The following is a 68,603-nucleotide window of genomic DNA, read 5'->3' as shown; positions in this document are numbered from 1 at the left end:
GACAGGAAATTTTACATGCATATACCCTTCTTTTATATTCTACTTATTTTTCATAATATTCTATTTACAGGCTAATAGGAACACTTTTGAAATTTGATAACACTCATAAAAAAGGCTTATGAACTGTACCCACTTTTGCCAGGCAGAAAAGCATGGGAACAGAAGGTATTGGGCAAAGTTTATCTGTAATTAAATTTTACAAAATATACGTTACTCTCAAACCAGAATAGGATCTCAAGAACAGATCAATACAGGGGCTGCAGCAATGGTGGTTAACTTAAGTCTAGCCTGGTTGCCAGAATTTATTTGTATCATGTTTATCTCCAGCTCTCTTAAAAACAGTTTTTCACTTGCTATGAAATCATTCTTCCAGAAAGAAAATATGCTTTTTAAAATTTAGTCAAGTGACCTCACTTTTACACCAAATATGAAGAGAAAAGAACCCTAACAGAGAAATTCTTATGCTGAAATTTTACTTCCAAAGTTGCAATGAATCATCTTGAAGTCTGTAAATTTTTATTGGAGCATTATTTTTTCTCCCCTAGTGGAATTCATCTTTCATATTAAATGTTTCCCCTTTGTATTATCCACTAAATGATTAACTCAACTGGTAGTGTACTGGGTGTACTGGTTTATATGCACCAATTTTTCAAAGTTCAGTAAAGCCAATCTTTAAACAAAGTGCTTATATGAAAAGTGAAATTACATTAACTTTATCTAAATATATTATATTAAAAACAAAAAAATGAATACTCAACACATATATTCTTAAATATTTTACTAAGTTACTAGTATCTATACTTTTGAGGGTCTCTATAGTGGAAATGCAATATAATGGTGTGCTATGCTATATCTCTTCCCAGCCCCACATTCAACTGAAACATTTTGGTAGCTTGAAATTCATAGAAATCAGCAAACACTATAAATTAGGTTTTGATTTATTTATTTCTTGATAGTCTTAAGAAAGTGATGGAGCAAGTGTTATTGCTGTGCTGAAGTTGATGTTTCTTTTATTAAAGTAGAGTTATGATACAATATTATATTAATTTCAGGTGCACAACAAAATAATTCAACATTTATATACCTTATGTGGTGACCAACATAAGTCTAGTAAGCATACAAAGTTATTAGAATATTATTGATTATATTCCTATGCTGTACATTACAACTACATGGCTTATTTGTTTTATAACTAGAAGTTTGTAGTTCTTATCTCCCTTCACCTTTTATACCCATCATCATGTTCACCTCCCCTATGACAACTATCAGTTTGTTCTGTGTATCTATGAGTTTTCTGTTTTGTTTTGTTTGTTCATATTTTTAGATACTACAAATAACTGAAATCATATGGTATTTTAATTTCTCTGTCTGATTTATTTAACTCAGCATACTACCCTCTAGGTCCACCTTGTTGTCAAGAATGGCAAAATTATATTCTTATTTATTACTATATATATATATATATATATATATATATATACACACACACACATATATATATATATATATTATCACGTATATATCATTATTTATACCACATGTTATTTATCCATGCATCTATCAATGGGCAACTAGGTTGTATCCATGTTTTGGCTACTGTAAGCAATGCTGCAATGAACATGGAGGTGAAAGCGTTACTCATACAGATTAAACTTAAAAACATGTTGTTTCAGTAGCCCTTACATTGTGAAGGGCATAAAACAGGAAATATTTTTTCCAGTATTTGAAAAATATTATCCAATGAAGTAAAGAATGCCATTTTTGAATAAGCGAAGTCTCTGCAAGTCTTCACTATTTTATTCCCTTCTTCCTTTAAATAGACACAAACTATCAACCTGCATCAAATTCAAACTGCACTCATAGTCATATGCAGTCATGGTTGACCTCAGCTCTGGAGACCATAAACAATCAACAAAACATTCCAAGACCATCATTTGGCTATATGGGGTCTGCAATAAATGTTGCATAGTGTGTAATTATTTGTAAACTATGTGCCATAATTTTATTTAGTTTTTCAAATTTATAATATGTACATGTACACACACACACACAGAGTCAGAATGCTTGGAGGGGAGAGGAGCCAACCCAGCACAGTGTTGCTAATAGCTGAAGTGTGATCAGATAAGTATATAAACGGCAGCATCCCAGAAAGTATGGCAGTACATAGAATTGACAGCTAGATAAATGAAAAGGATAGAGAATCTAGTAGTAGATTCACACTTATTCACGTTTATATTATCATTAACTTTGCGATTGAGAAGCCAAAGTACTTCAATGGGTAATGAAAATTCAAATTCAACAAATAATGCTGCAATAACTAGATATCCTTATATGATGAAAAATACGTATACACAGAGAGAATATATATATATGTATATATATGTGTGTGTGTGTGTATCCTCTCTCTCTCTCTCTCTCTCTCTCTCTCTCTATATATATATATATATATATATATATATATATATATCCTCTATATATATTCCTATATATATCTCACATAGGGACATAGGGGTTTGAATTACAAATGTACATGCATTCATCAAAACTTAGTTAATGTACACTTAAAATTTATTTAGATATAAATTTTAGCTCAAAAGGAAAAATCTATAACATTTCACTATAATTAATCATTTGCGTGATGAAATATTTAAGAGAGAGTGTATTGATATTTGAAATTTACTTTGGAATGCATCAAAAATCTTGATAGTTCATAAAGGATTCACTGTTAAACTCAACTTTTCTATATGCTTAAAAATATTTGCAATAAAACGTTTAAAAGGTTAAATATATAGCTCTAACTAATATTAATCAAGAGTTTACTATGTGTTCTTCACTACTCTCAATGCTTTCCATGTAAAAGCACTTTTAATCCTTACAAGAATACTTTAGGGTAGATTCTGTTTTTATCTTCATTTTACAGATGAAGAAAATGGAACAGAAATAGATTAAATGAAAATAAATAAACAAGAATAAATCTTCATCCATGTAGTAAGTAACTTACACAGAATTGGAAGGGATACATAGAAGAGCAACAATTGCATGAAAGAGGTCCAGATGCTTGCGGAAAAGGAACCTATAATCCATTTTTGTTTTTTTTCTACATTGGAACTAGGTAATGTAAGAGTAGATAATTCTCCTATCTGAAAGCATAATAATATGGGAAATACAGAAGTGCATGTATATTAATTATGTTAATTATGAAATATAGCATATGTCAATTGCATGAGAAAAAGTGTGATTGAAAGAGTTTGAGCATTCAGTGGTGGATCTGAAATCCAGTCAAACTAGGCACTCTGATACCCCAAAACTGTCACACATAGCAGCATTCTGCGTTCAAGAAAGCGGTCTTGTATAACTTCCATTGAGTAATATAAAATTTAAATGCATTATTTAATGTAGTTTATTATAGAGTCAAAGCTACATTTTAAAAATCAAATGTATACTCTCAATTAGACAATATCCATTGAGGTTTAAAAAGTAAGTTATATATTTTTGTCATAATACCTGTATTGTCAAAGGGCAAAACAAAAATAAATATTACTAAGAGAAATGCTACCTCTCAGCCATATAATTATCTTAATTGGTCCATATACTACATTAAAAAAATGCCAAACAAAACTACAATTTAATATGATATATAATATATAAGCATTGACTTCATATCAATTTAATTATTTTTATTTAGTAAATGCATTGTAATCAAGAGTGTGCACTATTATATTTTGACTGATATCTATTAAACATTATAGTTCTGATTGTTCTTCTAGCCTGTTTCATTTTGAGAAAGGTAATCTGGAAAGGATTTCTGTAGTGTTTTTTCCATAAAAATTGCCATGAACATCGATGGCTCCAGGAGTTTGTGCACTGGTTCGCCAATATCCTTGCTAAGCTCTTGTCCCATCTTTTCATTTTGTCCTAATCAATGAGTGAGTGATATCTTCTCTTGGTCACTAGACAGCACCTACAAGGTTTTATCCTCACAGTGGTGATGTCAAAGGAACATGGGGCAAAAGTTCTCTTCTTGTGTTTTATAGTGGAGGCGAACTTTTCCTAGAAGTCTCCAGCAGATTTTCCTCCACATCTTATTGGCTAGAATTGGGTCACTGGGCCATTACTCTAGACAGAAAGGGCCGGGGCATGAGTCTCTGGTATGTGAAACCTCTGTTTTGGGAGAACAACTTTGAGAAGGCAGAAGTGGTTGGTGTCTACAACACTAGCTAATACAAGAAAATATCATATTTCTTAAAACAAAAGGCATTAACTTAGAAGTAACTACTGGTGGAATTTAAAGATCAAAGACCAGGGATTTTTTTTTTAAATAAGGAGTACTGATCAACCTAGTAACCCTAAAAGTATATATTAGATTAGTCTAAGGATTTGGGATCCTTTTCTTTCTATTACTGGTTTTAATTTCCTGAATTATTCTCCACATAAAAATTAGAGAAAGCAAAGGAGTTGTATTGTGATTACCAAACTGAAGCAGACAGTTATAGGTAAATATCAACTTAAAATTATGGCCAAAATTCACCCTTTTGTCCCCTAACAGAAGAGTCTCTGATTAAGGCAAGTTCCAGACTATAAATTATAACTGGTAAGTCTAATGAAGAAAAACATAATATGTGAATTTTCTTCTTTTGAATTGAGATGTGACTCTTAGTTTTTAAAAGTCTATTTAAACAGCCTCTGTTCCCTGAGAGAAATAAGATCAAAGTTAACTATGTGAATGAATGCAACCATGTACATATACATATATCCATAGAGATATAGTCATATATATATGACAAAATGCCACTTGTTTGATGACAGCTGGGTGAATATCTCTTTCCTTTAGCAAAATGCTGATGAACCAAGATTGCAGGTTCATGCAAACAAATTCCCTGTGGAAAAAATTTTTTATTTGTATCATTATTAATATTACTCAGTTCTGAGAATGATGCCTTCAAAAGATTCCACTGCCCTTTGTTGCGTGGGAGTGTATGTGATTTTGATTAGCAAACCTGCACACTTCCTCTAAATTTCCTTCTGAGCTTGTGCAGTTAAAATAATTATAATAAAATCTATTAACTGCTTGTTACTGCAGGGGGAAAAGGCACTGCATCCAAGCTTCCATCTGCAGCCATTGATTCTGAAGTGGTGAGTGACAGTTCCCCACTGCCTAAGTAGGTTATAACAAGCTAGCTCCGGGCTTCAGCAGCCAGTAGAGTGCAGAGGAGAAACGACTGGCCTCCAAACTTGTCTTAAGCCTCAAGAAAGAAGGAAAGGGGGAGAAATCTCTGCCAATAACTGTAGTGCCTGTTCTCACATTCAGCAGCAGGAGCTTTGTAATTGCCAACTCGCTTTAATTCCCACTCACACCTTGGGGGGACAAGGCAGAGAACTCTCTCTAACTGATAGTAATAAAACTATTATTCATCTAATCACCCACAAACACATGTGTTTCTTTTGTAAAGACTATGTTGCCCTCATCCCCATAAAACATACACATACGCATAAGCCAACTCATGCAAATGAAAACACAATAGTGAAGACAATGCAAACCAAAAGAACAGGCTGCTTTGCAGACATACAAAAATTCCATCTCACATTCATTCTTTATACATATAATTCTGATGAATTCCTATCAACCCCTCACACCACAGAGGAGGCCTTATATGTAGTGATAAGAAGGATCCACACTATTATTTATATCTTTCAAATGAAATCAGTTCTTTTACTTCAGTGATTGACCTGAATATATCCGGTGAAAGTATATTTCAAATACAAAGCTGCCCTCATTTCTCTCTTTGATTTTGCATATGGCTATATAGATGAGCTATAAGCCACACATATAACCACCTGATTATAATCTTTTTCATGTTTCTTTGTGTGTATACATCATGGTACAAACTCAAATTATCTGATTTCTCTATGTCGATTTCTATAAAACGCATGCTCACACACACACACCCTTATTGTATCAAATGCTCCACAGGAATTATATTTGTGTGCATAGGCTAGTATTCCAGTATTTCTTATTAAAGAATAATAGGTCAATTCTTTAAACTGTGTGTGATTATAAAATAATGAGATTATGATATGGGTAGGAGGCACCAGGTATATCAATACAGATTAGTGCTGCCTTCTACCAAACATTTTCCGCATTGGCAGTCTTCCCACTGAAGTACCAAAACTCCAGGAATATGTATGGGGTATTACAGTGAATTAAAATATAGGTTTTAATAGTGGCTCCATCAATTTATATAGGACAGAGATAATCTGGTTGGAATGCTGTATTGGTGCATGTGTCTTAAAACTGCATTTTCATAATGATACTGATCATATTTGGTTTGTATTTTTGGGGGGTTTGCTTTGATTATGAGATAAGAATTAAAAGAAAGTTGGGAATTTTCACAGCTCCAAGACACTTCTTGAGCCATTAGTGACTGGTTTGTCTATAAAACTCATGCACTTAATTACCCTACAAGTATCTCTGATAAAGGATTACGCAAAAAGAAAACACACACACACACACACACACACACACACACACACACACGAACAGACAATAGTATGGTGATTACCAGAGGGAAAGGAGGATGTGGGGAAGAGAGAGTATGGGGGATAAATGGTGACAATAGGAGACTTGACTTGGGGTGGTGAACACACAATACAATATACAGATGGTGTATTATAGAATGAAACAGCTCAAACCTAATTTTATTAACCAATGTACCTAATAACTTCAATAACAAACCCAGCACATCGCTGAACTGGGGAGAGTTGGTTCCAATGTCTCCTTTCCAGAGGATCTCAGGTTTCTGAGAGCACCATGCCCTCAGTCTCCCTGCATGCATGAAAGTTCCTGGAGCACTTTAGGCAGTGACTACAGTAGAAATGTACCCATCTGATCTGTTAGGGGAAGTGGAGGTCAGTGGCCTCAGGGGAAGACACTGTAGCAAAACCATCTCCCCCATGGGATTGACACAATACCTGAAAATTTACCAACTGTGATTGGATTCTTAGGGAAATATATGTCATCTGTAGCATTCCCCTCTGCCTGGTTGGTAATATTGAGGAGACAGGAAAAAAAGCTAGATAGACCGGGGTGGGGACCATGGGGGCAGAGGAATTAACCCAGGAACCCAACTAGGCAGAGTTACTAAGACACCCCAACTGGGAGGGGAAGGAAGGGCATTTGTGGGAGAAATGAGCTTTAAAATGTATGAATATCAGTAAGACAGCCAGGTTGCAGATAAACAATCACAAGGCAGTGAGGCATATAACCAGTCCCAAGGATGTTGCTAAGGCAAAGATCTTTGGAAGGACCAATCAGGAACTAACAAAGATATATACAAAAAAGCACATTCATTTCCTCCTCTTTCTGTGCCTTAGGTTGATGGCAGATGTGCTCCCCTGTGCCCACATGACTTTGGGCCAGGCAGGCCTCCACATATGGACTATGACTTTAGTTAGCTTGACTGTAACATGGAAAGGAAATTCTGGATACTGTCCTGCTCCTGGAAACCCAGCTGCATCTTTTCCAGGACTGGCTTCTCTCAAAAAACTTTGGTTCCACTAATTGTTTTTGTCTGAGACTTCATTCTTAGATTTTGTGAGGCAATGAACTTGGACTCAACACACCACATTTTGGTTTCAATATTTTGATAATAACTTCTCCCATGGGGAATATGAATTTTATTACTTTATCTTAAATTTTTTAGATTGATAATTCTCTAGAATTGTCCTGATTTCAATAAATAAAGGATGGGAATAGCATGATGGAGACTGCTCAAGAGAGAAAACATGGGAAGCTGTGCAGAGACAGAGAGTCCTGCTTCAGTGGTAACACATGGGCCCTTGGGCAGGATTCAAAAGCAGGCAGGCATTACTTCCATGACAATGATTTCAGAACAAGAGCCAGGAACAAAAATGGGAGAGGGATCTTTAAAAATAAATTCCACCCAGTTTTCAGGTTTCCCAAGGGCAAATCCTCTCTTAAGATTTATCCTAGAACAAAGAGGCAAATTAGACTCACAGACCATTAGACAGAACTATGACAGTAAAGAGCATACAATTCAGTTATAATTACAGAAGAAGAAGCTGAAACTCTGAAAAGGTAAGTTATCTGCTCATAGGAGTAGTTTTCCAGAGACAGGGAACCCTGATATTTTTGGTCCTTCTACCCATCCATGCTCATTAATATATAATTACAAGTATTTTTTTTCTTACTGATTTCAAAATAAATATAGCGTAAGGATAAGGAGAAAGAAAAAAAATAAGTAGGAGTAATGAAAAGAAGTGAGATGGTTATAGAAAAAAAGATTGAAAAGTAATGCATGATGTCATGGTGGATGTTCTGTTTATAATTAGTAATGAGTGTATACTGCATTTTAATTTTTATTTTCTGAAATAAAATTTAATGCAGATTTTTTTTATTTTCTTTTCTTTATTGATTATGGTATTACATATGTGTCCTTATTCCCCCATTTCCCCCCACTCCCCACTCATGCCCTGACCCTCTTGATGTCTGTGTCCATTGGTTATGCTTATATGCATGCATGCAAGTCCTTTGGTTGATCTCTCTCCTTTACCCCCACCCTCCCCTACATTCCCTCTGAGGTTTGTTGGTTTGATTGATACTTGTCTCTGGATCTGTTTTTGTTCATCAGTTTATGTTGTTCATTATATTTCACAAATGAGTGAGATCATGTGATATTTATCTTTCTCTGACTAGCTTATTTTGCTTAGCATAATGCTCTCCAGGTCCATCCATGCTGTTGCAAATGGTAGGAGTTCCTTCCTTTTTATAGCAGCGTAGTATTCCAATGTGTAGATCTACCACAGTTTTTTAATCACTCATCTGCTGATGGGCACTTAGGCTGTTTCCAAATCCTAGTTATTGTAAATTGTGCTGCTATGAACATAGGGGTGCATATATCCTTTCTGATTGATGTTTCTAGTTTCTTGGGATATATTCCTAGAAGTGAGATCACTGGGTCAAATGGGAGCTCCATTTTTAGTTTTTTTTTTTTTTATTAAGGTATTATATGTGTACATATCTTACCATTGCCCCCCACCCCACTCCCATACATGCCCTCACACCCCCCCCCAATGTTTTGCATCCGTTGATTATTCTTATATGCATGCATGTAAGTCCTTTGGTTGATCTGTTATTTCCCCCACCTCTTCCTAACCTTACCGCTGTAATTTGACAGTCTGTTTGATGCTTTACTGCCTCTGTATCTATCTTTTTGTTCATCGGTTTATAATGTTTTTTATTATCCACAAATGAGTGAGATCATGTGGTATTTTTCTTTCATTGACTGGCTTATTTCACTTAGCATAATGTTCTCTAATTCCATCCAGGTTGCTACAAATGGTAAGAATTCCTTCTTTTTATGGCAGCATAGTATTCCATTGTGTAGATGTACCATAGTTTTTGATCCAGTCATCTGCTGACGAGCACCTAGGCTGTTTCCAAATCTTAGCTATGGTAAATTGTGCTGCTATGAACACAGGGGTGCACATATCCTTTCTGATTCTTGTTTCTAGTTTCATGGGATATATTCCTAGAAGTGGGATCACTGGGTCAAATAGGAGCTCCATTTTTAGTTTTTTGAGGAAACTCCATACTGTTTTCCACAGTGGCTGCTCGAATCTACATTCCCACCAGCAGTGCACGAAGGTTCCTTTTTCTCTGCATCCTTGCCAGCACTTATTGTTTGTTGATTTGTTGATGATAGCCATTCTGACAGGTGTGAGATGGTACCTCATTGTAATTTTGATTTGCATCTCTTGGATGATTAGTGACTTTAAGCATGTTTTTATATGTCTCTCAGCCTTCTGTATGTCCTCTTTCGACAAGTATCTATTTAGGTCCATTCCCCATTTTTTGATTGGGTTGTTTATCTTCCTTTTGTTAAGTTGTATGAGTTCCCTGTAAATGTTGGAGATTAAACCCTTATAGGATGTGTATACTGCATTTTAAAGAGCCTCAGATGAAAGAAATTCTGAGTAAACACCCTATGATAATAATGTGAGAAATCAACTACCAAAAGCTTTCAAGAGCTGGAGTTTCCCCTTTGGCTTTCAGCTGCATTCAAGGGTTAAAGATCAGAGGCTGTATATTGGGAAGATGAGGATCATCAAATAGGCATTGAATAACTGGCATCCTATAAAAGGTCATCTCAAGTCAGTATCAGAGAAATAAAAAGACAGACTAGCTAACTTCCAAATCTCATAAAATGCACAGATGTTTGAGCTAAAGGAGATTTTCTACTCAATGCAAATATTTTCTCATTTTGCTGTATTCACCGGCTATGGATTTCTCTAGGGACTTTGATCCTCTGGTGAAGGAATCAATTCAAAAATCACTCATGAAATCAACTGTTAAGAAAAAAATAGTTTCTTGTATAAAAAGCATTGTTACTCTAGAAAATAAAATCTGAAAAACACAACTTGAAAACTATTCTGGAAAATCAATGTTTCCATTCAATTCGATTATATTTCATTCATTCCCATTCAATTTAATTCCTCTACTAGGAGTGACCCAACACATGACCCTGTGTAAGATCCTATGAGGACCACCAAGCAAAGTACTCAGCTAATATCAATTTTTGAGAAGGTTTTAATTTTATTATAGTGAGATCAAGTATAAACACATCATGCATCTGTCAACAGTGCGAAGTCAACACCAGAAGCCAAGAGAGAGGTGCTAAGGGTAGAGAAATAAGAGCATTGACATGAAGAAGGTGAACCTCAAGTGGAATTTGAGGAATGGATTATATTTGAAGGATGGGAGGGATCATTCAGGATTGGGAGAAAATCATAGTCGAAGGTACATGAATCAGAAATAAGAACAAGAGTGAGATACAAGAGTATGCTTTTAATATTAGGGAGCTAAGTTTACACAACAACACCACAGCATCCCAGGATTCCATGTATTAATGAAAGTCAAATTTTAAGAGAAAGTACTTTTTAAGAGATGCACAAGAAGAATATAAAATACCTACAGAAATTCATAATGATTTATTATGAACTGTTCCTCAGAAGGGTGCAATTAAACATGGAGTATGAGAGTTGGATAATTATATGTTTTCAAATAGGGGCTGATGACATGTAGAATCTTCTCTGAGAATGGGACGAATAGCTTGTTCTTTGCATCACACACCTCACCAAAAAAAAAAAAAAAAAAAAAATGAGAACTGTGACATACTGATGGGGATTTTGAGAAACTTCAGTCTCTAAATTTCCAAATGTCACTGCTTCTGCTAACAATAAACACTGGAGAGAGAGCGATATTAGAATGAAATGCATTTTTGCATAGCATCTACCTATGTCAGAGGAAGAATACACTTGTTGTTCTGCGGTGCCTCCATTTCAGAATTGCTCTGCATTTCTGGAGTCTGTTATCTAAATCTATATCTATATAGTATTAAAGTGAAAAGTTGAAGCAATCAACAAGTATTTGATACAAACAAAAGGAAGGACAACAAATTCAAAATAGAGTTTAAAACAAGCATTTTTAGGTTACCTTTCTAATCACCTTGGGTTGTCTGCCTAGCTCTCAATGGGCAATTAAATATTGTCTCTCCAGTTAGGCACATGTGAAAATTCACAATCACCAGGGATTAGTCAATGGGACCACTGAGTCATCTATATATATATATATATATATATATATATATATAGGCCTAAGCAACCATTTGACCATTGGTAGCTATGGCGCTTACTGACCACCAGGAGGCAGACGCTCCAACCAGTAGGTTACTTTGCTGCTGGGGTCTTGCTGATTAGGACTGGGCGAGAGAGGCCGGATATGCCCTGGAGCCCTCCCACGGTCCCTTCTCTGGCCCTGATTATGTACCAGTGGGATCCCTCAGCCTGGCCTGTGCCCTCTTATAATCCAGGACCCCTCGGGTGATATCAGAGAGCTGCAGGCCGAGGAACCCTACCAGTGCACGAATCCATGCACCAGGCCTCTAGTTAAAATGTATTTCTAAAAATCCTAAAGTAGCCCTAACCAGTTTGGCTCTGTGGATAGAGCATTGGCCTGTGGACTGAAAGACCCCGGGTTCAATTCCAGTCAAGGGCATGTACCTTGGTTGCAGGCACATCCCCAGTAGGAGGTGTGCAGAAGGCAGCTGATCAATGTTTCTCTCTCATTGATGTTCCTAACTCTCTATCCCTCTCCCTTCCTCTCTGTAAAAAATTCAATAAAATATATATTTAAAAAAAAATAAAAATCTTAAAGTAAAGCAGTCTCTAAGCACAAAATTTATGAAAAAGCTAAACATAAAATTTGTTGCAAACAATAAGACTTTTCTAATCCTACTATTGCTGACTAGGATAGTTATCAGCTCACTTAGCTCAACAACACAGGGCTCTTGTTAATTTTGTTTGTTTACTTTTTATTTTTGGCCATAAATTATTTTCTTCTAATAACATTAATGAAAAAAATTGGATATTGTGATTGAAAAATAGTCTCCTGCTTTGAAAATAAATGTGCCTGCTTCATCTTGATACTTATTTTCACTAACCATAGGAGATCATTTTCTGGCCAGAACATTCAGTTCCCTTCATGTTCCACAAGCTATTTCTGTTTCCATTTTAAGGGAAATTATTTGTCAGAGAATCTGTGTTCACCAGGTCACATCAGAATCAAACTGGCCAGGGTGCATAAAAATCAAGAACTAAGGTTTAGCCCAGACAGTGTGGCCCAATGATTGAGTGTGGAACTATGAACCGGGATGTCATGGTTCAGGTCAGGGCACATGCCCGGGTTGTGGGCTCAATCCCCAGTAGGGAATTTGCAGGGGGCAGCCAATCAAAGATTCTCTCTCATCATTGATGTTTCTATCTCTCTACCTCTCCTTTCCAATCTGAAATCAATTTAAATATATATATATATATATATATATATACACACATACATATATATACATATATATATATGTATCTTTACACAAAGCCTACATTTTACAATTTTTTTAATCAATTAGCCACTATAAAAACCTCTCCCCCTCATACCCTTATATTGTGTGATTAAACCTGTTGATCCTATGTTGTCTGTGATTTGTTTCAAAATGTATTTCTAATTATTGTCATTGTATTTGGGAGTTGTTTTGTTTGCACATTTTCTATCCTTTATTGTAGTGAGTAATGAATATTGAGTAAATATCCATTATCTTACTTATGGATATTTTGGTGGTTTTCATGTTTTGTATTGTTATGTTGCTGTTGTTCATATCACAAAATAAATGTTCTGTGTGTATCTCCTGTGTGCACAGGCTAGAGAGGCTCTGATATGCATAATTAATTTATAACTTATTCTAATATCTGTAGTCTTTATAGTCTAAATTGTTTCTATAATTATTATTATTTTATAACTATTACTGCTTTTGACTTACATGTTTGGTAATTTTGAGTTAGGAATTATTTTTTATTGAGATTAATCTGTGGAATGCTGGACATATTATTCCAGAAAATGTTGCTTTGTGATCTGTTGGGAGCCAGGGAGTGAAACTGTACCTGCCACTATTTTTATTCCCTTTTGGTAGATCAGTTTAATGTGTCACCACAAATTCAACTCCTTAGCATCACAGAAAACACACTTTTTTTGTAGATCCCAGAACTGGTGTGATTTATGTTAGGCATATTGTCTCCTTTGTCTACAGTCTCTTCTTGCTTCAAGTCACTATCATTTATTTCCTTACTGAGTTTTTAAAATTTAATTATTTTTCCTTAGAGATCCCTTTCCTCTCTTGTTAGCTCAGCAATACTTTCAGAATTATGTTTGCAGAAATGTTTCCCCATGCCCTTTGAAAGTTCTAGGTTCTCCACTTTTCTACTATTCTTTATAGAAAATCACTTTCTAAAAACAATGGAAGCATCCACCCCCTGAAATAGCCTTAGTCACCTAGTTCCTGAAGGATGTTCAGTCTTTTTGTGTGCTAAGTTAGTGATGCTGGGGGGAAAATGTTTGCTATTTTGAATTGAATTGAAGGAAGCAATGTACTTACTGTGTCTTAAGTCAAAGACTCAAACTTAATTTGTATAAGAATAAAACAGAAAGTGCTTGTAAAAGTCTTATTTTTAAAGTATCTGTTAGAGAGGTTCCTTTTTTGGTTTTAAGGACAACTTGAAAATGTGCTTTTCTCACCAACACAAGTGCTTCTGATTCAAGGTGTGTCCATAGATAATACCTTGAAACCCAGCAGCCTTACATGATGTTTTTTGCCTAAAATGCCCTTAATTTCATCACCCACTTACCTTTCTGTTCTTTCTAACTTATTACCATTCCACTTTTAATGGTTAATTATATTTACTTAATACCTTATGTTATATGCCACCACCTCCAAAATGCTTTTTTTCAACCCCTACTCAAAAGTGACACTAATGTATATAGCACTTTACATTCTACCTCTGTATTGTATATTGTATTTATATGTTTATTAATTTGCTTTATAACCACACAAAGTATTCATAGCTGGACTAGATTTCTTTATATTTAAGTTCTGCACCCAGGCTTAGCACTTTGTATCATGCACTGCAGGCACCCAATAAAGTGTATTCTGATTGGCATTCCCTCTTCTGGCAGAAAAATAAAATATACATAACACATTTTTTTCTTTGAAAACCTAATTCTATCCTAACAAATGGAAGCAATTTTAATATCATAGACACAACTATAGAAGGATATCGTACCTTGCATAATCCACTACAAAGAACACACCATATCTATCTTCAGTCATTTGATCTATACAATGGAAGTATTTGCTTTGTTAAAGAGAAATAGAGCCAGACAGTGGTTAAAGTGGAAAAAGCAGAATTTAATAGAAACTATTGCAGTCTGGAATAAAGAGACCAATATAGAACTGGGCTCAATTCTGAATACTGCAAGGATATGTTGGGACTTTCAACCAACAAGTAGAATGAGTCAGTGGATAGACAATTAGTAAGAGGAGCAATCAAAAGCAAGGGGATTCTTGTTAAATAGATTTCATATGATTCTTGCCAAAAGCAAGCCAGGGTCATCAGATATCTAAGGTGACAGATGAGGATTTGATCAGATATTGAGAGTGATTTGATATTAGGGATGGGTGTTCTTTGCTAAACTGACTCATCAAGATTCTTGTTAAAACTGTCCTCAGCTGACTAAAGACCCAAGGCCAAGGCCCAGTTGAAAAGGGGGCATGAAGGAACCTTTCTAAACCTTGGTCAAGGAGAGAGGTGTTTGTTTTTTTTCAGCTTTATTGCTTTTTTAAATGTTGTTTATCATATTTGCTTTCATCCTACATAATAAAAGGCTAATATGCAAATCAACTGAACAGCAGAATAAATGGTCACTATGATGCCCACTGACCACGAGGAAACAGACACTCAATGCAGGAGCTGCCCTCTGGTGGTCAGTGCGCTCCCACAGGGGGGAGTGCCGCTCAGCCAGAAGCCGGGCTCACGGCTGGCGAGGGCTCCCGGACTGCAAGAGGGTGCAGGCCAGGCTGAGGGACCCCACTGAGTGCACGGATTTCATGCACTGGGCCTCTAGTATAATAATATTCTATAAGAATAGTCTACAATTGAAACTATTACATGAGAAGAAAATATCTGCCGAGGTTTTATCTATGTGTTCCCTAACATACTTTATGAAGAACTGCAACTAGAGGACAATTTTCTAAGTCAAAGGCAGATATTAGCTCTTTAAATGAAAACACCCGCAGTATATTCAGCACAGCTAAGGCACACTCTTTCATCTCTTGCTACTGTAGTATGCAGCAGCACCCTTTGCGCAGAAGGACGAGTGTCCAACTTCAAAGGACGAGAATTTAGTAGGACTTCAAAGGTGATGCGGCAGATGGTACATGGGGAAGCATGGCCCAATGCCTATTCTCACATTATGAGGTGTGTGTGTTTTTTTCACCATGAACTCTGTTGACATTTACACATGATAATGAGTCTGTCATTTCATCTGCCCATGCTTCTCCGTTGTAGTCCCACATTAGTTATCCAGTGAACATGAAAGAATGCTGGGAGCCATCTTGAACAAACAGAAATGTAGACAAGATGGCATTCAGCAACCTTTCAACAAATATCAGGCTTCATTCATCCCAGTGTCTTCTTGTCAATAAGGCAGACAATTTCAGGGTCATACATAGCAATTCTATTTAACTCACCCATTTTGAAATCTCTCTAATGAATGCTTGCCTTGCATGAACAGATTAAGTGCTATGGGAGATTTAAATGAAAGATATTACATAGTACCTGCCTAAGGAAATCTATGTGATATTTTAGACACATATATGTGAAGCAACTTAAGGTCTATACAAGGTGCTCAAAGCCATGGTACACTTACTGAGATTTCTCCAAGAGGAAGTACATGCAGAATATGTCTGTCGAAGCTTTCACAGAGGAGGACCTTGTGTCAGAAATCTAGTGACAGGCAGCTGCTGAGTTACTCTCTATCTTAGGCAGGTAGAATTCATAAGAAAAGGGAACTGAGGCAGAATGGAGTAGAAGGAAAAAGATGCAAATAATGATACCTTAGTTGTTGTTGATATGTGTGTGTGTGTGTGTGTGTGTGTGTGTGTGTATGTGCATGCGCGTGAATCACAAGAAGACAATAATTTTAGAACTGTTGACCTTGTTTTTATTTTACATGTTTCTGAAATCTAAGCTAAAAAATTTCAAAAGCAAAGAAAACGTAGGAAAATATAACCTTCTGTAATTGTATGTTTTAAGCATTAGAAATTTAAATCAACCTTCCAGTTGTGTATTCTTATTGTATTCCTAGCTCTGGTGGGTCTAATAAGACTCTCAGGGAAAAGGGTAGCTGCAAATTCCCTGTATGAAGTCATTTCTCCTCTACACACAAAAATACAGCAATAGTAACTAACAAATTCTTCATTTTTTAAACTATGAAATGAAAAGATCATTCATGTCACAGAGCTTATGCATATGGACTATTTAAATTGTTTTCAGTTAGTGTGTAAAATATCATTCTTAATTCATTTGGCATTTCATTATTTTGGTTCATCTACATAAATGAATTCTGAAAGGTTACTGTGGAGATGCCTATCAAGCATCTTATCTGGCAATGAGTAGAAGAAAAAAATGGAAGCTGTGTACACTGCAAACTCTAATCTAAATGTGTCATTAGATGGAGAACAAGTTGTTAATGTCGCCCTTGAAGTCGACCTTGTCAGAAAGAAATGTAGACGATGCTCCACAATCTTCAGTCTGAACTATCTTTCCGACTTTCTCATCATCCTTCTCTCAATGTGGAAATACATCACTGCTTTTAACTAATGTTCCAAACATACCAAGAACACACAATTTTTCATACCAATACAGCTACTGTGGCTACAGTAACCAGGATTTGATGTTGTCTTTGGAGGACTGAAATGAACAAACTATCCCCATCTATACAACTCCTTGAATATATTAAAGGTTTATATTGTGCAGAAAAATAAACCTCACATTTACATATAAAGTCAGCCTGATGTTAAAGGGAAATTTTGATAACAGAAAGTAATTTTATTGTGGCCCATCATGCTTGGGTGGAACAATTGGTGCAACTGGGGAAAAACTGGGTGTAAACTGACTTTTCATGCCTGGCATTTAAGTATTTGGGCAGAGCACATTCTCATACATATTAGAGGAAGCCAAATCTGAGGCATGATCTACTCAAGTTGAAGACTAACCCATTTGCAAATAGAACCTGTGTTTTTTTTAATATTCCATTTTTAGATTGCTATATTTCTAAAGGCCAATGTGCATATGAACATAAATATAACTTTAGCCAATGAAACTTTTTGATGAACATTCATAAAATTTTCTAGAACATTGAAAGAGTAGTCTGCAGGGCTAGGTTTTAGTATCTTTTCTAAACTTTAAAACTATATGAAATAAGAAAGTAAATAAATCTGTAGCCTCTCTTTTGTTATCACTAAAAGTGTGGGGGCATATTAAATCTCCTTAATTCTTTCACTCATTTCTTTAACAAATATTTTATTGAACACTACATGCTGAGAATTACAAAACAAACATACGTAAAATTTATCTTTGTGAAACTTATAATGTAGTAAAGGAGAGTGTCATTTAACAATCGTTCCAATAAATATATGTATGCTATTGAAAAGACTGGTAAACTGTTCACCAAACAGTTTCTATTCTTACTGGACAAAAAGCTAGACTATGTTTTCCACATTTTCTTGCAGTTAGGTGGCCCAATAATATAGTTGAAAGCAACGCATACAACTTCCAATTCTGGCCCTTAAAAGTCTCCTCATGCATGTTGTCATTTTTTATGCTTTCTCAGTATTTACCATATTAATATTGGTGACATAGTGATTTTGGAAGTCATGTATTCAAAATAGTATGGTCACCGAATGGAATGAGCTTGGGTCATTAAATCACTGCCTGGAGAAAGTCCATCTGCAGGTAGACTTCATATTAGTCAGAATACATGTGTTACACATTTTTAGTTAGATTGATTCAATAGTTAATAATACTTAGTAAATATAGAAATTTGGACCTTCAAGTAAGTGGCTTCTATAAGAGAAACATAAGAAGAATAACATGTGTGATGTTGGGTTAGTAGCTGAGTTCCTGAGTAATGGGAAGCGAGAGAATGTCTTCCACAGGCTATAAAGATAGAGACCCATGCTGTTCAGAGACAAAATGTTTGGTAAAACTGTCTTTGCAATAACTTAGGAGAAGATAATGTGTGTGTTGGGACTAGAGCTATGAGGCAAGTGGTTAAGATAGCCAGAGAGCTGGTGCAACATGGCTATTATTGTCTACTTTTAATAAGATGTTATAAGAAAAATGCCTTCAAGTAAAAATTCACTGATTTACAAACAGAATTAACTAATTTACAAACAGAATTGCAAAAGGATGCAAAGAATACACTTCTTGCCCTAGCTGGTTTGGCTCATTAGCCTGTGGACCAAAGAGTACTGGGTTTGATTCTGGTCAAGGGCACATAGGCTGGTTGCAGGGTCCTCCCTGGCCTGGGCCCTGGTCAGGGCTCGTGAAGGAAGCAACTAAGCGATGTGTTTCTCTCACATCAATGTTTCTCTCTATCTTTTCCACTCTTCCTAAAAATCAGTGGAAAAATACATTGGAGCAAGGATTTTTAAAAAAGTACCCTTCTTAAAGGGTGGAAAAGCCAAAAACCTCTGGATTCCAACTAGAAAGAAGAAAGATTGAAATTGAACATGGCACAGTAAGACATTTTAGCTGAAGTAAATGACTCAGCTCTGCATCAAAGTAAAATAAAAGGCTTGTTATGAAAATAATTTAATAAGCCTTTTATTAAAGTCACCATTAAACTAGGAGTCAGAGGTATGAGAATGCTGAAGCCAATAAATGTATAGGCATGAGAAATGCCTCGTAGGAAAATGATGGGTGTTGGTACTGCCGATAACTGTAAAGAGGTTGAGGTTTTACCTTACTTGTAAGCTAACAATTTGGCCTGACACAATTTCATGGATTCTGGGAATTCCAGGTCAAAGACAAAGAAATGTTAACTCACTACAATAGTTATAGCTAAGATTTAGCATTGTGGTTTTTTGTTGTTGTTGTTGTTGTTTTTGTTGTTGTTTTTTACCCAACTAGTTTCCTGTGTCCTAGTTCCCATGGGACAATATGAAAGCATATATACACAAAGTGAGTTGCATATATATACACAAAGAGAGTTGGGTTCCTGAATTCGCAGAACCCAAATATGTTATAATGGGTAGTGAGCATGCTGGATCTTCGCCTGTAAGGACATACCAACTCTATCTTAAGATTTTAAATAAATCTGCTATTTGCTTCAGAACTAGATACTGTCTCTAAATTCCAAAGCTCTTTGCTAGATAAACATCCTTGAAAATATATGCCAGGATCAAAGGCATTACTTGACTTTCTCTGCAAGATGTAATACAATAGTGATAGTTGCATGGAGAATATTTCCCAACGAATAATAGTACATGAAACTTTCAAAAATCAAATAGATCAGAAGCTTACTAACTTCCTAATTAAATTATATTAACAAAGAAGCCACAACTCTGAACTGAAGATCTTAAAAAAAGTTTTTGAGTCATTAGGAAAAAACAAATAAAGCAAATAACAATAACAAACCTTAGGCCATCAAATTTGTAAAGTGTGAAAATTGTACATCCCTAAGGAGGAATTTTTGCAAAATGCCTACTCAAGGTGATTAATTATATTATAATAGAAACTATTACATATTTCTGTGAAACAGAAAGAAAAAAAATATCAAAAACTAAAAAAAAAGAGTTAGTGAGGTATAGTATCTCTTCTGGTGGCCTAATATGTATGTAACTGGAGTACCGTAAGGAGAAAGAAAAGAGGAGTAAATAAAAGGGATATTTGAAAAAATAATGGTCATAATTCCCCACAAATTGTTGAAAATTATAAAGCCACAAGTTCAAGAAGCTCAATGAACCTCAAGCAAAAGCATGAAAAAACTATATCAAGACATATAATAATCAAATTGTTCAAAAGTACTTATAAGAATCAAATGTTTTAAAGCAGCAAAAAAAGTCACTTTTTCTCAAAGGTAAAATAAAAAAGAATGACAGAGATTTCTCTTCAGAAATAATGCAAGTAAGAACAGAGAGAGAAACATCTTTAAAGTATTAAAAAAATTGGCAACCTAGAGTTCTATAATAAGCAAAAATCTCCTTTAAAACAGGGAAAATCATATAGCATTAAATAACTATCTTAGAGCAAAATCATGGTCTCAAATTAATGAACATTTTAAGAATCAAGAAAATTAAAAATAAATTAAAAATAAATAGAACAAAGGAAATGATAATAGTCAGATCAGAAATATAAATAGAAAGCAGAAAACAATAGAAAAAAATAAATGAAACCAAAGCTGATTGATTCTTTGAAAAGAATCAATAAAAGTCATATACTTTTATTCAGAAAAATCAGAAAAAAAATTAGAAAAAACACCGATTACTAAATCAAAGATGGAAGATGGAACATCAATAATTAATCTAGTGTTTTTTAATAACCACACACAAAATCATTCTACAGCTATTAAAAGGTTAGGAAATATGATGGACAACATTAACCCAATACCTTAAAAAATGTAGATGAAATGAACAAATTCCTTGAAAGACACAAGAGCGAACATCAATTGGCTGTCTCCTGCACGCACCCCAGCAGGGATCAAGCCTGCAACCTGGGCATGTACCCTGACCAGGAATTGAACAAACAACCTCTTGGCGCATGAGACAACTCACAACCAACTGAGTCACACCAGCTAGGACTAAGTCATCTCTTATAGTCACTTGTCAAATATAGTCCACAGCAAACTAAAGCACGCTAATAAAAATCTAGTTCCCAGAATTAGCTTAGACCATGCCTACGATCACTTGGTACATTTCTTGTCTTCCAAGTTATTGCATATACACTTTATCTAACATTTTACCATTTCAAAAACACTTTTATATCTTTAATAATTATTTTCTTACCTTTGTTGCCATGTCCTGAGAGCCGTGTGGTGGCTCATAGGTATTTTGTTACAGCACACGAATGATCTCCTGGTATCAATTTACACAGCAGGAAGCATAAGCATGTGTTGCTTCAGTTTCCAGCAGCTTCTGCATGCTCCAGAGTCTGCAACAACAAAGGATTATTTCTTGCTCAGCTTACTTGTTCACTGTGGTTCAGGGGTGACTGTGTTCCAGAATTTCTTTACTCAGTTGACAGCTACCTATATGACACTGCTAAGTTCATGACTGAAGAAAAAAAGAGTATATGTGTAGAGAGTATATATGATTCCACTTAGAAGTGCTATAGGCCACTTCAGTTTCCATTCATTGACAAAAAAAATCGCATCACTTTGCTGAACATTAATGAGGAAGGAAAAAAATATAATCAACATCTTGGGGTGGTTTGCAAATATTTTGACCTATTATGCAATCTATGGGGTATTATGGAAAGAGAGAAGATCCTATGACTGCAATGATAAACTATGGAATCTAAGTTTGGTATAAAGGATATAAACCAAGCAGGGGTTAAAGTCTTAAATCAATGTATTTGAGAACTATATTGGTTCTAAAAACAGCAGGTGTCATACTGCAGCTCTTTGAGAAAAGGAGCTAGAAAATATATAAGAATTTGATTAGGAAAGAAGATAATTAACATTTCTGGAGGAAGTATTCTCTGATTAAATCAATATCATAATATCACTTTTCTTGTATTTGGCATTCTAATATTTGACTTGTCTCTATCTTTGAAATTCTGGAACTGAGAAAATGTCAATAGGAGTGCAATTTATGTACAGTGGCATGCTGTTGTTTTTCCCTAGTGGTTTTTCTGCAAATCTTTGAGTCAGTATGGATCACTAAATATCTGTTTGAATAGATTGACAGCTATTAATTACAAAGACAACTGAAATTAGTGTATTTATCAGCTATAATTATTTTTTTTCATCTTTGAGGTTCATTTAGCATCCTCATTGGGTTAATCCTACAGAAATCTCTAGACATATGTTCAGGTTGAAAATTCTGTATTTCTTTCTCCATCTATTGCCACTTTTTAAAAATAAAAGTAAAATATGAAGGTAATGCATCAGAAATAATCTATCATTGATAAAGGACTAAATTTAGAAATTTTCTTAAGGCAGGAGGTTTTGAAACTAATTCGGCAAACATAATTCAAATGTGGGCCAAACTTGTACTTTATGAAAGGTGCACTATTCATTAAAAAAATCCATAAATGTCAGAATAAAGTCACAAAAATCTTCTCTTTGTGAAAAGAGAATAAAGTAACTGAGAGGAAACCATTGTATTTCATGACCAAGAAAACTTCAATTGTGCTATTTATTAGTTTACACTGTGTCAGCTCTGCCCCTATTTAAAAGGACATGGGACTCATTGTGTGGCACCCCAGGAACATGGGAACACCAGGAGAAAGAGGCAGCCATCATCTAGAAAACAAACAGTGAAATGAATTGCTATTTGTCACCTTTCTAACTGTTTTGTTGACCTGTAGACCCCATCTACACAGAGTGGTTTCATGCACAATTCTTAATAGAGTACAAAAGAAAAAAGCAATGCCTGCATTTTTAGAATGGGAATCACCCCCCAAAGGTTTCCCCTTAAAAGTAAAGAACTGTAACTCTGTTATCTTTGTGGTCAAATTCCTTTCTCTCTAAAAAATAGAAGAATGCTCTTTGAGTGATTTTCTTTCTTTCTCATCAGCACAGAGTGATAAAAGACAGACTAACAAGTGGAATTAGACTCTCCACTCTGCCTAACCTTAGATAAAAAAACACCAGTGGTAAATGAGTTTCTCAGCCATTTTCCTCCATTAGAACAGAGAGCATAAGGTTTGAGTAAATCCTCTTATGCTCCTACCCCAATCTAATTAGAAGTGTGAATAACCAGCTGATCAGCTCCATGGTATGGCTATGCTCTATTCAAAATGTCAGTAGCCCTGTTTGCATGCTATACCCAATGCATTTATGTACTCCTTTTCAGGAAGGCGAGGCCATGGTAACTGGTGGTATTTATCTTTTTCTCCACCAAAGTATAGAATGTTAAAAGGTCTATCATGAGCTAAAATCTTTCACATCTGTGTAGCTCATCAACCATGATCAGCAAACATTTTTGAAATCCTAATAATGGGCTAGTCATTAGGAAATACATATATGAAAAAAAACTCTTTATAGATAGTTTTCTGTTTCTTCCAGTTGTCCTATAGTGCCCATCCTATAAGATGAGAAGGTAAGAACCTTGTGGATATAGGATGGTGCAGGTCTCAAATCTGTTCACACAGTTGTAGTATGCTGTTTAAATGCCCATGAAGAACTAAAAGACATGGGAGGTGATATCTTGCACAAGAAAATTCACATAAAGCTATCTCTGGATATTCTATACTAGAGGCCCAGTGCATGGATTCATGCACTGGTGGGGTCCCTTGGTCTGGCCTGTGGGGATCAGCCTGAAACCTGCTCTCTGACATCCCCCAAATGTTCCCAGATTGTGAGGGGGTGCAGGCCAGGCTGAGGGATCCCACCCGTGCACAATTTGGGCCAGGGAGGGGCCGCAGGAGGGCTCCAGTTTGTGTCCGGCCCATCTTGCCCAGTCCAGATCAGGCCTGATTGGGGTTGGCTGGCCAGGGAGGGACTGTAGAAGGTTGGCCAGGCAGGAAGGGACTGTGGGAGGGCTCCAGGGCATGTCCAGCCCATCTTGCCCAGTCCCAATCAGCCGGACCCCAGCAGTAAGCTAAACTACCTGTTAGAGCATCTGCTCCCTGGTGGTCAGTGCACATCATAGCAACTGGTCAAACAGTAAAATGAATGGTCAGACACTTAGCATATTAGGCTTTTATTATATAGTATAGTATAAGCGGTCGATATTTTTGTTTGTTCAATTTTCAGTTTGTTTTTTAATCAAAGGGATGTCTGTAGATAATCTCATACTTTCTTCTCCTGTTCACCCATACTCTTCTGTGAGATTTTGGATTTGGTTAAATGCCAGTTCTGCAAGCACACATTTTCTTTAATCTTATAATTATATTTTGGTTAAAACTAGATATGTAGTCTATAAAACGAATCATAGTAACCTGTATTAATATTAAAAGCAATCCAGAACCCCTGTATACTATTAAACCAAATGTCAGTCATATGAATACAACCAAAGTCCTGTTAATTAACACAGTCATAACTTTCTATGCTTAATTTGACATTGATTTTCCTTTAGATAATTTTTTTTCTTTTTATTTTCTGTTTCTTCCTTTTTTTATTTAATGATCAACTACAGATAAATATTCCCACCCCAAATAATTAGGTCAGTTTTAACTACATTAACTAAATTTATTTGTCCTCCATTCTGATGTTGCACAGCTATGATTTAGTAATAGTTGACCCTTATGGGATGCAGGGTTACAAAGGCTTAAATGTTAGAGAATCCTGAGATTTTATTGCAAAACAGTTCTGTGAGGTAATAACTAGAGATCCTCACTGTTTGTATGAAAAATTAAGACTCAATGCTATTTAACTCACAGCAATAGGAGACATGTTTTAGTTTGTTTTGGTTTCTTCTGTTTTTAAAATATGTGGATGAGCTTTGTCTATGGAGGAATGAAAGGACAATAAATGGGATAACTGAGGCACTAAAAAGTAATTTGACCTCATCAGCAGAGAAATACTGATTACATTAAAAATGATTTTAAAAAATCTATTCAACAACAGAGCTATATTATTTTGATTATATTTTAGAGCAGTAATTTTCAATATAAACTCATACAGAAGAGGTACCTGCTAAAGGAAGTAATTCAAATAATAGCCCTCATCTAATTCCCAGAACATATAATAAATATACATAATTTTCCTAATTTTGAAATTTCTCTCCATAATTTTCTTCATAAAACATTAGAGTAGCTACTATTAGTCTGCCAACAATAGCTATTTGAAAGAAGAAACAAGTTACAAATGAATATTCAGACAAATATGTAGAAAACACTTGAATAAGCCTTTTCAACATCTTTTACTTCCCTCTCTTGAGGGAAGCATGAGTACTTGGTTAAGATTATAAAGTATATATAGCCATACCTATATTTTTATTTATATATAAGTGTATTTTTAGTTCACATAAAATTATTTATTATAAGATTCTTTTTTTAAATATATTTTATTGATTTTTTACAGAGAGGAAGAGAGAGGGATAGAGAGTTAGAAACATCGATGAGAGAGAAACACCGATCAGCTGCCTCCTGCACACCCCCTACTGGGGATGTGCCCGCAACCAAGGTACATGCCCTTGACCGGAATCGAACCTGGGACCTTTCAGTCCACAGGCCGACGCTCTATCCACTGAGCCAAACCGGTTTCGGCGAAATTATTGATATTTTATTATATTTAGCTCAAAGCAATATAAATTTTGGGCTATAACATCTAAGTTTGAAAGCATTTGTTCCATCTTTCCAATTATTTGCTTATATAAAACTTGTTTTCCAATTCCTTTAAATGAGTGATCCAGGGTAAAAGTATTGGTATATGTTGGTTTTTTTTGTTTGTTTGTTTTTTTAAAATAAATGCTACATACATATAAAGAAGGACATAGACATACAACTTCTCTACAAAGAATAAAATTTTCAAGATCAAATTGATAAGATTAATACACTCAGAATTATTGTATGTTTTGAATATTTATGTTTATATTTTCTCATATTAGAATAGCAAACTATGAACAATTGATTGACCACCCAGTAGTTACCCTTAAAGAGAAAAAGAGACAGAGATAAGCAGAAAGAGAAAGTGATAGAGAGGAAAGTCTACATTTATAGGCATGGTTCACTTTACTTGTCAAAAAAATCTTTTGCAGATTCTGGTCAAGATGGAGGCATAGGTAAATGTACTCACATCATCCCATAACCACATCAAAATTACAATTAAACTACAGAACAACCATCATTCAGAACCATCTGAAATCTATGAGAATGGAAGTCCTAGAATTAAGAATATAAAGAAGAAGCCACAGTGAGAATGATAGGAGGAACACAGACAAGGAATGGGCTGGTGCTACACCCAGTTGTGGTAGATAAAATTGGGAGAGATATCTCTGCTGCAGAGCACCCCCAGAAGAGTGGGGGGTCCAAGTCCCACACTAGACTCCAAAGCCTAGGGTTCCAATGCCAGGAAGAGAAGTCCTCGTAACTCTGGCTATAAAAAACTAATGAGGATTGTGGCTGAAGGAGATAGAGGGCTGCTAGAGTCCCAGGCAGCTCCTCTTAAAGGGCCCATGCTTGGACTTACTCAGACTCACTCCCCCTGAGCTCCAGCACTACAGCAGCAGCTCAAAAGTCACCAGAGACATACAGGGAGAAACTAAATTGTCTGTAATCAGAGGCAGCTTTCTCTAGGACAGAAGATGGCAGAGATCATTGTTCCTTTTCTGAGCCTTCCCCCTACAAATCCTATAGGCAGATGCCATATCTGAGTCTCCATCAACCTGGCTCTACATTTTTGTCCCACCCTGGTGATTCCCTGAGACCCTGCCCCACCTATTTTGCTGGCTACCCATACTGTTTCTAATAGCCTTGGCGAGCCCTGAGTCTCAACCTAAGTAGTCCCAGGCCTGGCACTAGTGACAGCTGGCCTTGGTTCTCAGTTTTGTCTCTCCTGGGCACCTCAAATCCCTGCACAAGTAGCAGTCGTTTTCTGATTGCTTTGTAGCACATGGCAGCTGCCCTGGGTAGAACACAGTCAGTGGTTGGCCTTGGACTGAACCTCCCAAGAGGTCCCAGAGACAGTGCACCTTGTAGACAGCTTCAGATCACATTGAATCACCACCCAACCACATTCACAAGCTATGCAATCAAGACACAATGAGCACCGGAAACATGCTAAAGTAAGTACTGCTCCGTGGAGTGGGGCCCTACACAGCTGATCCCACACAGTGGCTGCAGCCAGTTCTTACATCTTATTGACCTGGGAGTAAGCCTCCCATTATTGATGTGCCAACAGCAATTAAGGCTCAACTACAAAAGGAGGGTGTTCAATACCCACATTGGTGGGCTAGGGGGTGGTGGTGCACCTGGAGGGCCCAGCTCAGGTTACTGGGGAGGCTGTGCCACTGGACCCTACAGAACACCTACTGTATTAGGCCACTCTACAAAGTCTGGGAGATGTAGCAGCTCTACCTAGAAACAGAAGGCTATCAAAATGAGGAAATTAGGGGAGAAAAATGGCGGCGGAATAGACAGACGTGTTCCGAGCCTTGTCCCGGAGCAGAAAGAAAGAACAGCTGAGGGTTGCACTAGGAGTGTTTGTTGGCAATTTGGGGGACAGCTGAACTCCAGAAGAAGGTGGGAGAGTGCTAGACGGGGTTCCCCTGACCTGGCAGTTCCCACTGCGGCTGGGTCCCCTCCCGGAGCTGCGGGCTTGGACCCGGAGTCGCCGCCATCTGGAACCGGAAAGTGGAGCTTATCGGAAGCCTGAGAATCCACAACTGCGGCACCCACGGAACAGCTGCGAGCCCCAGAACAACACTCCCCAATTGGCGCAAACACACGGGTTCAGAGGAGCTCTACACTCCACCACGGAAAGGTCAGATTTCGCCTAGGATAAGGTGAGGTCTCTGGTCCCAGCGCGAGAGAGGAATGCGCGTTTTGCGGGAGCTGGAGGACCAGGGAAGTCTGTGCCTAGAAAAATCGGTGGCTGCTGGGGCTGGCGTGATCTGTGAATGTGGAAGGGGGTCCTCAGAGCTGCTAACAGAAGGGCTCTCTAAAAAGCAACCCATTTTGATCTGAAGTGCAGGGACACCCTAAGAATTTCAGGGGTGTGCTAGACTTACGCGCAGCCACGGAGTGCGCACACTTGGGCTTTTTCCTCTTGAAATTCATGCTTCTGATTACTAAGCCCAATTCATAGGTTCACCCAGTTGGGGACACCCTGGGAGACTGCAGGGGAAAGTTGTTTTTCTGGAACCTGGGGATCGGAGCGGGGAGTGACCATCGGAGAGCCAGCTCTGAGGTAGCCCACTCCCACAAACCAGTAGTGAGTGCCACAGGGAAAGAAGGCTCTAACACTCCCTAGAGAGGCCATAGATAAACCCAGAAGTCAATCCAGAAACACTGCCACCCAGGGGCTGAATCACAAATTGACCCTCGTGTAATCAAAAATAAAGGAATACGAATTAAGACACACCGCCTGCTTAAAATCAGGACTGGCTTACAACACTGAAGAGCAGTGGAACGCAGGGAACTGCAATACTGTCCGGACTGAGAAACAGGCGTGCCAAACAGAAAGACAGAGGAAGTGAATGACCTTCACTACTCCACATTTTATTTTTATTTTTTATTTTTTTATTTTCATTTTTTGCATCTTTTACTCAAGAAACTAATTTTTTTCCTCACTTGATTTTACCTTTTTAATTATTACATTTTTATTTTCAATCCATATTATTACTACTGCTATTTTATCTTTTTTTTTTTTTAAGTGTCATTTTATTTTCTCTTCATTTTGTTTTGGGATTAATGTTCTACATTCTATTTTTATCTTTCCTTTAGCATCATTTTACTCTATCTCAAATCTACCTTTATGCCATCACTCTCTTCCTCACTTTTCCCTTTTCAGTGTCCTGTTTATCTTACCCCTTTCCTGCTTTAGATTTTCCCTATTCTTTCTGTTTACCCCCTTTTAAAATTTCACCCTACTTATATATCTAATCTCCAATTCCCTGCTCCAAGTCCATACACACCTCTCTCTTCGCTGTCTTAACTATCCAAAAAATTGTTTTTCTCTCTGTCCTTTTGTTGTTGTTCGCTTGAATGTAGATTATATCGAATTTTTATGCTTTTTTGTGAGATTGTTTTGCTTATTCTTCTTTTGTTTATTTTTTTGTTTGTTTAGTGCTCTGTTTTCCCTTGCCTCACTCAATATTAGTTGGTGTTGTAGTTTGTATTAATCCCCAGGTACTTGTTGCTGGCATTTGCTGGGATAAGTGATTGTTCTATTGGAGTTTTATCCCCAATATATATAGTCTGTTTCCCTTTCTCTCTTAGTCTCTTTCTTGTCTCTCTTACTTTTTTTTCTTCTTTTTTTCCCTTTTCCCAATTTCATTTTGACACCCCCCCCCTTTTTATCTTCTTCTTCTTTCTTTCTTTTTCCTCTTCTTCTTTCTCTACTATCCCCTAATTTGCCTTTCTCTGGTGGTCACCTTTATTGGAGGTTATTAATATCGTGAATACATTTCTGTTCAGTGCCTTGTGTGTTGTACCTGGTAGTGCTGTATTTTGTGCCTTTAAATCGACGCAGGAGAGAGAGAACTACATAACCAGACACCCAGAGAAGAGAGACCATGGGGAGACAAAGACACAGCCCGCATATGAAAGAAAAGCAGGCATCACCAGAAAAGGAAGTAAACGAAATGGAAGCAAGCAACCTTCCAGAAAAAGAATTCAGATAAATGGTCATAAGGTGGCTGAAAAGAATGGAAGACAAATTCGACAATATGAGCAAGAACCAAGAGGAAATGAAGAAGAACCAAGAAGAAATGAAAAATGACATCGCTGCTGTAAAGAACTCAATAGAAAGCATCAAGAGTAGACTAGAAGAAGCAGAGGACCGCATCAGTGAGCTAGAAGACAAGGTGGGAAAAAATACCCAAGTAGAGCAACTTCTAGAAAAAAAAATTAAAAGGCAGGAGGAGAGCCTAAGGGAACTTTGGGACAACACAAAACAAAACAACATCCGCATAATAGGGGTTCCAGAAGGAAAGGAAGCTGAGCAAGGAATAGAAAACCTATTTGAAGAAATAATGACAGAAAATTTCCCTGATATAGAGAAGAAAAAACCCACACAAATCCAAGAAGCTCACAGAGTCCCAAGCAAAATGAACCCCAAAAGACCGACGCCAAAGCACATTATAATTAAATTGGCAAACACCAACAACAAAGTAAGAATCTTAAAAGCAGCCAGAGAGAGACAGAAAGTTACATACAAAGGAACCCCCATCAGACTAGCAACTGATTTCTCAACAGAAACTCATCAGGCCAGAAGGGAATGGAATGAAATATACAAAGTCATGCAAAGGAAGTGTCTGAATCCAAGAATACTGTACCCAGCAAGGCTGTCAATCAAAATTGAAGGTGAAATCAGGAGCTTCACAGACAAAAAAAGGACTAAGGGAATTTATTACCACCAAACCAGCAATGCAAGAAATGCTAAAGGGTCTGCTGTAAAAAAAAAAAGAAATAGGAAGCGAAGAAGGAACACAGGTGTAAAGAATAGGAATGGCGACAAATAAGTACCTATCAATAATAACTTTAAATGTAAACGGATTAAATGCCCCAATCAAAAGACATAGGGTAATGGATTGGATAAGAAAACATGACCCATATATCTGCTGTCTACAAGAAACCCACCTCAGAAAAAAAGACGCACACAGACTGAGGGTGAAGGGATGGAAAAAGGTTTTCCAGGCAAATGGAACTGAAAAAAAAGCTGGGGTAGCAATACTTATATCTGACAAATTAGATCTCAAACTGAAGGACATAACAAGAGATAAGGAAGGCCACTTCATAATACTAAAGGGAGCAATCCAACAAGAAGAAATAACTCTGGTAAACGTATATGCACCCAATACAGGAGCACCCAAATACATAAAAAAACTCCTGGAGGATATCAAGGGAGAGATTGACAGCAATACAATCATAGTAGGATACTTTAATACCCCACTATCACCATTGGACAAATCCTCTAAACAAAAAATCAGCAAAGAAACATCAATCCTAAATGACTCACTAGACCAGATGGAATTAATTGACATCTTCAGAACATTTCACCCCAAAGCCACAGAATATACATTCTTCTCAAGTGCACATGGGTCATTTTCAAAGATAGACCATATGTTGGGACATAGGCAAAGTCTCTTCAAATTCAAGAAGATAGAAATCATATCAAGCATCTTCTCAGACCACAGTGGCATAAAACTGGAAATCAACTACAATAAAAACAACCCAAAGAAATCAAACACATGGAGACTAAACAGCATGCTATTAAACCATGACTGGGTTACCAGAGAGATCAAAGAAGAAATAAAAAACATCATGGCAACAAATGACAATGAAAACACTACAATCCAAAATGTATGGGACACAGCGAAAGCAGTCTTGAGAGGGAAGTTCATAGCTCTACAAGCCTACTGCAAAAAACAAGAAACAGGGGTAATAAATTACCTAACCCAACAACTCAAAGAGTTAGAAAAAGAGCAACAAGAAAAGCCCAGTGTAAGCAGAAGGAAGGAAATAATAAAGATCAGAGCACAGATAAACGACATAGAGACCAAAGAAACAATACAAAAGATCAACAAAACCAAGAGCTGGTTCTTTGAAAGGATAAACAAGATTGATGAACCTCTAGCCAGGCTCACCAAGAAGCAAAGAGAGAGGACCCAAATAAACAAAATCAGAAATGAAAGAGGTGAAATAACAACAGATCCCGCCGAAATACAAAGGATTGTTAAAAAATACTACGAACAACTCTATTCCAACAAACTGGACAACCTGGAGGAAATGGACATATTCCTAGAAAAATATAACCTTCCAAAACTCAATCAGCAAGAATCTAAACAGCTCAATATGCCAGTAACTATGGAAGAAATTGAAGCAGTCATCAAAGAGCTTCCAGCAAACAAAAGCCCGGGACCAGACGGCTTCACAGGAGAGTTTTACCAAACATTCAAGGAAGAACTAAAACCTATCCTCCTCAGACTATTCCAAAAAATTCAAGAGGAAGGAACACTTCCAAGCTCCTTCTATGAAGCCAGCATCACCCTAATACCAAAACCAGATAAAGACAACACAATGAAAGAGAATTACAGGCCAATATCCCTCATGAATGTAGATGCCAAAATCCTCAACAAAATTCTAGCAAATAGGATCCAGCAGTACATCAGGAAGATCATACACCATGACCAAGTAGGGTTTATCCCAGGAATGCAAGGATGGTTCAATATCTGAAAATCAATAAATGTGATACATCACATAAACAAATTGAAAGATAAAAATCACATAGTCATATCAATTGATGCAGAAAAAGCATTTGACAAAATCCAACACCCTTTCTTGATAAAAACTCTCAACAAGGTGGGAATAGAAGGATCATACCTCAACATAATAAAAGCTATATATGATAAACCCACAGCTAACATCATACTCAATGGGCAAAAACTAAAACCATTTCCCCTAAGAACAGGAACAAGACAGGGATGCCCACTCTCACCACTCCTGTTTGACATAGTACTGGAAGTATTAGCCACTGCAATTAGACAAGAAGAAGAAATAAAAGGCATCCAAATTGGAAAAGAAGAAGTAAAGCTGTCCTTATTTGCAGATGACATGATATTGTACATAAAAAACCCGAAAGACTCTATCAAAAAACTAACAGACTTAATAAATGAATTCGGCAAGGTAGCAGGATACAAAATTAACGCCAAGAAATCTATGGCATTTCTATACACCAACAGTGAACTTACAGAAAGAGAGACTAGAAAAGCAATCCCATTTTCCATCGCACCAAAAAAATTAAGATACTTAGGAATAAACCTAACCAAGGAGGTAAAAGACCTATATGCGGAAAACTACAGGACACTGAAAAAAGAGATAGAGGAAGATGTAAACAGATGGAAGAACATACCATGTTCATGGATTGGTAGAATCAACATCATCAAAATGTCCATACTACCCAAAGCAATCTATAGATTCAATGCACTCCCCATTAAAATACCAACAGCGTATTTCACAGACCTAGAAAGAACTCTCCAAAAATTCATCTGGAATAAAAAAAGACCCCGAATAGCCACAGCAATCCTGAGAAAGAAGAATAAAGTAGGAGGGATCTCAATACCAGATTTCAAGCTGTATTACAAAGCCACTGTCCTCAAAACAGCCTGGTACTGGCACAAGAACAGACATATAGATCAATGGAATAGAATAGAGAATCCAGATATCGACCCAAACCAATATGCGCAATTAATATTTGACAAAGGAGGCATGAGCATACAATGGAGTCAAGACAGTCTCTTCAATAAATGGTGTTGGGAAAATTGGACAGAATCATGCAAAAAAAATGAAACTAGATCACCAACTTACACCATACACAAAAATAAACTCAAAATGGATACAGGACTTAAATATAAGACGGGAAACCATAAAAATACTAGAGGAATCCACAGGCAGCAAAATCTCAGACATATGCCAAAAGAACTTTTTCAGTGATACTGCCCCTAGGGCAATGGAAGCCAAAGAGAAAATAAACAAATGGGACTACATCAAAACAAAAAGCTTTTGCACAGCAAAAGAAACCATCAACAAAACAACAAGAAACCCCACTGTATGGGAGAACATATTTGCAAATGGTATCACTGATAAAGGTTTAATTTCCAACATCTACAGGCAGCTTATACAACTTAATAAAAGGAAGATAAATGATCCAATAAAAAAATGGGCAACGGACCTAAATAGAATCTTTTCGAAAGAAGACAGAAGGAAGGCCAAGAGACACATGAAAACATGCTCAAAGTCACTTATTATCCGAGAGATGCAAATCAAAACGACAATGCGATACCATCTCACACCTGTCAGAATGGCTATCATCAACAAATCAACAAACGACAAGTGTTGGCGAGGATGCGGAGAAAAAGGAACCCTCGTGCACTGCTGGTGGGAATGCAGACTGGTGCAGCCACTGTGGAGAACAGTATGGAGTTTCCTCAAAAAACTGAAAATGGAACTCCCATTTGACCCAGTAATCCCACTCCTAGGAATATATCCTAAGAGACCAGAAACACCAATCAGAAAGGATATATGCACCCCTATGTTCATAGCAGCACAATTTACAATAGCTAAGATTTGGAAACAGCCTAGGTGCCCGTCAGCAGATGACTGGATCAGAAAACTATGGTACATCTACACAATGGAATACTATGCTGCCATAAAAAAGAAGGAATTACTACCATTTGTAGACACCTGGATGGAATTAGAGAACATTATGCTAAGTGAAATAAGCCAGTCAATGAAAGCAAAATACCACATGATCTCACTCATTTAGGGATAATGAAAAACATTATAAACTGATGAACCAAAAGATAGTTACAGAGGCAGTAAAGCATCAAACAGAGTGTCTAATTACAGCGGTAAGGTTAGGGAGAGGTGGGGGAAATAAGAGATCAACTGAAGGACTTGTATGCATGCATATAAGAGTAACCAACGGATGCAAAACATTGGGGGGTGAGGGCAGGTATGGGAGTGGGGTGGGGGTGGGGGGCAATGGTAAGATATGTACACATATAATACCTTAATAAAAATTTGAAAAAAAAAATATGGGAGACATACAGAAACAGATTGTAAGAGAACATCAATTCCCAGATTGCTCTCTGGAGAAGACGGCTGCAAATGATGGAATGTTTCAGGCTCACAGGTTTAGACATGAGGGCGAGAGGAGACCAGGGAGACCATCAGTATAGCAACTAGCAGAATTCTCAGAGATGACTTTCATTGGCCCAGGACAGAGGCATACATCCACCCCTGAACCACTCCTGTGACACTAATTGGCCCAATATGGGTCATAGCCCACCTCCTGAATGGATAAGTTCAGGTGATCAGCCACATAAACAGAGTGGGAGGTGGGTTTTCCCCAGAGAAAATCAATGTACTGGCAAAAAAAAAAAAAAGATTTATTTTTATACTGACATAGAATTACCTTCAAGATATATTATTGGATAAAATAAGGAAATTGCCCTAACCAGTTTGGCTCAGTGGATAGAGCGTTGGCCTGCGGACTCAAGGGTCCCAGGTTTGATTCGGTCAAGGGCATGTACCTTGGTTGCAGGCACATCCCCAGTAGGGGGTGTGCAGCAGGCAGCTGATTGATGTTTCTCTCTCATCAATGTTTCTAACGCTCTCTCCCACTCCCTTCCTGTCTGTAAAAAATCAATAAAATATATTTTAAAAAATAAGGAAATTGAAGAATAAAAAAAAAAAATGAGGAAATTAAAAAAAGGCCCAAAGGCCCAAATAAAAGAAAAGAACAAAATTCCAGAAAAATAACTAAATAAAATGGAGACAAGCAATATACTAGATGCAGAGTTCAAAACACTGGTTATAAGGATGCTTAATGAACTTAGAACTTCAAAAGCATAAAAAAAGGACCAGTGAGAAATGAAGGATACACTAACTGAAATGAAGAATAATTTACAGGGAATCAACAGTAGAATAAGTGAAGCTGATAATCAAAACAGTGATTGGGAATATAAGGAAGCAAAAACACCCAATCAGAACAACAAAAATAAAAAATAATCTGAAAAAATTAGCATAGTGTAAGGAGCCCCTGAGACAACTTCAAGCATACCAACATTTAGATCATGGGGGTGTCTGAAGCAGAAGAGAGAGAGCCCAAGAGGCCCACCCCATGACACAGCATAATTAAATAGCAAAAGGTTAAAGACAAAGAGAGATTCTTAAAAATAGCAAGAGAAAAGCAATTACCTACAAGAGAACAAGAAATATTTAAAGTGATGATTAGGAAAGACCTACAACCAAGATTACTCTACCCAGCAAAGCTATCATTTAGAATTAAAGGGCAGATTAAAAAAAAAACAAAAAAAAAAACTTCACAGACAAGAAAATATATGAACAATAAAATGGCAATAAGTACATACCTATCAATAATTGAATCTAAAAATAAGCAAATAATAAACAAGCAGAACATAAACAGACCCATAGATACGGATTATACTTTGGCAATTGTCAGATAGGAAGGGGGTTGGAGGATGGGTAAAAAGGTGAAGAAATTAGGAAGTACAAATTGGTTGTTACAGAATAGTCATGGTACTGTAAAGTACAACATAGGGAATATAGTAAATAATCCTGTAATAGCTATGTGTGGTTTCAGATGGTTGCGAGATTTTTTGGGATGATCACTTAGTAAGTTATGTAATGTCTAATCACTGGGTGTACACATGAAACTAATATAAAGTATGTAAAAATATATTGCAACACTGCACAGTCATTGTCTACAAAATTTTACTTTTTAATAAAAATTAGTAACTTGTATTAGTATAGTTTTTATATTAAAGTTACAAAAGATGTGAAAATATATTATGGCATTGCTTAAATATTGCTTAAAATAAGTAGAAACAGAACAGCATTTAAATGTTTCTTCATTTTTTTCTAATTCCAAATCCTTTTGTGATGGCATTTTATTATATATATTTTATATATCTAGATCTCACACATATGTACTAGTATATAAAAAAGAATATTAAGATAGCTTCTATATTTTTAATGTGTCAAAATGTGAAAATTAGACACTTTCACTTTTCTTGAACAAGTTGGCAGGGATTGATCTAAATTCTAAGAAGCATACATCTTAAAAGGAAAAAGCAATTCTTAACCAGTTAATGCGGTCTGAAAATATGGACTGTCAAAACATCAATTTAACTTAGTAACTAACCAGAAACCAATGGTCAATAAAGAGTGATAGATACATTTATGTTTTTATATCTTGTTAAAAATGTAATTAGGCACACATTCATATATATTTATGTTTATATACATAAGATCCTGAAGAATAAGTTTTATATATTGACATATATCATCCATGCATTTTTATCTTGTCACTGAACAAGGCTGGGCCAAAGCTTTTAGAAATCAAATGTGAACTCATTTTGAAATACCAGCAGTGTTTGAATTTTAAATTAACCTATTTACAATAAAACTATGCCTGCTGATTGCCATCATCTTCAGGAAAATTAACAGTAACGATCATTGGTGTCATAATGCAATTTCCCCGCAAAAATCGCATAGGCTTCATTACTGTTTACATAAATTGTCATAAATACCAATTATGGCTGAACATAAAATGTAATGCTCTTTTTTCTAATCATAATCAGACTATTGTTCTTCTAATTCAGATGCTAGGGGAATAGGGTTTGGGTTCAACCTTTGTTGTGAAGGAAGTGTTTCAATGGTAGTTAGTTTTGCTCAAAGTTGGCCTCTTCTCAAATCACTCACTCTCCATTTGGATCAAGTAGCCCTTGTCCCCATTCAGCGTTTCCTCTAATATATTGGGAAGAACCTGGAGGCATGCTAATGGAAGATGAGGGTGGTATACATTCTAAGTGTCCTCTGGACTTCAGCCGAGAGGTGGCTTCCGGTGGGATTTATAACAACATTTGGTGTAATTGCATGGAAGCCCCCAAAGAGAAATAATGCAATAACAGCCCTGTTAGAGGGGTACATTGGCAGCACCAATTCCAGCTCTCCCCATAGGTCAGCAGAACAAATAGCCAAGAAAGCCAATACTCTGTCCAATGGCTAATTTTCAAAACAAATAAGAGTTAAGTTGCTGGCAGGGGAGTAGAAGAAAAAACCAGGAGGAGAGATTCAGCATCCTTACCATGTTGTTCTCAGCTCCAAAGGTTATTCAGACAAAAAGAGCAGGGGACAATTCTCTCGGAGGACAAAAATCCTGTCTTTCACTTTCTATTATCGGGCAAACCATAGGTGAGAATTGGGCCTAATTTGTCTCGTGGTAGAACACTTTCTACTTGTCTACTGGTTTATTCTTTCCCTTTCTTCTTGATTTGCTTATTCTAAAATTTAATGGGAATCCCACCCACTTCAGATTCAGAGCAATCCTGAAGAATTAGAATCAGAAGAAAAATCATTCTGTTGATACTTTGAACAGTGCTGGCCATGTGTGTTGGTGAGCACACACAATTACATGAGTCCAAAAGGGATGGTGGGTGACCTGTTGATGTCCTCCCATACCTCAACATTGGGTGATCTCTTTATTTTCATGCACTCTAGTAAATTGTCTTGATTTTACCCAATTTTATCCTGGTTGAGTAAAGCAAGCCATACTGATATATCTAGTCAAGCTTAATGAAACAAAATTAGGGTTGTTGATTTAAAAAGAAAAGAATCCTGCCCTAGCCAGTTTGGCTTAGTGGATAGAGCATCGGCCTGGGGACTGAAGGGTCCCAGGTTCGATTCCGGTCAAGGGCACATGCCTGGGTTGTGGGCTCGATCCCCAGTAGGGGGCTGTGCAGGAGGCAGCCAATCAGTGATTCTCTCTCATCATTGATGTTTCTATCTCTCTCTCCCTCTTCCTTCCTCTCTGAAATCAATAAAAAAAATATTTTTTTTTTTAAAAAGAAGAAAATAATCCTATCTAATATAGAGGAAATATGCTAATTGATCGTCACAGCCTCACAAAGATGGTGGCACCCACAGCTAATAAGGAGGGAATATGCTAATTGACTGTCATGCCCTCAAAGATGGCAGCTCTCACAGCCACAAGATGGGAGAGCCCAGTCCTCTCAGCCCCACCGGGGCAGCAGGTGCCCAGCACGGCCCGGCCCACCCCCAGGCAGGTCCGGCCAATTTGCATGCCTGCCGCTGGAGTCCCCCAGAACTCTCAGCGCCCCAGCTTCACAGGGCTGGCCCGAGGTGCAGTCAAGCCTTGGATGTCAGCTTCCTAGCCCCCAGGTCTGGCTCAAGGCACAGGCAAGCCTCGGATGGTGGCTGCCCAGCCTCCCAGGGCCAGCCCAAGGTGCAGGCAAGCCTCGGATGGTGGCTGCCCAGCCTCCCAGGGCCAGCCCAAGGTGCAGGCAAGCCTTGGATGGCGGCTGCCCAGCCACCTAAGGCCGCCTGAGGCTCAGGTAACCAGGGCTGGCAGAGGCTTGCACTGCTAGCAGTGGCAGCAGCAGAGGTGTGATGGGGGCATCACCTTCCCCTGATCACCGGGTTGCCTCCCACCCCTGAGGGCTCTCGGACTATGAGAGGGGGCAGGTTGGGCTGAGGAACCTCCCGCTCTAGTGCATGAATTTTCCGGGCCTCCAGTAAATAAATAATAACTGGTAGGGATTTCTTTTCTGTGAGAAATTAAAGTGGAACCAACAGAAGAAATCCAGTAAAATTAGCTGCTGTTCTTTTACTTTATAAGTAAAAAAAATGCCGAAGGTAAACAAACAGCATCAGCAGGGAGGAGAAAATGGAACTTTTACTTTTTTTTTTATCTTTCATAATCTCATGCATTATCAGTAACAGGATGAGACATTTTAATACAGTGTGATCATCATTAAAAGGCAGATATTTATCTTCTCACAGTGAATTAAAGTCCCAGAAGGAAGTGGGGAAAGTGAGAGAAAGTGAGAGATGCTCATAAACTATTTAATAAAATACTATGGTTGTAGTTTTCCTTATTGTTTTTGTTTAAAAAAAAATTGATGTTGGACAAAACTGGTTCCAAATACACCCAGATTGCACCAGGGGCCTATGCATTTTGAGAAGTCTCTACTGTGTTCTGACTTTGTTTAATAATTTCTAATTATGTTCTACAACACAAAATTAAATATTTCTGTCTCCATTGTGTGTACTTATTCATGAGCTGGGCATTAAGGGTAAAACAATGTATCTTGTTGTTTATTTATACCAGATGTGAGTATTTTTGTTGCTCTGTTCTGGGTTCCCAGCAAGGTCTTTATTTGTATATTGAGATGCCTGGTTTTGCATGAAAATGGTTTCTGAGCTCCACAGTTCATCTCTACTCTTGTGTTTAAAACAACACCAAAAACACAACAACTTTTTTTTTTTTTAAGAGAAAGAACTTATGAATAACTAAGAGATTTCTATTGTGGATCTTCTGTTCCCTCACCAACAAGCCAGCCAGAAGACTTTTTTGGGACCAAGAAAATTCATTTTGGGATTTGCTCCACAGTTTAAGATGCTGACTTCTTAGAAACAAAGCTGCCTGGGCCAAGGAGAGCTTTGCTTCTGAAATACATTTGCATACTGTTAATTTCCTATTTATTTACTGACTTTTTAGAATATATGAGTTTGTTGGGGTAGAGGGGAATGTGCTTCTAGTGTGTCCTTCTGTGTCTACCTCCATGGTATGTAACTCAGTCAGTGACCATAAGAATCCCCTGATAGATATTTTTTGAAAATTATACCTGGCCTTTGCATTTTATTAGCATAATGGACAATATAGCAAACCTAACTTAGGGGTTACATTGATACAAAATGTAAAAAGGTGTCCTCCTATGCTGTCTTATACCCTCCCAATGCTCCTGCCCAGGGCAACAGTTTTATCAATGTCTGTGTGTTCTTTAAGAGATTTTTTTCTATTTCTACAAACCCCAAAACATATATATTTCTTTCCCATTTTAATAAAAATTTCATCATGCTTACTATTCATTACTTTTCTACCACTTGACATTATATCTTAGATATTTCTCTATATTAGATTATTAAAAACAAACAAACCTGCCTTCATCCTTTTTATAGCTATATAATATTCTACCATATGGATATGCATAAAATATTTAATAAGGGACCATGTTTTATTTCTAATGTTAAACCAGCTATACATAGCATAATCATTGCCTACGACTTTTAAAGTAGACACTTGCAGACCTCCAGAATGAACACGATGATCTAGTGACATGGTTCTTTGTCAGTGCAATTGGTGATCAGGTAAACACAGCCCATTCTTGAGTACTATACTTAAGAGTAAAGCATAACTGATTTAACTATTTTCAACGTGGAGAAATAAATTGGTCTTTAAAGAGCATTTTCTTTGATTGTCCAAGTGGGAAAAGTACCCATCTTTGTGACAGTGCCTTCAGATGATACATGATAGGAGTTTGCTAAGGGACTCTAGTCTACAGGTATGTTTTGTTTTGCTCCATTAAAAAACATTCAATGTAGTTGATATCATTAACTAATTTAGAGATGTAACATAAAAAATCTGTAGCTGTAGCTTTTGTTGATAAGCCTGCCGGTCTGGTAAGAGTTGGCCTCCCTTCCTTCACAACAGCAGCCTCTGGAGCTGAAGAGCATTACCCTCTTCTTTCAAGAGCATCAGGGCCAAGATACCCCGCGACCTGCCCTGGATGACTTATGTTATATTGCCTGGACCCAGGATAGGCATTTAAGTTTGCCACACTTGGACTCAAGTATACAAAACCACAGACAACCAGAGAGCCAAAGTCCATAACTAACACCTTGTAGGATTAAGGGCTCTGATAGTGGTAGTGCCCACTGTGATGGTAACACAGAACATAAATTCCTCACACTACATAAGAGTAATCTGAGCCCCACTGGGCATTTTCCCTCCTCTTCACATTTTCAAATATGCTTTGCTTCACTCAAGCACACAGACAGCTGGTGTCATTTCCAGGTCGTGAGTGAAGACTTCTGTAACTGGCGATACAGAAGGAAGCGAGGAACAAATACAAGTGTATCATTATGGGGAGTCTAATGACACCCATATAGGGTGGACATTTTTAACCACATGAGGCAAAATAATTTAGGAAATCTGAAAGGTCTGGGAGACTAAACCAACATGATATTGAAAGACATTGCATTTCCAGTTTCTGACCATGGGGGGAATACCCCATCCCAGCCCACTGTAGCCATCTTGTCCACCTAAAGGAGTGGAAAGAAACAAAACAGATACAACTGAGAAGCACTTGTGAAGGACACAGCCCAGAGGCAAAGGCTCACTAGAGACTGAGACCTAGTCCTAGGACTATAGATTCTTCCCTCCCCTCCTCTTTTTTATTTTTTATTTTTTTTTATTGTTTAAAGTATTACAAATAGTAGTACATATGTCTCCTTTTTTCCCCAATTGACCTTCCCCCAGCCTCCCCTACCCGCTGGCACATGCCCTCACACCCCTCCCAGTGTCTTGCATCCATTGGTTATGCTTATATGTATGCATACAAGTCCTTCGGTTTATCCCTTACCTTCCCCCTTCCCCCCAAACCTCCCCAGCCTCCCCCTCCTCTTAACCACCACATCACAGAAGACCTAATTACCAAAGTTCCTTTTATCCAGTACATCATGTTCAACTTTCAATAAAAAATTAGAAGGCGTACTAAAGGAAAAACAAAACAAAACACACACAGCAAACAAAAAATGTTTTCAGAGAAAGCAAGCATCAGAACCAGACTCAGAGATGGCAGTGGTGTTGGGGTTATCAGACCAGAAATTTAAAGTAATTGAGATTAATATGCTAAGAGCACTAATGAAAGAGGATGTTGTTTACTAATCTGCAAATTTAAGAATTGGGTAGGTAACCCGCATCCTTTTTTCTCTTTCACTGTGCGTTGTGCATTTCTGATTGACCTTGGATACTGAAGAATCCCACTCATTATGGAGGGAAAGGAAGGTGGTGGGATAGGGAAGAAGAGCTGTTCAAGGGCAAAGACAAAATCCTGGAGTGTGAGGGTCCTGCAGCAGAGGCAGCTTCACAGACTAGAGACCTGCTGACAAAAGTATCCTATAAAATGAAGGGCGAGTCCAGAGGTGCCACCTGCCACCTAAGTGCCATGAGGGGAGGAACCTGGGAGTCTGGTGCCAATCTGCCAGCCCCAGCAATTGTAATGTGTGCCCATAGCTCACTTTATTTCTCTTTTCTTAGCCTTCCCAGGTATATCTGAAGATCTATTGCCTGGACCCTAGGACACTTGAATTCCACACACACACAAAAAAAGGGATTACACGTGCAAGGGAAGACCTTAAAAATTTATTTCCACACAACTTAAATGATGTGATTTATGTTCTCAAGAAGGAGGGTCAGCCAATTAAATACTTTGTGTTCCTTCTGTCCTGCTAATCATCTCTCAGAGGAAAGGGTGCCAGTACTTGAGTGTCTGCCACCTCTGCACTCTCACAGCTGTGGTCCCACAGGAAGAAGCACTAGGAAGGAGCCCGTCCTGGCATCCACTTCTGAGTTGCCCAGGAAAAGGGGAGACAGCTGAGTAAAAGACTCACCACACTTTAAAAGACAGCTCAGAATACAGAAAGCACTTTTGTTTCTGGCATCTTTAACTACTAACAACCCCAGTTATAATCAGACCATGGATATGAGAACTGTCAAAAAAGAATGTTATCCACCGTCACAGAAACGGGAAGTGGGGGCAGTGCATCGACGAGCTTTCACCTCCAAGTCTCTGGTTTGATTCCAGATATAATGAGACTGACCAAATGTCACTCTAATTAGAAGACAATAAAGTTCCATAGCAAAATGCATTCCACAGTTTGAGCTTACTTCAAGGGGACATTTGTCTTCATTATGGGATGTGCGTACTTGGATCTTGGCGGGCATTTGTGCTTTAAAGGAGCTCATGTCATAATGAGCCTGAAGATGAAAACCTTTGCCCAGTTCTAAGCACCTGGGGCTTGCCCTGAATGTGAAGCCTCAGCCTTCAGGTGCAATTCAGCTGGCCCTGGCCAGCCTTCTATACTGCTTTCCTGTAACTGTTCCAAGCAAAGAAAGGAAATAAAAACAGCCATGACAGATGGTGGAAGTGATAAAAGTTTCTGAAAATTAGACCTGCTAATAGGGCAAGTCTATTATTGCTTGAAATCTCCTAAGTTTTAATACTTTCCCCCTTCTCACTCTTTCTCTCTGTTTTTAATTGAAATATGAAACTCTGTAGGGGATGTTACCAATTGAGTCAATAACAAGTCAAATGCTTAGGTATACAACTTATTTTGTCCTTCAGTAATATTTTTTTCCTGCAACTTTGTATGGGTTCTTTCCTTTGCCCAATGGAACAGTTGTCATGGAATGCAGTGGTTTACCCATCTAGGGCAATTTTAGGGCCACTGATTGTTCAGGTTCAACAGCTGCTGGCAAATGGACCTTTTGGATGTTGAAGTATTCCTTTTCCCCATGTTCTCCCAGCCTGCCTCGCTCAGAATTGCAATTTAAGTAAGTGCATTCCTCTTTCAGATAAGTAGCATGTTGGGAGTACCATGCAAGAGCCAGCCATGGAGATGAAAAAGAGAGAGGGAGGAACCAGAGATGGTGACATCTCCCAGTGGACTGTGAGGTGTATGAGAGGCAATAAAAGGCAGAAAACAAAGAAGGTACTATATGACCCCCAGATATGTCATTTTATTCTATCTTGGTATTAAAATGGAAATATTATCTAAGAGGTAAATGCACTATTACCTGTGCATATGCTGGGTAAATGGTTTAAAAAGTCAACCAATCATTCCCCTATCTAAAATTATGCAAATACAGATTTTGAAGTCACAAATAAATTCAGAAGGCAAATATATATATCTATAGCTACATATACAGATAGATATAGATGATAGATAAATCAATAGATAAACTGAGGCTATATTCTAGATTTTTTTCATATCTACAAATGGTCCCTGACTTGTGATGGTTTGACTTAAAATTTTTCTATTTTATGGTGGTGGTAAAGCAATGCACATAATAAATTGCACAAGATATGCAACACTTTATTATAAAATAGTCTTTGTGCTAGATGAAGTTTGCCCAACTATAGGCTAATGTAAGTGTTCGGAGCATGTTTAAGGTGGATTATATTCACATTAGGATGGTTTTATTGTGCCATCACCCCATTGTAAGTCAAGGAGCATCTGCACATACCTCACCAGCTGTTGGAGAAGCATGTGCCCTGGCCATAGGTGAGGAGTGCGCAGGCTCTGGAGCCAGGTTTCCTGAGTCCACACCCTTTCTCTCTTTTTTTAAAAAAATATATTTTATTGATTTTTTACAGAGAGGAAAAGAGAGGGATAGAGAGTTAGAAACATCGATGAGAGAAACATCCATCAGCTGCCTCCTGCACACCCCCTACTGGGGATGTGCCCGCAACCAAGGTACATGCCCCTGACCAGAATCGAACCTGGGACCTTTCAATCCGCAGGCTGACGCTCTATCCACTGAGCCAAACCGGTTAGGGCCACACCCTTTCTCTATTGAGAGATATTGAATGAGTTACTGTTCCTTAGATCGCTTATCTGTAGAAAGGTGATCACTTTTCAAGGACCTTTGGAATACTATTTGGATGGGGAAGGGCTCAATTGACATGAAATATTCTTTTTTTCCTTAAGCTTCATGCATTTCTGCCTCAATATTTTTTATTACACCCTCTTCCTACTTTTGAACTGTTCCCCTGTCCTGTATATTTGAAATGGATGCTTTATTTGATTTCCTTTGGTTGCAGGAGGTTTTCCCTCACCCTTCAAACCTTTATGGTATCTCTCTTCTCTGAGCTCCTAGAGTCCTTATTGGTGATCCTCAGTTGGAACTTAATAATAAACTGCCTGTTGATATTATTTTTCCATTGTTTATTACTTTCTAGGAAGCAGCATGAACAGTGGAGTGAACTGAAACCTTGGTATCAACTGACATGGGATTGAGCTATTGGTCCACTACCCTCAAGAACCTCATTTAATCTCTTTGAGCTTCATTATGTTAACCTGCAAAGTGAAGATGATGATGATAATAACACCTCTGTGAGGATCTACAGAGCAGTCTGCGGAAATTCTCAAATGCCTCCTGTTTAAAACTAATATTTTCTACCATCAAGTATACTTCCTTTAAATGAAATTCATGAATAATATAACTTACAGAATGCAGAATTAAAATAAAAACAATATAGTATCCAAACATAAATTTTAAGATAAATAAAATACATATTATCTTGTATGTGTAACATAAAACAAGATAATATGTATTTTGATATTTAAATATGTAGGTGTAACTATACTAGGATGTGTAATAAAGTGGTTGGCTGCTTTCAACTCTACATATAATCTTCATGAAAGAATCAACTATAAATTATGCTAATGAAGCATGTGGTGTTAGTATTCAAATACCAGGAGTGATATTGTCATCAATGAAATCATTTGCTCAAATAACAAAAAGCACTTGATAACGTTCTCCACAAAACAAAATAGGATCTTCCTTTGATTTACTGGGTAGTTGCATTTATTGAAAAGCCAGTGTATATTAAAGCTGACTGTGTTTAAATATAAAACAGGTCTAGAGTCTAGGCTTATATACATGAAAGACTGGTGAGGCATTCATTTGTGTAGGACCTGGGTATGTTTTTGCACACTTATGGCAACAGATGAGTTTCTTTTGGTTGCCAACCACTATATTCCAATAGTGCTCATCAGTATTTTTAACAACAAAAAAGGCGTTGAAGGGTAGTACTGCCTCTATTTATTATTTTGGGGAATGAAGACTCATGAAAGTAGAATGGAATATTATTCAGCACTAAAAGGAAATGAGTTATCAAGCCATGAAAATACATGAGGATCCTTCAAGGTATATTACTAAGCAAGATAATCCAATCTGAAAAAGGTTAAATACTGTATGATTTAAACTATATCACATTCTGGGAAAGGCAAAACTTTGAAGATAATATTAAGATTAGTGTTGGCTTATAGGAGGTCAGGGGGAAGAGCTGAGTAGGTGGAACACCGATGATTATTAATTCAGTGAAAATATTCTGTATGATATTATAATGATGGATATATGTCATTATACATTTTTCCAGCCATCGAATGCACAGCACCAAGAGGGAATGCTAAGTTAAACTATGGAGTTTTGGTGATTAAGATGTGCCAATGTATACTCCTCCTTGAAAAAAAGTACCATTTTTGTGAATGGTGTTGATAACGGGGGAGGCTTTGCATGTGTGGGGAAAAGTGGTATATAATAAATCTCTGTACCTTCCTCTTGATTTAGTTGTAAACTTAAAACAACTCTACAAAAATAGTCTTTAAATAAAGGCTAGACATACAAATCCTAATCTCTATGGCATAGTATAAATGATCAGTACAGATCAGGTATTTGGGTGAGCAAAAGACATGGTATGGGAAGAAAGGAAGAGAGATAATTACTTTGTTGAGAAGTGAGACTCCACAGAGATGTTGGGCTTTAAGAGCTGAGGCTGGGAACCTAGTATATAGCTCCCTAACTTCTCACAGGCCCCCTGCAAGACTGTAAGAGGTCATGCACTTGGCACAACTGAATAATTCTCATCAGCCTCTTTTCCATAAAGATTTCTACTATATCCAGTACTCTCTGGTACCTCAATGCTCACACATTATACTGTCTGGACTCATGCAGTTTATCTACCCTGTGATCCCTGTTTTATCTAATGAATTTGATTTTAAGTGAAGTAAGAACAATGCCCTCTATCTTTTTATATTCTCCACACCACAAAGAATACTACCTTTAAAAAATCAATAAGTGCTCACTGAATGGCTTCCTGATAACATCAACAAACCAAAATAAAGAATGTGAAAATCGCAAGTGGATTTAGAGACTAACACAACCCCCATGCCGCATTTTGAAATTCAGAAAAGTTAAGCAATGTTCCCAAGGTCACACCAGTGGTAGGTAACCATCCAGGACAAGGACTCAGGTGTTCAAAGTCCCAACCCAGTATCTTCCATTATATCATGAGCTGTCTCACAGAGCCTAACAAATTAGGCCTTGGGAATGTGATGTTTCCCATCATCTTCATTTTTCTTTTAAATTTGGCACATGCTTTTTGTTTATTGGACCATCTAAACTTCTACTTTTTCAAGGGAATTGTCCCAAGAACTATCAACAAAAATGACAGGGATATCTATCCATCTGCTCATTCATCCATCCTGTACCCCAGTACAGTTATTTACATAGCACAGTGACACTGTAAGCAAACACAGTGGAGAAAAAGAGAAAGAGGAAAGGACAAAAAAGACATCTGGGATTTTTATGAGCCATTTTCCTTACAGTGTGCAATATCCAATAAGCATTATGTATACAGTAGGTGTATTCGTCATGGTCTATATGATGTTTTGGTGATAGTGCTTTGGCCATTATCAATAGAGCCATTATAAAACATACTACCCCCACTTCTGCTGAAATGCATACATTGGTACATTGCCAAATAGTTGCATGTGATGGAGAAATCTGCAACAGTTTATTAGACATTATTATACTGACAAAAACAAAACAAAATACAACATTGGAAGCTTTTTGTTAAAGAGGTAAATAAATCCCCAAAACAAGTGCCTCTAATTCAAATCCTTACACTGATGTCTTGCATGAAGTTATTAATAAAATAAATTCTATAGTGTGGTTCTGCCTTTGTTTTATCAATACTGTTGAAAGTACACAAACATATCACAAAAATAGATACAATCACACACAACAATGTACGCACTTTCATAGGCTCACAACTGGAATTTAAGATTGCTGAGCTAATATTGAACTCAAAGAACAGTCCTCAGAAAACCAGGTCTCTCCTATCTCATGTATCATCTCAGAACATCAATTAAATGACTGAGCACATAGTCAGTGCTCAGCAAATGGACTGAAATATTGATTGTTTTTTTTAACTGTCATAATCACTGCAGAGTCTGTTTTATAGCCAGGGAGAAATTCTATGGTCATCAAATGGTGATCAATTTCTTCAAGGAAGGGAGTTACATCCTGAAGGAAAGGTAGGCAATTTGGCAGCTATAGGATTTTAGATTGCCATTCTGTATTTTTTCAGACAGTGTGTAAGGTGGTAGAGTTGAAGGGAATGGGGATTCTATTTCATTAGTGATAATTGTGTTTCTGTGCATAAATCTGAGAGGAAGCAAGCTGGCTCTCCACAGGCTCCTCTCCCTAATTCTCCTGCAACACCATACCTTTGCCCAAACATATACACACTGGGGTCGAAGCTGTACTTCAGTAAGAGTCAACCAGAGCTAACTCTGGGCTCCAAATTTTCTAACTCTGGGATCCTGTCAAGAGTCAGAACTGATGCCTGCTTCTCCTTTCAATCCAGCTAACAGCAACTTTTCTTTATCCCAATTCCCTCTTTCTAAATGTATTTATTAGCCACAGATGTCATATGTGGCTAGTCTGAGCAGAAATTTCTATGTTTCAGGGCATGTGGGCATTTATTTGACAGATTATATATATATATATATATATATATATATATATATATATATATATATATATAAAAGCCCAGTGACCAGAACAGTGGGATGACTAGAACGACTGAATGACCGGTGGCTATGACACGCACTATGGCAGCCAACCAGCCTGATCCAGGCCCTAATCAGCCCCCAACACCCCAATCAGGGGTGGAGCTGGCCAGTCCGGCCTGATGGGCCCCCATTGGGATGGGCCGGCCGGAGCCCACCCATGCATGAATTTTTGCACCGGGTCCCTAGTGAAGTATAAAAGTATTGGAGAAAGGAAGGAGTAGTTTTTACAATTTTTTTCAGTAAGTCATAAATTAGATTTCCTTTCATATCCTACCATATGTATAACTAAATAATGGAATTCTTCTCTTAAATTTCTTCTGACTGTTAAATTGCTTCTTGAGTACAGGATTGCAGAGAGATGTGACCATGATTTAGACACAAAGACTTAGAAGTAGATCTCTACAGGTTAGCTACTCCTCACAGGAGTCAGATCTCAACTATGTGATTATTGGAAGATTTTGGTGGGACTCCAGTTAGTATTTTCAATGATGATATTTCATATTCAGCTGAAAACTTGCTTGACTACCACTTTCATGCATTTGTTCTGATTACGTTCTCTAGAGGGGAACAAAACAACTTCACTTTCTTCCTCACTGTCTCCCACTAAACTACATTATCAGTAAGTTTGTTCTTACATCCCTCAGTAAGTACATTCTCCTCCATTCTGAATACTACCAGTCCTTTCAATAGCTTTCTGACTATAGTTCCAGAACCTCTAAAGTTCCCTACCCCTCATCTGAACATATTTTATGTTGTGAATATACTTAAACCATGACTCGTAATCAAACATAACACTCCTGATGCAGTCTGATAAGCACTGAATAACTATCCATGTCCTATGATAAAGCTTGTATGCACACCCTAATCCACACTCTTTCAGGGGCAGTCTGCCCATTTCCTATGAGAATTAACTCTGGAGTCAGATCTAAATGGATTTAAATCCCAGCTGAACCATTCACAAGCTAAGAGACCTCGAGAAAGTTTTAATCAATCAGTTTTTCCCTTATGTATTGTTTTTAAACAATGCATTAAACATCCCATCATGTATACTTTGTAGTTAAATGTTATCTTTCCAGTCTGGATGTTTTATTGCAGATATTTAATGTGTTTTAAAATCTTAGCTAAGCCATTCAAAGTTTTCATAATTGAAATGGTTCAAGCATTCATTCTTTTATCAGCTTTTTAACATCTGCCTGTTAGATAAATGTCTTCTATATCCTTGATCATTAAAGAGTGAGGCAATGCCAGCATCAACTGGAAGTTTATTAGAAATGCAGGCTTTCAGGCTCCATCCTAGACTTACTGAATCAGAATTTGCTAAACAAATTATCTAAATGATGCACCTTAAGGTTGAGAAGCCCTGCTCTTAATTCATCACCCAGAGAACTGAGAAAAATATTAGCCAATATAGCACATTGGAGAGTTACTTCTAAGTCAGCAGTGGCCAGGTAATAAACTCTTTGTATATGTTCAAGAAATATAAGACCTAATGGTACTGTAACTTAAACCATGTTACATCACTCCCTCAATGTATATTATAGTTTTAACAAGTATTCATCTTTATTTCCTCCCAGTTGGATTTCAGCTCTTAGTATGAGTGCATGTGAGCCAAGGCTATGAGAGGATGAAGGCACAGTTTGTGTTTTGAAAATTGATGCCTGGATTCAAATCTTGCCATGGCCATGTACTTCCAGTGTGACTTGGACTTCTTCTAATTCTCAGTTTCCTCTCTGGTAAAATGAGAACAATGATAGTGCCTATCCCCTAGCTTCACTAAGAAGACTAAACAAAATAATTAATGTTAATAATTTAGCAAAATTGTTTTAAATGTAGTAAGTGTTCCCTTCCTTTTCTGATTTCTTACAATGCCTGTTAGAGAGTTTGCTTTGGTTCATAACTGAATGTTTTGTTTATTGTCTCCATATCGATATGCTAAGTGCTCTGATGATAAGTGTGCTATCTTATGCAGGTATTCCTTAAGCCATGAACTGGTTATACTGTATATCTAATGTCTATTGGTAAAGCAGTTAGAGAGTTGGAATTCATTTTTCAGTACAATTCTAACCTAATCCACAAATGCGCATACAATAAATGATCTGGTTTAGAATAATTATATTATAATGTCTCACCACCTCTTATTGACAATTTATCTATTGGGAAAGCTATTGAATGTTCTTGTATGGACTTCTGTCTCAATAGTATTTTTTTCAGAGAAGTTGGGGGACAGAGATGGGAAGGAGATGAGGGGTAAGGTTCAGTTCTCCATAAAACAAGCACATCCTGCTGGTCTTAACCCATTAAAGTCCTGGTTACACTTGGCTTTCCTCAAACTCTCCTAGGAGAGAGGTGGTAACTAAATGTCTTGGATTGAAGTTTCAGCTTTCATATTTACCACTCTCTGAACTTTATTTAATTTAAATGATCTGGGCCTTCATTTTTTTGTTTATAAAAAGAAGAACTGTCAACATTCTCCAAAGGTGGTTAAAATGTTAATTAGAAATGTATTTGTAGACCTTATTATCCAGGAAAAGCATGAAAGAAGAAAAGCAAGTGATGGTGATAGAAAGATGTCCCCTTTTGACTCTGGAGCCTTCTCTACTCTTACAAGGATATTATGCACACTCTATGTTTTGTATATGCTTTGTGATTACACATGGAAATCCCTGAAAGAAATATTAGAAGTAACTAGTGGAATTCATTTCTGTCAGCACCAAAATTGCTATTTATTTTCACCACTGACCCATCATGGGGTTGGCAGTATGATATCAGGGACATTAACAGCTGCCCTTAAGTCGCTCACCCACTGGCCTGCTATGGGGTTAAGTTGCGGTAATGGTATTATTCCTTACGGGCTTCTAGTGGAGCTATAGTTTTCTTCTTTTCTTTAATCTGGGTCAAGGCTAATGTGTTATCCTACGAGGGTTCATATATTAGCTAGTTAACATATTAGCAGGGGTTATTGTCTCTGATTAAGCCATTATCACTCACTGTCCTGTAGCAAAGAAAAAGGCCCTGGGGGAATGGGCACATTTCGAGGAAAGAGAAGCAAAATCAAAAGCATGAAAAATAAGTTTGGGGCTAGTTAAAATTTTGTGCCATGGCTTTAAGGCACTAAATCATTAAGATTGGGTCTCCAGAAGAGGCTTCAAGAAACAAAATATCCAATTTATTATCTTTTTCAAGGGCCAAAATTTGCTGGTAAAGTGGATTCCATATGTAGTGCAACATGGGGTTTACATAAAAATATTAATATTAAGGCCCTTTAGATTCCTTTGATTTAAAACTAGTGGTTAAACTTCCTCTTTATAAAAAAGGCTGCTCCTTTATCATAAACATAAAAAAAAAAAACTCATTTGGGGAAATTTCTCTCAGTTTTCATTTACTTTTATATATACATTCACATGCACATACATCTACTCTAGAATAACTTTCGATTTAAAATAAAACATCAGTTCTTCATGTTTTCTAATATTTTTTGGCCCTGGAAAAATTTCATCTCATAGACTTATAGCTGTAAGATGATAATATTGAAATGCAAGTCACAAGCTTCAATTAGGTACAATCAGAAATCATGCGGTGACTTCATTAAGTATCATTAAGAATGATCAAAATATTGCTCTTAGGAAAAATACATCAAAAGCATTGCATTTACACATTGATTAAACAGGATCTGCAATTTCTAAAATCTGGTACGAGAAAAAAGAATGGAGTAAATTAAGTGCTCATATCCCACTTAGCAACAAGGGAGTGCTTAGCAACTGGCAAAGGAAGAAAGAAAGGGAGAACAAAATCTGATCAGCCTCTGAAACAGGGGTAGGAATCAAGAAATGACAGTGTAACTAATTGGGGTTGGAGGAGAGGTTGCTGTCCCAGGAGGGCAAGTTGACATCAACCTGCTTTGTGTAATGTGTGTATTTTTATATTTAGATTTAGGAAATTAAACTCAAAATTAGGAATCAGGAGCACAGGAAAGACTGTGCTCCACAAACCAAGATTGTGGCCAGAGTCCTCTTTGGTGACAGGTATGTACCTGTTTACAAACCCTTTTCCTGTTTACTGGTGCCCTCAGATGCACAGCCTAGTCCTGTTTTCACAGGGTCTGAAGTCATAAGGAATTTTGCAGAGGATTAAAACTGTATCCCTTTGAGAACACTTTAACAACTCCGTGGTTTTAATCATACCTCTGATCTGAAATTAAAAAAAAAAAATCCTTTCCCATGAGCAAAATTCCAATTCTTAGCATCACTGAAGGTTCTTCATAATCTGGCTGAATTTACTTTTCTTTTTAAGCTTGGTCTGCCACTTCCTATCTGCACAGAGGCCACGTTCAGGCCATTTCTTGCACCTTGTCACATTTGCTGACACCTCTCACCTAAAACTCAGGGTGCGCTTTTGTCTTAGTAAGCCCTTTCCATTTTTTGAACCTTGAAATCTCTCACAGAGTCTCAAGGCTTACCTCTTTGTCCCATTATGGTAAAAATCCCATGCTAATTTTTGTTTACCAAAGAAATTCCAAAGGAACAGGAATTTACAATGTAATTTCAGACATTACAAGAAGTATCTCAGGAAGAAGTAAACATTCAATAAATATCTGTGTAATGCAGTTAAATATACGGGCAAAGACCCAAATCCCAAAAACAAAAACCCAAAGATGAGGAGTTGAAAACTTTTTTCGTTTCTGTAGAGGACCAGATAGTAAATACTTTAGGCTTTTCAGGCCACTAGTTTCTGTTGCAAAAACTAAACTCTTCCACTGTAGCATAAAAGCAGTTATGGAGCCATTCCCATACACCGCCCCACCCCCCCCCCCCCCCAAAAAAAAAAAAAATGAGCAAGTCTGTGATCCAATAAAGCCTTATTTATGGACTGAAATTAGAACTTCACATACTTTTTAGGTGTCATGAAATAGTATTTTACTTTCCTTGTTTTCAACCATTTAAAAATTTTTAAACAATTAGCTCAAGAACCACACAAAAACACTCAGCCAGCTGGATTTAGCCCTGTTACTGCTCATCGCCTGTTTCAGATCCTTATTTGGCAAACACTTTATATAAACCTCATTTGGATTTTTGCCATCTATAGTTCTCCTAGCACATTTGTCATTTAGCATAGTTCACATCCATGCCATTCCTTTATTCTAGCTATATACCAAGCAGACAGTCCTCCAGGCCACTGGGTAAGGTACACCTCCTCTGCTGGTACTATGTTATGCTTGACCTCCGATACTTGTTAAGATTGTGTATCCTGAATAGGCAAAGATCTTGGTTTGCTTTTTCTGCCAATTTTAAAACAAACACAGCCTCTATGTGATCCAGTGTTTGACAACCATTTATTACTTAGGCACATCCTGTATTGTCACAATTAATTTTTCAGTAACTATCAACTTACTTCCTCAGAATCCAAATTTTTTCCTGAGTTGCCATCTTCTCATCTGTCAAAGCAATTTCTTACCTTATCTAAAGCATTTTAATTATTGTAAGCAGAGCACCATTTCTTAACTTCCTAATATTACTAAACTGATCTTACTAATTTTGCCTCTTCTTCCTCTTCTATATGAAATCATGAACTCCCATAACCCTCCATGGTAACTTCCTTTTTCACACCACTAGCACTCCACACTTAAGTAAGATACATTATGATTCTGACTTCATCTGTCCAGGCTGTTAGAACAAAATAACATAGAGTGGCTGGCTCATAAACAATAGACATTTATTTCTGACAGTTCTGGAGACTGGGAAGATCAAGGTGCAAGGAGATTTAGTGCCTGGTGAGGACTTGCTTCTTAGTTCATAGATGCCCATCTCCATTCTGTGTCCTCAGGTAGCAGAAGGAGGAAGGGGGCACTCTGGGGCCTCTGATAAGGACTAACCCCATCCGCGTGGGCTTCCTTCTTGTGACTAACCTCATCCCAATGTCCCCACCTCCAAACTCTGTCATATTGGGAGGTAGGCTTCAGTATATAAATTGGGAGGGGGGTACAACTGCTCAATCCATAGTAACTACATGTAATAATATTCAAAAGAAGGACAATGACAAGAGAAAAGGGCATAAGAGCATGAGGGGAATAAGAAAGAGAATGACAGTAAAAGGGACTAGACAACAGAAATAAAAACAACAACAAATATAATCTATAAAACTCTTTCACAAGTATTATTGTTTATGAGCTGTGAAACTGGGAAACTACTTTCTTAGAATAACCTGAAGGATTTAATCAGTTAAAAAGAGAAAGGAGGCTCAAAGCAGATTTTTTTTAACCCTTTCCCCTAAATCATACTCAGTTCCAAAATCTGATAGAAGATATTTCAGATGGACAGTTCTTCCTTCTCAAGTTTCATCTGTGTTCAGACTCTGAGCATCCTATCTGGATAAAAATCAAATTCTGGTACAGCATCAGAATGTTCTAGCCTCTTGCAATGGCATTTAGATTCCTCAGCTGCTATTTCAAAAAAACATCCAAACCTATAAATATTAAACTACATTTTGGGGCCCTAACCTTGATGGAGGGCAAATACCATTTAATATTGCTAAGGGAAGAGAAAAGGTGCAAGTGTAGGCAAGGGAAAGAAAAAAAATAAACCAAAAATGTCAAATCTGATTGATTAAAAACTAGGTAGGCAAATCAGCAAGGGCTGGTCCAGCATCACTGGAGTGAGGTCAGACAGGGCTGCTTTAAAATTATTTGGTATTTTCAGAAATTGATTAGTTATGGAGAACATTATGAAGTAGCTGTGCACATTCATTTAATGGGCCAGTGCCTCTTGTATAGGGCCGGAATCGTCACATTCAATCTCATCTACTCCTTGTTAAGTTGTGCTTTCTTCTGGAGCATGTTTATTTATTATAGATGCTATAAGCATAAACTACAAACTAGAATAATAAATAATTTCTTAGATGGGAATTTGCGAGCACCTCCTCCCCACCCATCTTTTCACTCCCAAACCCCAGCGTGACAAGCATCATTGGTTATAGGCCTAGGAATGTTTGTGGGCCTGAAGACAAGTCCTTTCCTGTCCTAAGGTTCATTTCCTGACTGAGCAACTTATGTGGAGGGAAACTGAGAGACACTAGGATGTCCTCCTGTTCCCCCCAAAGGTGTTTCTTAGTCATCTGCTTCTTGAAGGAAAATTCTGCTAGTTCTTTGAGTTAGGAATACCCTTTGCAAATATAATTAGTCTTGGGAGATATATTATGCATTATTGTGTATATATATATATATATATATAACTTGATGTAAATTCATTTTGTTGAGCACTCTCACAGTCAGATGGAAAGAGACTCGGAAGAAAAAGGTTGCATGATGGAGAAAGAGAGGGGTATTTTGGAATATGAATCCTGGATCAAAGGGCTATTGAGAAAGGTGAGAAGGAAGAGAAGGAAGGAGTTTAGTGAAAATGCACAAGCACACACACACACACACACACGCATTCTACTCACAATCAAAAGTTTATCTTCATGTTTAAGTTCCAACCTAATAACTGCCTAAAGATATCTCCATTTAGAACTCCCCTATGATTCTTGTATCCCCAACGTATGTTTATATCTAGGACCCAATACAACTAGAGAATCAAGAACTTACCCCCCATTTAAAGTAGCCCTTCAAGGTGGACATTGGGTTAGGTGTAGGTACTGAAATCACTAACATATCCCACAAACACAGAATGGAGCTCACTACTCCTTTGAGACTCTAGCTTATAGATTTCATATACTATTTCTCCAAAGGGAATTTTTCAGGTAACTTTCCAAAAAGTAAGAGAATTCCTTTAGGATATTTCCTTCATAAGAATAAAGATATGAAATCCATCCACACAATTCGCATCCAATGATGAACAGCACACACCTTCCTAGGCTGGCATTAGATAGCCATCGCACAATGCCTTTACTAAGTAGGCACCCTAAGAGCCTAAAGTCCCCTTGTGTTCACCGGACAACAACTGTAACCCATGTCCCTGGTATCATAGTATTTATCCCCAGGAATAATTATTCCATGGCCAAGGCAGGTGTGTGAGTGCATCCCAGGACCCAACAGAACAACAAGAAAGACCCTAAGGCAGTATTTCATATTCAGATACAAACAGCACATCACCAATTTTAATAAACCTGATAAAAGGTGAATCGTTTCAATATGAAAGTCAAATATATTTGAGGTGCCCCTTCTCTGAGAGTCCCTCTTTACATTAAGACTTTGCCAGGTGATTAAGAAGAATGCCAGCGCTCTGAAGAGAAGCAGAGCCTTATTCTCTGCTCTCCATGGGCGACCAGCTCTCTTCCCTTTCAGTCCAGATGGAGGCTTTGTTCTCCTGAAGTTGCTCAGGTTCTGTGCCTGTCCAAAAGAGGAAGGTGAGTGAAGCTTTAGGAGCCTGCACCTGTTTAAAAAGCGATGCTGCTCCCTCGGCTCCAAAGCCCCAAACGTCAAATGCCTCCCCCTCTGCCAGGCAACTTGGCTATTCCCCAGGCATTTTCAATCTAGTTGGGTAAAACAAAAATTGCATAATTCGTCATTATTTTCAAGGAATGAGATGTGCCTTCCACAATCTCTTTCGAGTTAAATACAATGATGCTGAGCTTCCTGTGAATGCCAATGCCTCCTTTCTCCGAAAGGACGGGAATAAAGGATGGGGAAAGAAACACCCAATTAATTGCCTGCAGTTTGCTCTGGTATTTGTTATTGATGCATTCTTTGTATGCATTTTAGGGATAATTAGCAGAAAAATTATTTTCCCAGGTCTTCGATAAAGAGAAGTCAAACCTTCAGGGAAAAGCTGGGATCAGAAGACAGGACTTCCGAGCTGACTTGCAAGATTCAAAATAAGTAAATCACATCAATTTAAGCAAGTCACAAGTCATATAATTATTCAATTTCCTCATCTTTAAAATGTGAATTACAATGATCTTCGTAAAGAGATCACATTTAATGATGATGCTAAAATGAAAAAAAAAAGGATAAGAAAGTGCTCTAAAATGTTAAATATCCTCTATAAATGTAAAGCAGTTTCCATGAGAAATAAGAGGTTCGTCAGGATACTCAGGAGCGCAATCCCTCTTGCTAAGGTGAAAAGCTTCACATTCAGGCAGCAAAGGGAGTGAGGAGGCAGAAAACACCTCAGAACCATCGTTGGAAAGCAGAGGCATCCTAAATCTCATCTATTAAGAGGAGAGACAAAAAAAAATAAAAAAACATCTAAAAATCTTCACCATATTTTTTTGTGTACAGTGCCTTTCTGCTGCCACTTGGTTACAACAATAGTGGAGAAAAGTGGGCCCATAAAGCAAGATTGATTGCCGGGAAGATGATCAATTGCTGCTGTGAAAGGGGAAAAAAACTGATAAATGCTTTTTTCCCCCGCTCTCATCACAACCTTTTGCTAAAGCTGTGCAAAATGTGTCATGCATAAAAAGTATGCAATTTTCATGTAATTAGAGGAACACAGATGAAAATGAGTTCCATCAGAGCAATCAAGGATGGTAATGTGGTATGTATTTGTCAGTGCCTATTTGTCATGAAAGCAAAACCCAACAAGTTCTATATTTTATTTTATTTTAACTTGAAAATCATAAATGCCATTTGCCATGGCCAAATCTATAAATTTCAATAACCACCCGTTTTTTGCAAAAGTGAAGTTTTGGAACTGCAGATTAGAGCATTTTACTCTCTCAAAGAATAGAATGCTGTTTTATGAAAAACACTGAGATTACAGGACAGATTTATTCCATGGAGGGTCAGATTTACAGTGGGAGGTGATAGGTTTATAGTTTGCTATACAAAAACACGTTATAATTTATTTTCTCTAAAAATACACTTGCATCTTACAATAGTAGCATGTGCTTCTGATCCCATCCTCATACCCTCAAAACCAACTATATTAAGTTTTTATATTCTTCTTGGGCAAGAAGACATGCATTTTTCTTTTTTCCTTCCTTCTTTCCTTCATCCCTTCTTTTCTTCTTTCCTTCATTCCTTCTTTCCTTCCTTCCTTCCTTCCTTCTTTCCTTCCTCCCTCCCTTCCTTCCTTCCTTCCTTCCTTCCTTCCTTCCTTCCTTCCTTCCTTCCTTCCTTCCTTCCTTCCTTCCTTCTTTTTTGGTGATACATTTGCTTAGTTATTATGTTATTTGTAACAGTTTATTGATATCAAAATTTTTCCAGGAATGCTAAACTCTGATGACATTTAAAAAAACATGATCCATGTTTTCAAGTTGATTACACTTAGTGGGAACAGAGACACATAAACAATTAATACAGCAGGATAATATCAGAAAGGAATAGCTTTGGGAGATTATGGGGAGAGTTAAGTGAGTTTCTGTTGATAAAGCCTATGGAAAGATTTTAGTCCCCACATTTAGGAATTAGTTGGAACCTGGTAGAGGAACAAGGGAAAAAGCTGGGAGGTTCCCTGGCAGCTTGTCAACTTATTGTTTCTATGGTGGAAGTTTGAGGAGGCAAGTAGTGAGGCCAATGAAGAGAATCCTGGAAGGAAAAATGAGCAAGTTCCTTGTAGGCCAGACTAAGAACTTTGATCCCTGTCCTCAGGGCAATAGGAAAACTTTTAATGTTGAAAGCATCAATATGGCATCAAGTCTGTGTCTATAAGGGCCATTCTAGCAGCAGCATGGAGAAAACTTGTTATGAATCTATTACTCTAACTCAGTTGAGAGAGAGTTAAGGTTGGAGTCAAGGTGTACAATGGCCAGGTTTGGAATTTCTCACAGAATTTATATAATGCAGAAATAGATTATAAATAAGGCATAAAGAAGAGTGAGGACTTTAAGTTTTAATGCAGGCAATTGGGTAAATATTGATACCTTTTACTAAATCAGGGCACACAGGTATAAAAAAAGCAAATGTACTTTGAAAGATAGTGAGTTACAACTTGTACCTGTTTAATGTGAGATAATGGTGGAATGTTTAAGATTGATAATCATTGTATACATAATTTGCATAGTACAAATTCAGACATGTTTCCTCTTCTGAAATACTGTAAGCTTGTAAGGTTATCAGATCTAAGCTGAGAAAACCATTCATTCATTCATTTCATTCAAAAATGAATACTGAGCACCTACACTGTCTAGTTAAAGCAGTGGTCAAACACAGAGCTGTTTATGAAATCACACCATTTGGACTCAAACCCTACCTCCACCAGATATGAACTTTTTGACACAGAGCATTTGCATCAACCCCAGTAAGCCTTATTTTCCTTATTTGTGAAATGGGAGTAAATGTATCCACTCAATAGAATTAGTTATGAGGTTTAAGGGAGATGAAGCACGTAAAGTAATAGCCCAGTTCTGGATATATAGTTATAAAATTAGCATTATTTAAACCCAAGTCACCAATATGTATGAGAAGTCTATAAATATAAACAATATAATAATACATTCAGAAAATTTTACCTATCTAATTATATTTTTTTATCTAGTGGCAACTAATACTAAATAGGTGAAAATTGCATCTAAAGCTCTTAGGAAATTACAATTTGACAGCATACTATAGCAGAAAATCCACACTAAACACCCACTACTGAGAAAATAAGGGAAATATTTATATGTCCATGTGTAGCATTAAATATAATAAAAATAGATTAACTCATATTTGTGTAGTGCTTCCCCATTTACTAAACATTTTAACATATATTGGCTTATAATATTATTTTATTATTATCCCTTAAATGTTTGGTAGAATTCAACTGTGAAGGTCCTGGGCTTTTTTTTTTTTTTTTTTTCTTAAGGAGTTTTTATTTTATTTTATTTTATTATTATTACTATTATTACTGATTTAATCTCCTTATTAATACTTAGTCTGCTTGGATTTTCTATTTCTTCATGATTCAGACTTTGCAGGTTTCTAAGAGTTTAATAATTTAAACTTCTTTGTTCATAGTAGCCTCTTATAACCTTTTGTTTCAGCTTGAACATCTCCACTTTTATTTATAACTAGAGGCCCGGTGCACAAAATTTGTGCACAGGGGGGTGTCCCCTCAGCCCAGCCTGCACCCTCTCCAATCTGGGAACTTTTGGGGGATGTCCAACTGCCTCTCATAGTCAGACATCCCTCTCACAATCCTGGAACACTGGCTCTTAATTGCTCACCTGCCTGCCTGCCTGGTTGCCCCTAACTGACCTCCTCTGATGGTCTGGTCACCCCTAACTGCCCCCCTGCTGGCCTGGTTGACCCCATAGCCTGCTGTTCAATTGTTTGGTCGTCCCTCACTAACCACCCTGCTGGCCTGGTCACAGGCAGCCATCTTGTGAGGGTGTGATGGTCAATTTGCATATTACCTCTTTTTTATATAGGAATTTTTTGAGTACCCTCTCTTTTTTCTTGGTAAGTTTAGCAAAGCATTGCCTATTTTTGTTATCTTTTCAAATAACCAGCATTTAGTTTCATTGATTTTTTTTTTCTCCACTTCACTTATTTCTGCTTGAAACTGTAATTCATTTTCTATACCTAATATGTGGTTTAATTTGGTATTTTTTTTAGTTCTTAAGATGCAAAGTTAGGTTTATTTGAAATCTTCCTTTAGTCTTTCTTTCTTTCTTTCTTTCTTTTTTTTTTTTTTTAAATTCTCACCCTAGGATATGTTTTTCATTGATTCTGGTAGTCAAACTCATGACCCTTTGGTATCCTGCCCCACCCTTATTTCTCATTGAAACTGCTTTACATTTATAGAGGATATTTAACATTTTAGAGCACATGATTTTTGTTTTTAAATTTTAGCTTCATAATAAATGTAATCTCTTTTGAGAAGATTATTTTAATTTGCATTTTAAAGAGTTTTTTAGTTCTTTTTACATGGATCTTGTCTATATTTTGTTAGATTTATAACTTAGTATTTCATGTGAATGGTATTATATTTTAAATTTCTCATTCTACTTATTCATTGCTGATCTATAAGAAATAGGTTAACTGTTGTGTATGAACCTTGTATCCAATAAGTTTGCTGTAATTGCTTATTAGTTCCAAGATTTTTTTGTTAATTGTTTCAGATTTTCTATAGGGATGATTATGTCAACTGTCAATAAAGATAGTTTTATTTTTTCCTTCCCAATCTGTATACCTTTTATTTCCCTTTCTTTGTTTATTGCATTAGCTAGTAATTCTAGTGTGAAAAGAAACACTGAGAGGGCCTATCCCTACCTTGTTCCTAATCTTAATGGAAAAACTTTTAGTTTCTCACCATTTAGTATATCTATTAGTTATAGATTATTTTTAGATTTCTTTATCAATTGAGGAATTTCTCCTATATTCCCAGTTTACTAAACCTAACTACATTCTTCTACCTGAATTGTACACTTAGGACAGTAGGAAAAGTGATTATTCTTAAAGATAAATCACTTTGCATGAACTCTCAGTCATTTGAGACCTTTGACAATGGAATCTTGTTTCTAAATTCATAGCAAGTTAATGACACCCTCCCCATTTGACCCCTTTACCTCACTTTCATATTTACAGAATAGTACCTGAATTACTGGCCTATTGCATATTCTGAAATGCAAATTAGGTTTTATTTGGAGAGAAGAACAAATGGAGTAAAGTATAATGTGGGAATCTGGAGACCATTCTTGTACCCAGAGATAGACAGAAATCATTAGGAGATTTTATTAACTCAGAGTCAATACCCCAAGTCCTTCCTGTTCTCTGGTCCATGCAAAGGTTTTAAGACAGTGAAAAGCATAATTTTTAAGATAAATATACTAATCTCAAGGAGGAGGGTATTTTTTTCCTCAAGACCCAGATGGAAGATGTCAAGAAAATAAACTTGTCCCCCAACTCTATCCTTACCCCCTACTGATAAACAAACCTATACCACTGGGTTTGTTTATTCCAAAATGGATAAGCATGTGCTCACTACCAACAAAACATTGCTGGTTTCACACTCCAGTGACTCTTGGGCCATCTGTCCAGGTATTAAGTGATTTGATTCTTCCCTCAGCTCACATAAACTAGTGATCAAGGACGATCTCTTGAAATCCCCAGCCACAGAGACTCCTGATTGAGGTAATAAAGAAAGGCTTGTGGCTCTATGCAAGAGAATCTGAGAACAAGAACTGACATAAAGCAGTAAGAGCACTTAGGAGGTAGACTTACTAGTAAATGGAGGCAGAAAATCTGAGTTCTACTAGGAGTGTGCTCTCCAAATATGTAACTAAGGCACCTCAATTAGTGTTAAACTGATTAAAAGAGTCCTTGAACAAATATAAACAGAGTCCCTGATTTTTCAGGGCACTGCACTAGGTATCACCATAAAATTAAAGATAGGTAAAAGTAAGCCCTTCATTTTGAAGGTTTTCAATAAAAGTGGGGTTGTCAGACAAGTACACGGAATGTGATATAAACCAAGTCATGACAAAAAGAGAAACTATGCAGAAGGGATGAGAGAGAGAGAATGGATGAAAAAATCTAACATTGCCCATCTGGGTGGGGCTCAGTGGTTGAGCATTGACCTATGAACCAGGAGGTCACAGTTCAATTCCAGGTCAGGGCACATGCCAGGGTTTTGGGCTCAATCCCCAATGGGGGATGTGCAGGAGGCAGCCGATCAATGTTTCTCTTTCAGCATTGATGTTCTCTCTCTCTCTCTCTCTCTCTCTCTCTCTCTCTCTCTCTCTCTCTCTCTATCCCTTATTCTCTGAAATCAATAAAACATATTTTTAAAAAGCTTACATTATTAAGAGGCTCAAATGCCAGTTGCATTTAAAGTAGATCTACGATTCTCAGGCTTTTGCCAGGACTTGATATATAATTTTCATGTGGATTCCACACTCTCACAGGCTATGACATAAGTAAAGAGATTTTAGATTTTACATAGAAAACAATACTAATTCTATCCCTTTCTTTCCTACTCAAGAAATGATACTAGAACTGTGAGTAAAAAATATAACATACTTGCAATGATTTAAAATTTTAAGGATTTAACTATTACTACCTAGTATTTTAGTATACATCAAAGTTAAAGAATTCATAACAATTGAAAAAGGCTGAGACAGAGTTTTGAATCTTTGAAGTTTTTTAGGTCAGAAATAAAAAGGGTAAAACTGAATAATCATGAAATAATATTAATAGTATTAAAATAAAACAAAACAAACAGGGTAGAAGATATAATCAGCCAAACTAGCAATTTAGTATGAAACATATGAACTAGGCTTCTGAATAACACTGAAATGTAGTTTTAGCTATTTATACAAAAATGGATTTATAGTATAATGGAATAAGCAGTTTGCAATCTAACTGATAAGATTACATAGTGATATTTATTCTTTCTCTGTCTTCTTGATCTTCTTAATGACACTGTCTCAGCTAGGCATTGAGGAAGCAGAAAATAAGTAAATTCTAGGTCATTGCTGACAATTGGAGACACAAAGAATCACTATCACAACTTGAGTATCTTGAGCCCTGCAAGGGCAGTTGAACAGAATCTGAGATGCTCTCTACTCACCAGCCCCAAATTGGCCTCAGTGCTTGGGAAGCATTCTATAATAATACAAGTGTAATATGCTAATTAGACTGGACAGTCAAACAACCTTCTGGACATCATTCCAGACGTCCTTCCAGACAAAGCCACAGTAGCGGGGCCAAGGCAGAGGAAGTTAGGGGCAATCAGGCAAGTAGGCAAGCAGTTAGGGGTGATCAGGCAGGAAGGCAGAGTGGTTAGGGGTGATCAAGCAGGCAGACAAGCGAGCAGGTAGGAGCCAGCGGTCCTGGATTGTGAGAGGGATTGCCTGACTTCTGGTTTAGGCCCAATCCCACTGGGATCCCACAGGGATCCTGCAGGGTCCTGGATTGCTAGAGGGTATAGGCCAGGCTGAGGGATCCCCCCATGCATGAATTTCATACACCGGGCCACTAATCTATATACATATAAAAGCCAAGCGATCAAAACACTGGAACGACTGGAATGACTGGTCTCTATGACATGCACTGCAGTGGCCAACCAGCCCGATTGGGGCCCCGATTGGACCTCCAAATCTCCCGCAGCTCCTCCCCCTGGCAGGCCCTGCCCCCAATTACCCCCTACCCCGATTGGGGCCACGGCTGGCCGGCCAACTGCTTGTGGCCCCTTCCTCTGGCTGGACCCACCCCTGATTTCCCCCCACCCCAATTGGGGGCAGGGCCAGCTGACCAACTGCCCATGGCTCCTCCCCCCAGGTGGTCCCACCCCTTTCAGTCCCCCCCACCCCAATTAGGAGCTGGGCCAGCAGGCCGACCTCCTGGCCCCCCCTCCCCGGCCAATTGGCCCCAATCGGGGTGGGCCGGCTAGACCTCAACCATGCAGGAACTTGTGCACCAGGGCTCTAGTTTGGAATAATGAAAAGAGCACATACAGTGTGAGGCAGACAGATGTGAGCTAAAACATACCCCTGTGTTATCTGGAAAAGTTAATTATCCTCTCTGAGTTTCACTTTATTGCCTCAAAGGGTAAGAGCACTTACATTGGGTGAATATGATATACTGCATCTTATATTTGTCTATGGAGCTTTAGACCTGCTAATGCATTACTTCCTGACAGCATTGTTTAGAAATTAAATGAGATGATGTATAAACATCCACATAATAAACACTCAATGCATTTTCCTTACCTTAATTTCACATGCACTTGACATTAACCCATCCATTTGATATGTTCCAGTTAGAAAATTACGGGTGGTTTACATAGAAGAAAACTTTCTGTCCAGGACTAGAAATAGTAACTCCACTTCACCATCCATGTACTTATGGGGCCATAGCAAATGTTAAATTCACTTTTCTTCACTTTGCTTAATGCACTTAAAACCCTCTTCACCCACACCTTCTATGATAAACTAGCCTACAGGGCCATTTGCAGAGAAATAAATATGTAAATAAATAAATAAATAGATTCCCTGAGCCGGCTTGGAGGAACGTTTGATAATCTGAACCATTATGGAGGTGAAATTTCATTACACAGATGGTGACATCCCGATGTCTATCATCAAAACACAGCAGGTGGAAACTATCAGCCAGGCCCATTCCCTTCTATAAAATTACACTTATATTAATGTCACTCCAGATTTCATTATGTGGAAAATAATATTGCACAGGTCTCCAGCACTAGGAGGACAGAGGGGCGGGGGCTGCAGTGTCGGGGTGGCGAGGGGAGTCTGAAGGGGTAGTCATGCAAGGGAGGGAAAAGAGATTGTCTGTGGAGAGGCCATGGAAACAAATCCGGATGAGGGCTGCCTAGGACTGGCAGAGCGACAAAAAGGTCTATAAATGTACACATAAATGTATATTTTAAACGTCTTTGTAGATTCTGCTGCCAGTTCATGCTGCTATTTGATTGACTCACCACCAGACGTCCTGAGAAAGCCCTGCTGGGATGTTTAAAGGGCCTCCTGTAGGAAACTAGGAGATTTACAGTTAATTTTTATTAATGAAGTATGACAGAGATCTTCACTTAGCCAAGAAGATGTTACTGCAATCCAAAAAATGCTCCTCTACTTGGACAGGCCTCCCTAATTTTCCTCTCTCCATCTCTCTCTCTCTCTCTCTCTCTCTCTCTCTGTCTGTCTCTCTCTCTCTCTCTCTCTCTCCCTCTCATGTTTAAACCCACACATACATCACAGCATCAGGAAATTAATAGTACAACAAATTAAGAAACAAAACAAAGGAGAACATCTACTTACTTATATACCTACTAGTGGCCCTGTCTACGAAATCCATGCACATTAAAAGGGGGACCCAGCCAAAACCGGTTTGGCTCAGTGGACAGAGCGTCAGCCTGCGGACTGAGGGGTCCCGGGTTCGATTCCGGTCAAGGGCATGTAGCTTGGTTGCGGGCACATCCCCAGTGGGAGGTGTGCAGGAGGCAGCTGATCGATGTTTCTCTCTCATTGATGTTTCTGACTATCTATCCCTCTTCCTTCCTCTCTGTAAAAAATCAATAAAATATATTTTTTAAAAAAAAAAAGGGGGACCCAGAGTCAAGTCCTCGCCCACCCACATGTGCCTCAAAATCACATGTGACCCAGACCAGGCTGCCCCTCCCCATTGGGCTAGATCCAGACCTGGCCAGTCCCATGCTTGTTAAGCTCTTCCTGGCACGGGGCATAGCCTCCGGTCCCCTGGCCTGGCACCAGGACGGGGGGCTTGGCCTGAGGTCCCCCAGCCCAGACCGGGGCAGGGGCATGCCTTGAGGTCCCCCGTCAAGCCCCGTCAGGTGGGAGACATAGCCTGAGATCCCCTGTCAAGCCCCGCTGGTTGGGGGGCATGGCCTGAGGTCCCCCGTCAAGCCCTGCCAGGCAGGGGTCACAGCCTCAGGTCCCCTGGCCTGGTGCTGGAGTGGGGGGAGCAGCCTGAGGTCCCCTAGCCCAGCACCAGGATGGGAAGTGTACCTTGAGGTCCCCCGTCAAGCCCTGCTGGGCGGGGTCGTGGCCTCAGGTCCCCTGGCCTGGCGGGGGGCAGGAGGCGAGGCCTGAGGTCCCCGTCAAGCCCTGCTGGGTGGGGGGCATGGGCGTGGCCTGAGGTCTCCTGTCAAGCCCCATGGGGGCGGTAGAGGGTGTAGCCCAGCCGTGGGCAAACTACGGCCTGCGGGCCAGATCCAGCCCGTTCAGCTGTTCTATCCGGCCCGCGGAGCCGAATGAGTGGAGGGTTCTCTTGCTCTCCCCTCTGCTCCTTTACTTTGAATTTATATTAGTTCACACAAACACTCCATCCATGCTTTTGTTTTGGCCCTCCGGTCCAGTTTAAGAACCCATTGTGGTCCTCGAGTCAAAAAGTTTGCCCACCCCTGGCATAGCCTCAGGTCCCTGCTGATTGCTCCTTAAGACTCCTTAAGGGAACTTGGCCTCAGCTGTGGGTGCAGCCATCTTTGTGATGGAGTGGTGGTCAATTAGCATATTCCCTCTTTATTAGATAGGATACTCTGCTATCAAAAGAGGGAGGGAAGAGGTAAGGTTTATAAATAACTAAGCATTATGTTGTACACCTGACATTAACCATATTATATGTCAACTCTGAAAGATAAATTATTTTGTTCTAAAAAATAGGATAGAATGAGGACTACATGAGAATCTTACAGGATGTGGTGGTTTTTCCATTATTCTCTCTCCATTCCTACACTCCCCCTTTCTATGGATACACATCCAAGAGAAATTACTTCCATTTCAGATATGAATTAGGATGCCACATTACTTTTCTAATTAGCCCAAATAACTTCACTTGGGCCTCTCTAATTTACCTCTCATGTTGTGGTAAGAGTGGTTTTTCCATAACACAGACCTATTGTGTTTAGTTTCTATGAAAAACCTTCAGTGCTGCTTCTTCTGAC

The 68,603-nt window shown here is 37.9% G+C and overlaps 1 long non-coding RNA gene across 1 annotated transcript; it reads left to right on the top strand.

Annotated features, from left to right (window-relative positions):
• The first annotated feature begins 7,970 nt into the window (after positions 1-7,970).
• LOC308256309 lies at positions 7,971-48,655 on the top strand. The gene is made up of 3 exons (XR_013961440.1): positions 7,971-8,095; positions 44,258-44,394; positions 45,645-48,655. It is a non-coding gene; the product is annotated as an uncharacterized lncRNA (long non-coding RNA).
• The last annotated feature ends 19,948 nt before the right edge of the window (positions 48,656-68,603 follow it).

Source organism: Plecotus auritus (genome assembly GCF_963455305.1).
Source record: "Plecotus auritus genome assembly, chromosome: 8".
NCBI lineage: Eukaryota > Metazoa > Chordata > Mammalia > Chiroptera > Vespertilionidae > Plecotus > Plecotus auritus.
The sequence above is the reverse complement of the archived record's forward strand: the minus strand, read 5'-3'. Positions and strand labels throughout refer to the sequence as shown.